Consider the following 72,089-nt stretch of genomic DNA (forward strand, 5'->3'; position numbering starts at 1 on the left):
GCCACCTGGACTACAGCTTGTCAGGATTTCTCTAGGCTGGCATCTTGGTGGTTGAATATCATCCCAGCATGGCATTAGAGATGGCATTAGGGAGACAGAGCCAAGAACCAACAGAAAACTCCCAACAGGATGACTGGAGCAGTCTCTCAGAGTCTCTATGCCCTTTTCCTGCCTAAGATCACCCCCTAGCCCCGCAACACCGCCTAGTGGCATGTCTAGGAGAAGCTGTTCATTTCCTAAAGCAAGCCATGAGGAGACCCTACTAACACCAGTGGATCACAAGCTATACCTCCACCCCTGTACTAATGCCAGCATTATGGAGGCTCACACTCACACATTTATCCTGGTGGTCCTCCTGGACCCTCCTCAGTACCCTCATCATTTCCACACACATACACACTCGAGCACATGGGCACGCATGCGCACACGTGCACACACATACACACACACCCCCCCACACACAGCCAGACATATTATTAAAATATCTCTCCATGTTCTGGAACCAGAAGAGTGCCTAGGCAGGATCCGAGAGAGTTCTGAACCAACCTAAGGCTAGAGGTAGGGGCAGCAGAGGGAAGTGGCAGCACCCGCTGTTCACTTCCTGACTGTACTTTGGCCTCTGTCCTCAGAGTCCATGGGGCTCAGCGTGTGGTAGGTAGATATTTTAACTGTGTGGAATGTCCTCTGGCTGAGATCTGGGAGCAGGTGAGTGGACCCTAGAGCAACCCTTGGAAGATAGAAAGCATGGGGCCTCCTTTCCTTCCTGGAAAAGCCTGAGGTTCAGGCTCCAGGGCATATGCTGGCCTGCACTGTGGAAAGTGATACTGCCAGTAAGACCTCTCCCTCCCCTGCCCCAATCCTCAGCTAAACCTTTATATTTCCATTCCCTGGGGTTCTACTCCACTCCCCTCATATCCCTTGTGTGTCAGCAGATCTTCAGGTCTCAGCTCATGAAAACCAGCAAGAACCAAGTATTTATCGAGAGTGTTGTCTGTGCCAGTGGCTTTAAAAACAGTTTTGTTAATCCTAAAAATATCTGGATAAATTGTGTGATATGGACACCAATATCCTGGCCTTTCCTTATTTTTGGTTTTTGAGGAGAAAATCTGTGGTGTGTGTGTGTGTGTGTGTGTGTGTGTGTGTGTGCACGTGCACGCGTGTGTGTGCACATACGTTGCTGGTTGGGGTCTGAACTCAATGACTACTCCCTATCCCTTCACTTTTTACTCAAAGCTAACACTACCGCTTGAACCACAACCTCAGTTTCCAGCTTTGGGGTGGTTAATTGAAAACAGTCTCATGGCCTTTTCTTTCTTTTCTTTTCTTTTCTTTCTTTGTTTGTTTCTTTCTTCTTTCTTTTCGTTTTTCTCAGCCCCACTTCCCATTTTCTAGAGGTTATTTGGAGATAAGAGTCTCATGTTCTTTAGTGCCTAGGCTGGCTTTGAACAGCAATCTTCAGATCTCAGCCTTCTGAGTAGCTAGGATTAGAGGCATAAGTTACCAGGCCCAGCTCTCATGGCCTTTTTGGCCAGATTTGCTTCAAACCATGATCCTTAGCTCTCAGCCTCCTGAGTAGCTGGTATTATAGGTGTGAGCCACTAGCACCCACCTCCAATGAGGAAATTGAGCTCAGCAGGGATTTACATCTTCGAGATCATACAAGTTTCAGCATTTGAACTCAAATCCCTCTCACTCCTGGGACTCAGTCTCCTGCTAAGGCAGTGCTCACTCAGCTTCAAAGCATGCATTAGAGGGCTCAGTGTGGGGGATACCACCCTGTCTCTGTGTCCTGGCATTGTGGGCTCCTGCTTTGTGAATTGGCTGTGTGTGGACTGAAGACTTCCAGCATTCACACCTACTGTTAGCCTGTTAGCATCTTCAGGGCACAAGGCTGTGTCTGCCCCAGCTTATGTGTTCATTTCCTGGCATCTAAGAGGCATTGCTGTGTAGTTGTGGACCAAGAAGCACTGAAGGAAGAAGACCTTAGCTCCTGAAGGTGATCACCCACCCTGACCCTGAGGCATTGTGCCCCTTGACTCCTATCTGTGCCTGAGTTTAGTGTTCAGCCAGGGACTTCAGAAAGATGTCATTTTCCATGGACTTTCTATATACAAGCTTCATGGTTCAGACAAATGCCACAGAGATGCTACAAAAAAGAGTTGTCTGTACTTCTAGCTATAGCCCTTGTCTACTACCCAACGTGAAAGGAAATAAGGAAGCAGTCATCAGCATAGCTATGGAAGCCTCTCCTGGACTTAGCTTCATGAGTCCTGACATGGTGATCACAATGAAATGTTAACCCTCTAGACTTATTGTTGCAGCTTTGGCTGCTGGTTGGTCTTTGAAGGGCTTCAAACATTGTTTTGGGACAGGCCATTCTGTTTTGAGCATTTCCTTATTCTCTAGCACTTCAAGATGCTCCAGGAACTTTTTATTGTACTTTTCCCCTTCCTAACCTTCTTCATGGGCTCTTAGTTCTTTTTATTGAAGAGCAGTATTTAGAAATCAACAGTCAGGCATCAAGGTGTTCTCATCAGTCCTAGGCTCTTTAATCAGACTAATGGATGTATATATGTTTTATATACATGTTATATATGTTATGTATACATGTTATATATTTGTTCATCATTTGTACATTTTTATTTTGAAAACATATGAGTTTGTATTGATACTTGAAAATCAAACAGCAGAGGGCTCATCCCAGCCTTTCTCCTTTACTAAATTATAACCCTTTAAAAAATAAGATGGGCCAAGAGTTTGGCCTAGTGGTTGAGTGCTTGCCTACCATGCACAAAGACCCTGGTTCGATTCCTCGGTACCACATATACATAGAAAAAAGCCAGAAATGGTGCTGTGGCTCAAGTGGTAGAGCTCTAGCCTTTAGAAAGCCCAAGGACAGTGCTCAGGCTGAGTTCAAGCCCCAGGGCCGTCAAAAAATAAATAATAAATGAAAAATATGGCAACTAGCCTGGCAATCACGGCTCACTCCTCTAATCCAACCAATTAGGAGCCTGAGATTCAAGGATCAAAGTTCAAAGCCTACAAGTCAGAATAGTCCATGAGACTCCTATCTTCAATTTCAGTAAAAAGCAAAAATGAAGCTTTGGCTCAAGTGATACAGCGCTAGCCCTGGCCCAGAGTTCAAACCCCACTACTGGCACACACATAAAAAATATTATAACTGATCTGTTCTATCTTTTCTATACAGCAGTGTCGCATTGTGTAATATTGGTTATCTACACACTCCATTGTTTCCCTGTAATCACCAAATTTCCTTCCTTCTTCCCTTCCTTCCAGTATTATGCAGAATCCAAGTTTATTAGGAATAGATGAGGCTGGGTAAGGAATTCATATATTGAGTATCAGAGTGGATTTCTTCCAACTTCTTGGATAGATATTTGACTGTGAATCACATTTTATAACACAAAGATAATAAGAATGAGAAAAATAGCTTAATATGACTTATTGATTGACTCCTCTGTCATGAAAGGGATAGCTGAAGAAATCATCTAAAATGCAAGCACAGCTGTGATAGAGATGTGAAACAGAAAAATGTAGACAGATCACATGGAGGCTAAGTGTCTATAGGAAATCCAGAAAGCCAAACAGAAATCAATAGGAGCAGCAACTGTAAAATGGTAAGATAGGCATCAGGTGAGATTCCAGTAGTGAAGACTCTTTATATCCAAAAGCTGTCAAATCCCAATGAGGGGGAAACTAACAAAGAAGATAATACAGATAAACATATAGAAAACTAAAAAAAAAAAAAAAACAACAAAAAACCAACCTTTAAATTAGTGAGGAAAACTTACTGAAGAAAATGATGACAGTTTGATCATTAGCAATGATATATGCCAAAACAGAATTATATCTTTTATTTTTTGTTTTTAAGTGTTTTATTGTCTGAGTAATGTATAGAGGGGTTACAGTTACACTCGCCAGGTAGTAGGTGCATTACTTCTCATACACTGAATATTCTTCTCATGTTTTTGTCCCCATTTCTCTCCTCCCATGAGAGAAAATAATTTAAAACATAAATCACTACCACTCACTGGTAAACGGTATCATTCAAGAAAGTGAGGGAAATAATTCATCATTGTCAGATGATTAAAATCTAGGACATCTGGCTATTGATCTCTTGCTCAAATGACTATTAAGGATGTACTTTATCCAGAAGAGGAATGAATCTGCACATGATGTGCTGGTAAGTTTACCTAAATATTGGTTCTTTTTCTCTCTGTGTGTGTGTGTGTGTGTGTGTGTGTGTGTGTGTGTGTGTGTGTGTGTGTGTGTGTTGGTACTGAAGCTTAAACTGAGGGCTCTGTGCTGTCCCTCAGCTTTTTTACTCAAGGCTGACAGTCTATCACTTGAGCCACAGCTCTACTTCCTTCTTTTTGGTGGTTAATTGTTGATAAAACATAAACTTTTCTGCCAAGGCTGGCTTTGAACAGCAATCTGCAGGTCTCGGGCTTTTGAGGAGCTACAGGCATGAGCCATCAGTGACTGGCATAAAATTGATTTTTTTTTTTAAAAAAAGTAAAGTAATTCTGGAAAAAAAAGAGTATAAACATAGTTAAGTTTCACTTCCAAATGATAGTAACACAGAAACTGGAAGAGGAGTTAGATGTCTTTGACTTTTTGCAGATAGGTTTTGCTTTATTTTATTATTTACCAATGATATATAATAAAATATGTTAATAACAAAGAGATAAAAATAATAAAAGGAACTTGACTCAATCAACGTCAAGAAAGAAAAACAAAAAAGCAAAAGCTATCATAAATACAAAATGTGAAGGAATATGGTAAAAATGAAACTAAATACACTAGTAATATGATAATTGCAAATGAATGAAACTTAATTATTTCAAAACTAGGAACTTTCAAATTGGATTTGAAAACCTACAGCTGGTCATTAATATTTTTTAGAAATACAATTAAATCTTAGTAACCATAAAGGACAACTGTTAATGGAAAGAAATATGACATACAAAATAAATAGGGAAGAAAGCAACATAAAAAGAGCATGAATAAGACATTAATAAATGATCAAAGAAATACTCAAACAAGAAGTTATAGGACTGGTAAATCTGTATATCTTATATCAAGCAAAAGGACACAGAATTGCAAGGAAGACTTCAAGGCCTATGGTAGCAGCTGGAAGATTTAAGGAGCATGTCAGACATATTTAACCTGGCTAACAGAGCACCTCCTGAGCAGGTAGGGAGTGAATTGTTCTAGGAAGACCTTGTTGTGGCATTCAGAATTTCTAGATTTCTCAAGATTTTTAAAAAGTTTATGAGTGTCAAGAATTTCCCAATTTATAAGTATTCCCTGATTCATAAGTATTCTATTGATCATTTTTATTCCTCCTAATGTGAACGAACAAGCAGAGAAAAAGCACTGCTCAGAGGCCTTTTTCATGGGAAAGCCTGGAAATACAGATTGGCATTGTTCGAGGCAGCTTAGGAGAGAAGATGGGGCTAATTCCTATGGCACTGAGAGGGCAGTTGATTTAGCAGAAGCCATAGTTCACAACAGTAACCAATTACTGAGCCAAATGAATTTCTCCCAATATCTCCCAACTCCACCCATTTCCTCTACTCTTGGGTCCCCATCAGTCTATCCACTGCACATTCCAATTTAAGTGTAATAATACACTGTGGGTGTTTAGAAGTGTTTTCCATCAAGACTATTACATTTCTTAGAAATAAAGTCATGCAAGGCCTCTTCTTGAAGCTTTCTTTGGGCCTCGTTGCCTAATTTTAAATTTATCAGGTCTATTTGTGAAAAAGAGGACAGTTTCCTTGCCCTTTATTTTTGTGGTCTTCTTAGTTTTATTCCTTATACTGTATTTGTGCTTGACGGAAACTTACCTCTGAGCTGTTGCTGTGGAAACTGGAGAACTGTTTTAGAACAAATCAGAGCCCTGCAAATAAATAAAGGAGGTTAAATGTGAGGCATAACACCTATAACCATATTTACTTTATCTCTTATCAACAATGTGTCATATCAAAAGCCATTCTGGTTTTCTATAGATTCTTGGCAGATTTAGTCACATGGAGCCTCCATTTACACAGAGAACACTTTAAAATCAAGTGTTGTGGCTATATAAACATATCTACTTTTGGTTTGTCTTGTGTTAGCATTCAAGGCAGCCAAGTTCCACAATATTCACACCCATGTGCACTCCCTGACCCATTTTCTAGGAGTTGGTCTGCTACTATCTAGGGGTCTTGAGTTCTTTCTTTCCACCAGATAAAGAAAAAATTATAAGCTAGGGAAAGAGAGAACAAAGTTTATTTGAAAGTAAGCATAAGGTACCAGGGGACAACTGAGGAAATGTATCTTGGGTCTTTGTGTGTGGGTATAAGCCCCCAGCCTGGACTCTCACTCAACCAGTTGCCATATGGGTTCTTATCCACATGCTGGTGGGGGGGGTGGGGAGGGGAGGGCAGGGGATGAGGAAGAAGAGGAGGAAGAAGAGACTTCTCTGTGTAAGAGAAACATTAATAGCCCAGTATCTGATACTCCTTTGGTTCCCTTTATAGTCCTTTCATTGAGTCTCAGCTGCTCTGGTATCCACTTGGATCACTGAACCCTAACCTGAAGGGGAGAGGCACCTGCCCTTGAATGGATCTGCTCCAGGGTCGTAAGAGGCTTTGCTTTTGTCATTGCCATTATTTTGGCTTTCTGGAGTCTTTAGAAGGAGGAAGGACCATTACCTCCACTGGGCCTCCTCTGCTTCCAGTTTCCCAGGGTCCCCAGAAAAGGAAAGAGGTGTCAGCTCCACTAGGTTGCTTCCTCTGCTCATCTACCTAATCTTTCCCCTTTTGCTTTCACATTTTGCTAAAACAACATGAACCTGATCATCTCCTCACCACAGAGCTGCCTAAAGCTGTGCGGCTATGAAAACCATTGGGCATGTAGACTGTCCCATCCAGTCACAGCCAGGTCACTTTTCCTATGGTTTTATTACCTGTTTGTAAATGTTATAAGCCTGAGGATTTTTTCTCCCAATCTCCCCACACAGAGATGCACTTGTTCTGTGAGACAGCTGTTTCCTTCCCTCGAAACCACTGAGGGCTATCCTGGGCTTCAAACTACACACTCTGGCATTTCGTAAAGCTTTTGTTTGGTGCAAACAATTCCAGATATGAGAATTCCAGATAAGGAGAATATCTGTCTAAAACCTCTTTTGACCAATAAGGAGGGAAAAGTGATAAAGTACTACTGAATGATGAGCAGAGCATCTTGTCACATGCTGTGTGATATCCAAGGGACTCAGAGGTCATAGAGGAGGTAGGTACAGCAGGGGGTTTTGGTCTTACCTAATGGCATAAGTTCTTTGAAGGTATGACATTTCAAGAGAAAACTCCATTGCTTTGCAAATTACATATAGTAAGATATGTGGGAAACAGAGGGATCTTTCTCATCCAAACAGATCATCCTGATGAGAAAAAGGAAGAAAATACTGAAGGGATTTTGAAAACCAAGATTACAGATCACAATCATGAATACCAATTAAATAGAATATGGGATACTGGATTGGATCTGGGAATAGAAAAAAGACATTAGTATGAAAATGAAATCAAATAAAAATCTGTGATTTCTTTAGTAGTAATGTGCCAGTCTTAGTGTCTTAGTTTTAGTGTGTAATAGTTATACACGGTGCTTGCATTAGGAAGTGCTCACAAAGAGTGAATGGAAACTATCGTTTCAGTTTCTTACAATGCTTGCATTAGGAAGTGCTCACAAAGAGTGAATGGAAACTATCGTTTCAGTTTCTTTGTAAATCTAAAATGGTTCTGTAATATAAAGGTATTTTTTCATACATTTTTATTGTAATTAATAAAGGGGTTACAATTATATTCACCAGACAGAAGGAGCATTACTTCACACACTTTGATACCCCTTCTCATGTTTTTGTCCCCATTTCCTTCCCCTCACCCCCTCCCCTCATCTTGTTCCCCCCTTCCCTTTCCTTTTTCAAATATACAAATCAATGTAAATACAATATACCAGATTACAAGGTAAGATACTGTAACAATATGAGAATAACCAAGGGACAACAAAAGAGATGAGAAATAACATAGTACATTAAGAACAACAATCACACATTATATAGCTCTTGTTTCCATATCCTGGAGGTCCTTTCATTTAGCCTCATCCTATATGGCCTTAAGCATCTAGGGTTTGAGTTATTGTAATCCCTGCTAGAAGAGTCCAAGGTTTGTATTATTATATTAATTATTATAAATGAGGGAAAGCATTGAACCTATGTTCCTTTGTGTCTGGCTTACTTCACTTAATATGACTTTTTCCAAGTCTTTCCATTTCCTTACAAATGGGGCGATGTCATTTTTTTCTGATGGCAGCATAGAATTCCATTGTGTATAAATACCGCATCTTGTTGATCCAATCATCTACTGAGGAGCATCTGGGTTGGTTCTTAAAAAGCAAGCTATGGTCAGTGCCAGTGACTCATGCCTAGCTATTCAGGAGGTTGAAATATGAGGACTAAGGTTGGAAGCTAGCCTAGGAAGAAAAATCCATGGAACTCAAGCTGGGAGTGGAACTATGGCTCAAGTGGTAGAGAATCAACCTGGAGAAAAAAATCCCAACAATTGTGCAAAACCCTGAGTATAAGCACTAGTACTAGTACAAAAAATTAAAATAGGAAGGGAAAAACAAGATGATAGGGAGGTGTGGGAGGAGGGAATGTGGGAGAAAAGCATGAGAAGGAGTATCAGTGTTCAAGAAATAATGTATGCACTACCTGATGAATGTAACTGTAACCCCTCTAAACATCACCCCAACAATAAAATACAATAAAAATTGAAATAAAAAAATAACTAGAAAACACAGGAACTGAATTGTCCAAGGAGGAACAAGAGCATTCCAATAACTTATAATGATGGCCCAGGAGGCACCTTCATTCTACTTAAAACAAACACAGAATTAAGAAAGTAGGTAGTGTTATGTCAGTAAACTACCTAGAAGGAAACATCTACTGCTCCACTTCTGGTGGTGATGGAGGTGTCAAAATAGGTTTGTTTGAGGGGATGCAAAGCAAGATAAACAAGAGTGACTGCATGCTCTCTGCATGATTGACAGCTTTCTAGACAGAATGAACTTCCATTCAATGAGATGATCTTCAATAAATAGTGAAAAATAGGATAGGAACCAGAAGCCTAGTGATTAGCAGAGGCGGTGCCTCATAGATGCTATCTATGATTTTGTATTCTAGGAAACACTGACACAACAGATGACTTGTCTATGACCTCATAGAGGGAGAAGAAATTCCCAAAGTCAACTTGGGTCCATCCAAGAGCAAGGTCTTTTACTACAGATCTTCTTTAGATAATATCCCCTCCTTTCCTCTCTCTCTCTCCCATCTTCTCCCCTCCTCTCTCCTCCTCTTCCCTCCCCTCCCCTGTGCTCCTCTCCCCCTCTCCTCCCCTCCCATTCTCTCCCTCATCCTGTACCTTTCTTTCTCCTCTTTTCACATTCAACAAGAAGACCAAAGAAAGACCATTTCAAGACCCACCCAAGACCAGCTCATTTAGGCTAAGGGTCCCAAGATCTTTCCATCTGTCTTCAGTGATGTCTTACATATACAGTTTTATTTTCACTGTTGCTTCCTAGCTGCTTCACCTTTGGCCACTGGTCCAGATTTCAGGCAGGGATCAGCCTAAGTAAATGACAGGGAATGGGAAGAATTCATAGCAGCAAAGCAAGAATGGCTTGAAAATTCCCAGGATTCCAGTTGAGCAGAATTTGGAATCTTTACAGGAAGCAAGGCTTAAAAAATTATTTATTTACAATGGGAGTATAGCCTAGTGGTAAAGTGCTTGCCTAACATGCCTGAAACCTTGGGTTTGATTCCTCAATACAACATATACAGAAAATATCAGAAGTGGCGCTGTGGCTCAACTGGTAGAATGCTAGCCTTGAGAAAGCCCAAGGACAGTACCCAAGCTCTGAGTTCAAGCTTTAAGACTGTCAAAAACAAGCAAACAAACAAAAAACCCACAAAACAACAACAAATAATAATTTATCTTCTTGTTTTATGTGTCTATTTGTGTGGACTATTTTGTTGTTTTGCTTGTGGTTTTGGTTTTGGTTTGTTGGCTGGGCATATAATCACACTAATAAAAATCAGGATCTGTTGGAAAGCAAAGAGAAAGTATGTAGCTGGTAAGTGATTATCAGAATTTGCCCAAACTGCCCTCATTGCCCCTATTAAGTGCAATTTTTGGATTGTGGACTTTCTTCAAGTTCTAAGCTTGCTCCATTCAGACACCTTGTCTCTGGGATGGATATGCTCTCCTTCCAGTCTCTCAGGTTGAAATCTTGCTGTTAAATTGGCTGCAAATATTCCACTACTTGGCATTTACCCATTCGTCCAGAAACAAGGACATACTAAAGCCACTAGCACAACGATGTTCATTGCAGCACTATTTACCATAGCAAATATATAGAACCAACCCAGATGCCTCTCAGTTGATGAGTGGATCAATAAGATATGGTATTTATACACAGTGGAATTCTATGCTGCTGTCAGAAAGAATGACATTACCCCATTTGTAAGGAAATGGAAAGACAAAAAATCCTATTAAGTGAGTAGGCTCAATGTTTCCCTCATTTGTCATAATCAGTAGAAACCTTGGGCTCTCCTAGCAGAGATTTACAATAGAACAAAACCTAGATACACAAGGCCATATAGTATGACACTAAATAAAAGGACCTCCAGGATATAGAAACAAAAATGATTGTTGTCCTTAATGTACTATGTTATCTCTCATCTCTTTTGCTGTCCCTTGGTTATCTCATATTGTTACAGTATTTTACCTGGTTATCTGATATATTGTATATATATATATGCGTATTTGGTTATTTGAAATCAGATAGGGAAGGGAGGAAAACAAGATGAAGGATGGGGGTGGGGGAGGGAAATGGGGACCAAGACATGAGAAAGGGTATCAATGTATGAGAAGTAATGCACCTTCTATCTGGTGAATATAATGTAACCCTTCTATTAATTATAATAAAAATATATGAAAATGGCTGCAAATCTATTTTTCTCACTCCTCATATCTACTCCCCAACATCTCATGTCAATTATAACCAGAATCTGACCATTTTTTTACCATGCTGCTTTACACCACTGTCATTTCTTAATAGTGAAAGACTGGAAGTTATCCCCTAAGATCAAGAATGTTGTCTTTTACCACTGCTCTTTAGCACTAGAAATACATCCTAGTGTTAAATAATAGCTATACTATTTAAAAAATAATAGCTATTTTCCTTTTTAAACAATTGATTTTTATTTATTGACCCAACAACTCAGTAAATTATTTTCTTCTTAATTCATCTAATCAATTTCTTTGTATTTTCCAAATGCAACTATATCATCTAAGAACAACAGTTTGGTTTCTTCCTTTCTAATTCTTGTCTCTTTTTAAAATTAATGAATTTGTACACAACTTTATGTAATGCACAGTACTTGGCTTTGAGTCAAATAAGCTCAAGACAGCACCCTGGCTCTGGTCTCAGGTTCCAGGACTGGCACACACACACACACACACACACACACACACACACACACACACACACAATAATGAAAGCAAAAAAAGGACTGGAATGTAGCTCACATTGTAGTCTAGTAAGCACAAGGCCCTGAGTTCCAATTATTTCTACTATTACTAATAGTAATAATTATAAAGTTACCATTTTCACGATATACTTGTTTGCACACATTCTTCAGCTTCTAGGAGGAAAAATATGAACTTTGCTATGATCCCAGATACTGAATTCAACATCTCAGAAGCTCTTATCTTGATGGAAGAAATTTAAGGATGATTTACTTAGCTAGGAAGAGAAATGTACATTCTGAGATATTCAATCTGAAGGCTCACAGGACAACATCAGTACACTGAACAACTTATAGCCTATTAAACTAGTGGAGGACAGAGCCTCTCAACTGGAAAATCTTCTTTAAAAGAAAGTTTGTATTGTCAATGTAAAAATGATTATAGAGAGGTTACTTTACATAATCAAGTAATGGCTACATTCCTTTTTGGACAACATCACCTCTTCCTTGCTCTCTCACAGTTCTCACCCCATTTTTATGTTGGTACTTGGGTTTCATTCTCTTACTTCACGTTTTCACTCAGGGCTGGTGCTATACCACTTGAGCTAAGGTCTATTTTTGGTATTTTGCTGGTTAACTGGATATAAGAATCTCTTGGGTTTGTCTATGTGAGTTAGATTGAAAACAAGATCCTCAGATCTCAAACTACTGAGTAGCTAGATTATAGGTACTAAGTTACAAGTACATTTGGGATTTTTCTATATAGATAATCATGGTATCAGAAAGTAAAGAAAAATATTCCTTTAATCCTTAGATGTCATTTATATTTCTTGCATTGGGTATAATAGGAGTAGGTAAGAGTAGACATTCTTGCCTTATTCTTGGTGGGGGAAATAGTTGATCATTAAGTATGATTAGAAAATGATTTGTGTGTGGACATGCATGTATACAGGTGTGCTAATACTAGGGATGGGACTCTGTGACAGGGCACTGTCCCTTAACTTTTCTCCAAGGCTGGAACTCTATCATTTGAGCCATATTTTCACTTCTGGCTTTTTGGTAGTGAGTTGGACTTAAGAAACTCATGGATTCTTTTGCCCTGACACGCTTTGAACCAAGATCCTCAAATTTCAGCCCCCTTGACTAACTAGGTTTATAGACATGAGCTACCAATGCCTAACTGGAAATTATTTTTAATTTAGTGTACTGAGAGATTTGATCATGAACGGTGGCTGGATTGACCAGATACTTCTCTGTCTATTGAGAGAATCACATCTGAAGCCAATGAGTGAAAGCTACTTATATCCAAAAGATTGGTTTTGATTTTAAGAGCATTTTAGGGAGACACAGTACATGTAAAGCAAACAGCACAGCCTCTGACACCAAATATAAGTTGAGAGAACAATATTCAACTACCAGTTCTTGCAAATATCTCTATCTCGCACCTCCTCTCCAGGGCTGTGATATGCACACAACACAGGACACATAGAACACATTTACAGCTTTGTTGGCTCCCAAGATTTCTCCATAGCCCGGATTTCCTGACTGAGGCCTATCTGGCACCCAGGACTTTCCTCCATCTCCCCTGAGCTGGCCCCATCTGAGCACGATGATTTGGGGGGGACTGGCTGCCCTCTCAACCTACCTCTGAATCTAGACTGTTTATCTCATCACGTGGCTCTTATTGTCCCTTCCAACACCATGTGTCAATCAGGATGCCTTCAACTGCAAACAATAGAAAAGCCAAGCCATGCCAAATTCCCAGTTCACATAAACAGGAAACAGAGCAGAGCAGGCTTCTTTGTCAATGCCAGTGATATCACCAAGAACTCTGTACTTCCACATGTCTCTTCTACAGTTTTTGGTGTCAATCCTATGCTGACCACTAAGCAAGAGCCTCCCTAGAACTCATGCCATATTCCCTAATACATATTACAATGGGAAAGCCAGTTAGGAACTGGCTCACAAGCCTGCATGTGTGCGTGTATGGGGAGGGGGTACTGGGGCTTGGATTTAGGGCCTCGCACTGTCCACTGTCCCTTAACTGTTTTACTCAAGGCTGGTGCTCTGCCACTTGAGTCACAGCTCCATTTTTATGGCTTTTTTGTGGCTAATTGGAGATAGTCACAGATTTTACTTCCTTATATGGTTTTGAAATGTGATTATCAGATCTCTTTGATTAGCTAAGATTATAGGTGTGAACCATATGTTCATACCTGCATTTCAGGCTAAGATTCATACATATATATATCTATATATAATGTATATGTAATATATGTGACATATATTTTATATATTATACATTATAAAATCTTAAGTTGTGCAAAGGAGTTATTATTCAACAAAACAGTTTAAAATCTTTAAGTAGGTGTACAAAGGAGTTATTATTCAACAAAACAGTTTATGATATAATGTATCTTGATCAATGTCAACCCTTTCTGCATTTTTACCCCATCCCTCCTAACCCATCCTTCCTTCATGTTTTGTTTTTTTTTTTCTTGTCCTGGGCACAGAACTCAGGGCTTGAGCACTGTCCTTGGGCTTTCTCAAGGTTCTCAAGGCTAGTGCTTTACCACCATTTCCGGCTTTTCTGTGTATGTGGTAGCGAGGAATCGAACCCAGGTCTACTTGCATGCTAGGCAAGTGCTCTACCACTAGGCCAAACTCCGGCCTGCTCCTTCACTTCTTAATTTTGTAGGCTATGTGCTGCTTTTTGACTGGGTCTACCCCTTGACCCCACCCCTCTCGAGTAATTCTTAAAGTCAAAACTGGAAAGAGAGAAGAGCTAATGGTGATTCTCTTTTTGATTCAGCATTCCAGTCTTTGGAGCTAGAGTCACTTCCTCAAATTGCTGCCCACAGGGGACAAAGAAGAAAGGGTGTAAGGATGAGTCACGAAACCCGCTCCCTCATAGGAAGGCCTTGCCACTCCGTATTCTGAGTTCTGGATCAGTTCTCCTAGAATTCAAAGGACAATTGCCATTTGTAGATTTAACTGAAAAATTCTCTTGGTGGAAGATTTGTAGCACCCACAGAAGGGTTCTATGCTTCCCAATCAGCTCAACTCTTTTGTACACCTTCCAAAGAAGAGTCTTTTTTTTATTATTATTATTATTTTGCCAGTCCTGGGCTTGAGCTCAGGGCCTGAGCACTGTCCTTGGACTTTCTCAAAGCTAGAGCTCTACCACTTGAGCTTCAGCACCACTTCCGGCTTTTTTCTATGTATATGGTACCGAGGAATCAAACCTGGGTCTTCGTGCATGCTAAGCAAGCACTCTACCACTAGGCCAAACTCCTGGCCCAAAGAAGAGTCTTTTGCTCATTGCTTCTCCTTCCTGCACTCACTTTAAGTGGCGTGGTTTCTAAAACATGGCTAGAATACAATGTGACCCGCTGAAAAGGATCTTTGAGAGGTTTCCAGTACAGTCTCAGTAACTCATTCCAACACTCTGATTTCCTCCCCTGGTCTAGTGATTCTCCACGTTGGCTTCCTCTTAGTCTTGACTGGACAGCAAGTTTTTGAAGTCCAGAGACTCATGTCATGCTCAGAAAAATAATTCTTTTTTCAATATTTCCTGCTGAAACATAGAAGTATAACAGGTAGTTGTCTATTAACGTACACATAATTAGGACATTTAAAAATTATCTAAAATATAATAGCTTTGTTTCTTTTCTTGCATGACTTTGTCTTCTCTTATGGCATTGCTAAGATCCCCGATACAATACTGAATTTTAAGAGGAGTAAACACTCAGCTTCATGTTGAACTTAGGGAGGAGATGTTCAATATTTCACCACTAAGTATGAGGTTTTCAAAGATAACTTGTATTAAACTGAGGAATACTCCTCTATTCCTTCCTGGCTAAGTGTTGTTTGTTTTGTGTATCATAATGTATATTAAAATTCATCACATGTTGAAGTGATTTTTTTCCCCTCACATATCTTTTTTAAAGTGGCCAATTACATGGATTGGTGTTTAAATGTTGCAACATTTTAGTTCCGGATAAATCTCACTTAGTCATGGTGCATTATCTTTTCTTATACACTGCAGAAGTAAATATATGCTAATATTTTCCTATAGATGTTTGTATCTACTTCCATGAGTATGATGAGTATGCAATTATCTCTTTTTGTAATGTCTTTGGTGACAGAATTCTCATTTTATTGAGTCATAAAAGGCAGTAACACACATGGCTTTGCTCTCAGTTTTCTAAAAGAGGTTGTATCTATGGTTATTACTTCTTCCTTAAGATTTTATGCAATTTACCAGTGAGATCATCTAGACTTTCAAGGAATTTTCTTTGAAATAAGGTTCTAGATTACAAGTTATCATGGATACATAAAGACTATTCATTTAGGTGATTTCTTGAGAGAACTCTGTCAGTTACTTTTTCAGAGATGTTCCTCATATTTTACCTAGGATATGCATGCGGCTGTTCAGCAGTCCATGCCAGCCGCCATCTGCATGTCAGCAGATGAACAATGCTGTTCATTCTCTCATTTCTGCTATCAGTCATTTATGTTTGCTCCACAGTTGGTATTTCTAGGGCCTTATCAATTTGTTAATGCCTTTCAAGAGCCACTTCGGGCTTTACTAAATTTCTTTCCTACTTGTTTGCTCTTTCATTGATTTCTGTTTTCCTCAAATTTAAAAAAAAAAGATGTCTTTCTTGTTTGTAGACATTTGAGTAAATGCCTAGAAGTGAGATTGCTGGGTCAAAGGGGAGCTATATGTTTAGTGTTTTGATGAATCGCCATACTGCTTTCCAGACTGGCTGAACAAGTTGACACTCCCACCAACAGTGTAGTAGTGATCCCTCCTGGCCACATCCCTGCCAGCACCTGTTATTGTTAGATTTCTTGATTATGGCCATTCTAACTGGGGTGAGGTGGAATCTCAAAGTTGGTTTGATTTGCATTTCTTTTATGGCCAGAGATGTTGAACATTTCTTCATGTCTATTAGCCACCTTTATTTCCTCTTCAGAGAAGTCTCTCTATAATTCTTTACCCCAGTTGTTTCTGGGGTGGTTGTTTCTTTGAGGATTTGTTTTGGGGGGATTTAACTTGTTGAGTTCTAATTTTTGAATTCTATATTTTATATATGAGGCCCTTGTCTGTCATATGGCTAGAGAAGCCCAATCTTTGGGCTTTCTGTTTCTCTTGCTGGCTCTGTCCTTTGCCATGCAGAAGAAAGCTACCAGCACAATTGTGTTCATTGCAGCACTATTTACCTTAACTAAGATATGGAACCAACCCAGATGCCCCTCAGTAGATGAATGGATCAAGAAAATGTGGTATATATATACACAATAGAATCCTATGCGGTCATCAGAAAGAATGGCATCACCACATTTGTAAAAAATGGAAAGATTTGACAAAAAATCATATTAAGTGAAGTAAGCCAGACCCAAAGAAACATAGACTCCATTGTTTCCCTCATTTGTAATAATTAGTATATGTCTAGGATTTTCCTAGCAGAGGACCAGAATTGCCCAATAGCTATGGACGAAAGACCGTATAAGATGATGCTAAGTGAAATGAACTCTGGGATATGGAAACAAGAGGTTTTTCTCTGTGGTTGTTGTTTTTAATGTACTATGTGAAGTTCTATTTTTCCTTTGTTTTTCCTCCCTATAGTTTATTCCCTGTTGTCACTGTATCTGATTTTGGTACCTGGTGTATTGCATATACATTTATTTGAATTAGGGAAGAGAAGGGAACAACAAAATGGTGAGACAAATGACAAGGTTAAGTGAAAGGAATTACATTGAAAATACTCCATGTTGGCTGGACTCAGAGATGGGGAGGATTTAGGTTTGAGACTATCCTGGCAAAAAGTTAATCAATAAGCTGAGTATGTTGTCAAGTATCTGTGATCCCAACTACATGTGAAGCATATGTAAGATGCCTGAGGCTGGCCCTGGGCAAAAATGCAATACATTATTTGAAAAACAATCAAAGCAAAAAAATGAGCTGAAAGCATGGCTCAGATGGTACAAGCTTGAAATGCTGAGATCAAACCCTAGTAATATGAAAAAGAAAAAGAACAATAAAGGAGAAGTAATCTGTCTTCACTGATTCAAAGACATGGCTTTTTACATTTGCATTAAGCAAAGAGCCCCCTCTTTCTTTCTGCTTCAGTGGGAAGGAGCCAGGTCTGAACTGCCAAATAATACATGGATCTCACAGGGTGACTGGAAACCAAGAAGCTGAAACTCCTCATTAGCTCTTCCAGCCAAAGCTGCTCTATGCTGACTTCTCTACATACTGTGTGGACATGAGAAGCTGTCTCTTAATAACTTGCCAAAACCCCACAAAGGTTTCAGAATTTCATAATCATTATCTGGCTTAATGTGTGTAGTCATCTTCTGTCATGAGGCAGGATAAGGAAAAATTGCATTCATTAAATTTCTCCCTTAGGAAGAGAATTGGATTTAGAGCTTTAACGGTGCTTGCGTTAGAAGATAGAGCCCCGAACTCCCCAGGAATGAGAGAATGAGAGGGGAGATGAGCAAAGCTTCTGCGTGAAAAATGAGGAGAGAGAGAGAGAGAGAGAGAGAGAGACAGAGAGAGAGAGAGAGAGAGAGAGAGAGAGAGAGAGAGAGAGAGAGAGAGAGAGAGACAGAGACAGAGACAGAGAGAGACAGAGAGAGGGAGGGAGGGAGGGAGGGAGAGAGAGAGACAGAGAGAGAGAGAGAGAGAGAGAGAGAGAGAGAGAGAGAGAGAGAGAGAGAGAGAGAGAGAGAAACATATACACAGCGATAGAGAAAGACAGAAATAGAGAGACAGCATAAGAACATAGAAGTTTCTTCCCTATCATCACCAACCATCAGAAGATTCTACATAAATTCTGAAACAGTTATTCTGTTTGGTGTTAAACTCAAGGACTGGATTCTTTTGTTTAATTATTATTATTATTATTTTGGTCATGGGACTTGAACTCTGGGCCTGGGCACTGTTCCTGAGCTCTTCAGCTCAAGGTTACTGCCCTACCCCTTGAGCCACAGCACCACTCCCAGTTTTCTGTTGGTTAATTGGAGATAAGAGTCTCACCACTTTAGTGTGCAGGCTGGCTTTGAACCCTGATCCTCAGCTCTCAGCCTCCTGAGTAGCTAGGATTACAGGTGTGAACCACCACACCAAGCTAATGGCTAGATTCTATCATCAGTCTTGTGAGGGAAAAAATGAAAACCAACGACACAGCAGCAGGGCACCAGTGCCTCATCCCTGTGATCCTAGCTACTCAGGAGGCTGACATCTGAAGAGGATAGTTCAAAGTCATCCTGGGCAGAAAAATCCATGACTCTTATTGCCAGTCAGCCACCAAAAAGCCATAAATGGAGTTGTGGTTAAAGTGATAGACTTCTAGCCTTGAGCAAAAAGAAGCTCACACAGAGAGCCCAGGCCCTGAATTCAAGCCTCAGGACCAGCGCATAACACAAAACACACACACACACACACACACACACACGCGCACGCACGCACCCACGCACGCACGCACAAAGGCAAGAAATTTGAGGATGTTGGAATATGACAACGAGGAACTCAGGAGGTAAGAGATTGAGCTTTGCAGAAAGAATAGGAAAGCTTTCACACAATTGAGAAGATGTGCCTGGTCAGGTTTACCCTGCTCTCTAAATGGGACGGAGCCTTGGAAACACTGTTCACCTACAGCTCTGCACATCCTCCTTTGGCTTGAGTGTCCCAGAGAAAGCATAGCTCACTTTCCTGCCCTTCCTTCTCCACCTCAAGCCTCCCATGTGTCTAGGATCTGGCTCAGTGGCTCTGAAACTCCGTTGTGAGACCTTTTTCTTAAGTGTCCATGATGTGGAGAACAAAGCATGAGCTCAACCAGTCTGGAAGGGAGTGCTTCTTCTTTCCCAGCTCCTGTACTGAGCTTCCATCCAACTGCCCTTGGTGCCACAGGCACCAGATGTCTGTGCCCAGACTGGTCTGATCTGACTGGAGACAGACAGTGTTGAGCTGCAAATGAGACATTTTCCTTAAGGGTCTTGCTGCAGGAAACCAGCCTGAATCAAGCAGGACCACGAGGTTGCCTTGGCTGAACTCTCCCCTTCCCTTCTTTCATCCCTAATACCCACCCTCCCCTTCATCCCATCCCCCTTTCCATACTCTCCACCCTTCCTTCCTGCACCCCATGCCTCAAGGGGGAAATAGTGTCCAAGATGGGATCATTTGCCGAATTCCATCAGTTTTATTTCCTTGCTTCCAAGAGCCATGTTGCAATCACAGGCACTCTGGTCTGCAAGACAAGAAATTCACCAGCAAAAGATACCCTTTTTGTGACCTTCTAACTGCTATGTGATCCAAACACCCACCAGCACTGTTCAGTCCCAATTCGAAGTTGGTTCCATGATCTGAACCAAGGAATGAGGGGATCTGGGTAGATCTGACTGGAAGATGCTACCCTTTGGGGTTGTTGCAGGCATTGTTTTGTTTTGATTGGTTGCTTGCTTTCTGTTTTTGTTTATTTGTTGTTGTTTACTTTGAATATGGAGAATTCTCTATGAAAATTGGCTTATAGCATTTCTGGTGAGGGCTAAAAGTAGCCAAATGTCAGTTATGATCCCAGTTAAAGGAGGTAAATTATACTTGAAGTAGGCTGGGACTATATGTTCCTTGTTCCTGGTACAATGTGCTTTTTGGGGACTCAAGGACTGTAGAGAGTCAGAACAAAGATTGTGTCTTGCATTCTAAATGATTCTATGCTAAAGTCTGATATATTTTAGGTATGAGATACTGAAACTGGGTTTTTAAACAACCTATGCCCAAAGTCCAGGAGTCTCACTTCCCAGAACTAGCTGTTTGTCCCTGTATACCAAATGAAAAGGCATAATGAAGAGCAGAGCAAGGAGATTTATTACAGGGCACCATAGAAAGACAGCCCTTTAGTACATCTTCAGCTGTACAAGGTTTTCAGGGGGTACAGACATTGGCCTCAAGTTAAATAGGGGGCAGAGAATGAGAAAGGTAAACATAGGTAAGACATTCCCAAGTCCCAGGTATGGTCATGTCTCTGGAGGCCTGGTGGATGGTCTGTAGGTTTTCTCTGTTCACTTCAAAATGGTGAGAAGAAGCCATTGCCTGTCTGAAGGGAGGTTTGTCTTTCACCATCAGATGCTCATCAGTGAATCCTGTGTTTCTAGAGCTCCAGGTGACTATAAAATGACCACAGCAGGGAAGGTTACAGATCCAGGAACACATACACACTTCAGGGGCCAAATGTCCAACATTTAGTTAATTCATAGACCAGCATAAAGGAGATTTTTAATTGTCTCTTATGCTCCGAGGTAGAATATCTAACTTTATTTTTTAAGGTGATTTTATTTCCACTGAGTTAAACTGCTAGTTTTTTGTGTGGTACGGGAGTTTCAACTGAGGGCCTCAGAGTTGCTAAGCAAAGAGTAAAGTCTGGAGCTTTAAGCATCTCATTGATTCCTTGGGTAACGCTAGATGAATCCTGCTCTTAGGGTGGAATCCAAGTGGACATGCAGAAAAGGAATACAAGAACTCTTAGTTCTCCTTGCTTGACAATGCCTGTACCCCACTTGCAGGGAGTTCTCCCTTATAGAGTCAGCTGACTGTTTTCACGTGAACATGGAAGTTGTCCATTCCCACCTGGACTGCTCCTATTCTGTGGAATCTTTGGATTCTTTTTCACTTTTTAAAGGGCAGCTTCATGGAGTTCTTGAAGCTCAAACATTCACAATTTCATGAGATCACAGAGGTAAATGAAATGACTTTCCATTTTCTAGAACATATTTATATTTCTACAACTAATCTTGTAAGGATTGCTACCTTCTTGACACATTTCTCTTTTCCTTCCTTCCTTCCTTCCTTCCTTCCTTCCTTCCTTCCTTCCTTCCTTCCCTCTCTTTCTTCTTTCCTCCCTTCCTTTCTCTCTCTCTCTCTTTCTTTCTTTCTTTCTTTCTTTCTTTCTTTCTTTCTTTCTTTCTTTCTTTCTTTTTTGCTTTTCTCTTTTGGTACTTGGGATCAAAACCAGAACCACTTGCTTACTAGGCAAGCACTTTTCCACTGAACTACATTTCAGCCCACTTTGTCTGTTTTTATATTATTTGCCTAAAAATAGACACAAAGCCTCTTACCAATTCATCTTCAACAGAGTTCAGGATGTGCCACTTACAAAGGGTCAGAATTGTGTATGTGTGTGTGTGTGTGTGTGTGTGTGTGTGTGTGTGTTGATTTGGGGGGACTCAAACTCAGGGTCTGGGCACTGTCCCTGGACTTTTGTACTCCAGTTTAGTGCTCTACCACTTGAGTCACAGCTTCACTTACGGCTTTTTTTTCCATTTCCTTTTTTTATTAAAGAATTTATTAACATTGACATTAACACTGACATCGCAAATGTCATGTTTAACAAATAAGTATTCAAGAAGGGAATCTATATACAATCACTGGCACTTAGGTTTTAAAACATAATTGAAATTAAGCTGTGGGTTTGTATGTCATAGATACAAAGATATTAATCTATGTAATAAAACATTATGTCTATAGAGTATATAGCCCATTATAGATTTTTATGTCTATGTAGTTTTAGCATGACTTTCCTGCCCAGGCTAGCTTTGAACTGTAATAAAGGACCACAATTTATTTATTTTCTGCATGACTGTCTTAGAACTTGATAGATTGGCTAATAGTTTTACTGTTAAGTTTTTTTACATCCTTTTTATATTAATCAAGGAAACCAAATTATTTCTCAGATGCAAAGAGTATAGACTGGTTTCAGTTTGCTACTATGGTCTAGTAAGCAGAGCTGTGTTTACCACAATACAGTATGGGCTGGACAGTGTAAAGTCTTCAGACCCCAGGAAGTCATGAAAACATAATCCATCTTGACCTGTTTGTGAAAGAAGAATAAACATAATAACTGGGTCTGACTTTGGCTTTTCCGTTCTCAAGATTCTTTATGATTTAAAGTTCTGATTTGACCTATGCATTGCTTTAAATGTTTTTGTTTCTGCAAAACTCAGATAAAAATTTAATCTCTCAGATCTCAGGATTGGGAAGGGGCTTTGGGGAGGTTTTGTGTTTCTATGAGTAGATTAGTAATACTGTTACACAAAGGCAGAGTTAGTAGTTATTTTTCTGCTACCAGGCGACGGCACAGTGTTCATCCCAGTTAATCTTCTGCCTTCCACCATGTGAGGACACTGAAAGGTTCTTTGGCATTGGACTTTCTGGTATCTAGAAGCTGGACACTGGTGGTTCCTACCTGGAATCCTAGCTACTTAAGAGGTTGAGATCCGAGGATGGAAGTTCAAAGACGACCTGGGTAGTGAGATTCTTATATATAACCTCCAAAAGGCTGAAAGTGGAAGTGTTGCTAAAATGGCAGAGCTCCAGACAAATGAGAACACAAGGCCTTGAGTTCAAACCCAGTGACAGAACAAAAGCAAGCAAGCAAGCAAGCAAGCAAGCAAGAAAGAAAGAAAGAAAGAAAGACAGAAAGAAAGAAAGAAGAAAAGAAGAGGAAATCAGTTTAAAAATATATTACTTAGTCTCACGTCTTAGTTTTTGTTATAGAAGAACAAATGGAGTAGAACAGTATACCCAAATCTATCAGAATCTGTCCTCGTACACTCTATCTTCTCAGCCACCCCATGTCCCAGGTGCTTGTGGCTTAGGCCCTGCCTTGCTTTTCATGTTTTTCATTTTGAGACCTTGTCCCATGGCCTGGAATGACCTTCTTTTTTATCCATGGTGAATCCGAGTCATCCTTCAAGGTCAGTGCAATCTTGTCTCCTCTCTCAAGTCTTCCTTGACCTTTCCTGGGCCTAGTTGTTCCCTGCCCAGTGACAGAGTGCTCTGGCAAGACTGCCTCCTTCCAGGTATGAGCCTTAGCATGGTACTAGAGACAGTAGAGGATGTACTTGAGACAATAGACTTAGCCAACCTTTGTTAATGTAGCAACACATAGACATAGTAGCACATAGCACATAGTAGCTGGCATAGACATGAAGATATTAAGTTAAAATTGTATCAGTACTGCCAATTGTCTTTCCTAATGTCATTGAATAAGTTCCAAATTGTATTGTTTTATTCTAATTACTTTTAAAAAGCAATAATGAGCACATTATTATTTTTGTGTGTATATATGCTACCTTGGGGCTTTACCTCAGGGCCTGGGTAACTGACTGTCTCTGAGCTATTATTGCTCAGAACTAGCACTCTACCACTTGAGCCACAGCTCCATTTGCAGATTTTTTTTGGTAGTTAATTGCAGATAAAAGTCTCTTGGACTTCCCTGCTCAGGCTGGCTTCAAACCACGATCCTCAGATCTCAGCCTCCTGAGTAGCTAGGATCACAGGCATGAGGCCCCGATGTCCAACTTATTACTTGTTGTTGTTGATGTTTTTTTTAAGGGTGAGGGTAAGTAAATAATGGAGCATTCTAAAAGGTTGGTGTAGTCCCCAGAACTAAGCAAGTTTGCTTATCTTAGTCTTCCACAGAGAGGCTGTGGCAGACAGTAGAAATGAAGCATATTCACACATACACATACAGGCACACAAGCTGAATACTAGATCTATAAAAATGTTGCTATGTTTAGGAAAACATCTTGAGAAAGCAACTAAGGAAAACACTATAGTTGGCTCCAAACAGCTATGCCTCCTCCAGTTGCTAATAAAATTCCATTGTTCGGGAGAGGGCCTGGCAATGTACCAGGTCATCCATCTTAATTTATCTAAGTCAATTATGGCATTCTGTGTGCCAGCATTATCTCTGGAAATGTGAGTCAGTTTGACCAATAAAATACAAGTGACGAATGCTGATGGGAAGAGACATTGGGAAACAATTTTTCCCTAGATGACAAGAAAGGAGTGTGCTCAGACTTAGAGTACTGTGGTATAAAGGATTCTTGCTTAGATTTTCAATGGGGTTGTATGATAGGATGTGGGAGTAGCTCTAATACTTGGGCTTGGTAAGCTGGAAAGATAGGTCCAATTCTTCAACATAGTGAAAGAAGTAGGTAAGCCTAGGGAGAGTTATTCTGAGACTTCCAGCTGACATACACTAAGACCAGACGCTTAGAAATAAGTTTTCTGTTGCTTGAAACCAAATATTTCCTAGTTGATTAACTAAGATCCTGTGAGAACCAGGTGTAGGTGGAAGTTTCTCTAGAAAAACAACAACAACAGCAATTTAAAACATGAGAATCCCTAGCCCGATTTGGTGGCTCATGCCTGTAATCTTAGCTACTCAGGAGGCTGAGATCTGAGGATCAAGGTTCAAAACCAGCACTAAAGTCCATGAGACTCTTATCTCCAATTAACCATCAGAAAACTGGAAGTGAGCTGAAAAGCTAAGGACAGCACCCAGGCCCAGAGTTCAAGTCCCATAACTGACAAAAAAAATGGTAATCTCAGATTGATATTAATGGACTGAATCCAGAAAAAAAGGGACTCTGCCTATGGATTCTCAGGAGTAACCATTTGTGAAAGGACTCCAAGCCATAAGTAGGAAATGTGGCCCCTTAAAAACTGGGGATATGAAGACCCATATGACTCAGCAGAAAGACCCATATGACTGTCATCAAAAAGTGGAAAGGGCACACGGTAAGAGAGATCATTTATAGCTTCCAATGATTTCACATACAAAATCCCTAAATCAGGCCTGGAATGCTTACAAGATGTATGTGGCTGAAAAGAGCAATGCCCTTGCAGGGAAATGGCAGGGAAGAGAAGGGGGAATGTCACTGGATCTGTGCAATCTTTGCCAGAGGAAGCAGATAATGAAGTGAAGTCACAGTGTAATATATTAATGTAATTATCTCAAGTTGGCAGTAAACTATCAATGCACAGTCTCCAGGAGGAGGATAAGGGATGATGTATGTGAATTTGCATCTTATGTATGCTTTGCATGTGTGTAAATGGTGTAAATGGGAACTTGGAATTCCAGCTCAACAGTATCATTGTTATTTGAATGGGAGATTGCTGTTGTTGTTGTTGTTTTGCCAGTCCTAGGCTTGAGCCCAGGGCCTGAGCACTGTCCTTGGGCTTTCTCAAGGCTAGAGCTCTACCACTTGAGACTCAGCACCATTTCTGGCTTTTTTCTATGTATGTGGTACCAAGGAATCGAACCTGGGCCTTCATGCATGCTAGGCAAGCACTCTACCACTAGGCCAAACTCCTGGCCCCATAGATTGCTGTTGTTTTGAATGTATTTGTTTATTGAGTGCTGAATTTGGACTCTGGAAGTGGAGCTGGAGGTGATAGCCCAGTATATAATGCTTGAGCAGTTAATAAGCTTCACATTCCCGTTCCATCTTGCCCATACCAGCTTCAGAAGCCCATCTCTTTTTCTCTTTTTTGTATGTTGTCTGTGTAACACCGTCAGCCTATCTTTGAAAACTTAAAGTGGCATTTAATAAATTGGTAGCCTATCTTTGAAAACTTAGAAGTGGCAGTTAATAAATGGTAACTGAGTGGACGAAAGTCATGGTACTTTTAACACTATTGCAAGAATAGACAGAAACAGAAAAGTTGCCTTTTAGAATACTTAAGGCATTGGTTCTTTGGTCAGAGGGTAACCTGAGGGTGTCTCATGTATTGCCATTCGGTCACTGGGTTGTGGTCTTGATGAAGACTTAGGCTGCCTCTCTTGGGAAAGGTACTGTCTCAATCTTGGCTGTCCAAAGTCAGGACGATCCTGAGTTGTGTAGTTTGAACCTCACATCAGCTAATGGTTAATATTAAAGTAAGGCAAAACAAAACAAGATCTTATCTATCTGATGTGACCTTGCCTTTTTTTTAATAGACCTCTGTACGAAAATACAGACACTATTGGAAATTTTGCACATAATTTCAAGTCTCTGATGACGGAAAAAGAACTTTCTTGATACCCTTTCCCACCTTAATGCAATCTAGACAAATGTCTGTGTTATATAGACAGGTGGCATTCATTTGGGGAGACAGAGAGATGCTTGGGGAAGATGGATATGGTTTCCAGGATACCCTATTTTTTTTCTTTTTCTAAAGCAAAGACCTTCAACTTCTTCCCAAAGGGAATGTCAGCTAACAACACTCTCAGGCTTGTGTGCTGCTGGAGGAAATAAAAAGACTCGAACTGAAGGGCTCACTTTCTGGATCTCATCAAAGATTAGGTTTCTCCAACAAGCATTGAATTGATTTTTTTCTACCAAGAGATAAGATAAAAATGCCTCATGTTTTGCAACAACGCCTTGGCAAGACTTACGGGATCAACCACAGATGACATATGCTAATAGAGGAAGAAACCTGAAGACACAACGCTGGGTAGCATCATATCCCAAGGCTCAGGCCAGATGCAGTCACATGAAGGTGCCTGGTGGCCCATCGACCATCTGCCCTGTGTGATCTTACACACCAGCTGGTGTGTAAGAAGATGCAAATACACACACTTCAATGTATTTGTAACCTTGAACTAAACAAAAATGTCACTTTTCTTTTTACCCTTTCCAGACTTTGATCTGTCACGAATGCAGTGTGATACAGAGGTAAGATGGTCACAAAAACTGGTGATGGATAGGGAAAGCTACTGAGTGTCTATTAGCCAGACTAGTTATACAAAGTAGTATGAAGTCCCACTGGCTACTGAGCCAGGGTCTATGACCATAACCTCTGATTAGAGGCCATAACTGCATCTCCTACAATTCTGTGTACCTGTTGCCACACCCAGACTTACCTAGAGTTGAAGCTCAACAATTATTTTGTTGAGAAAACTGGGGTTAAAAAAATCCAACTCAAGGGCCGGGAGTTTGGCCTAGTGGTAGAGTGCTTGCCTAGTATGCATGAAGAACTGTTCTATTCCTTGGTACCACATACATAGGAAAAAAAAAGTCCATCTTTGGCTGGGAGTTTGGCCTAGTGGTAGAGTGCTTGCCTAGCATGCACAATGACCCAGGTTCAATTCTTCGGTACCACATACATAGGAAAAGTCAGAAGTGGTTCTGTGGCTTAAGTGGTAGAGCTCTATCCTTGAGAATGTCCAAGGACAGTGCTCAGGCCCTGAGCTCAAGCTCCAGGATTAGCAAATAAATATCCAATTCACAGGATTTTTCAGTGCCATGCAGATAACTGTTAAATCCGTGAAAAATTTCTCTCTGATAGATTTGGGCTCATAGTAAGGAAGCCTATCTCCTTTCAGAAAATAAAGGAAACAAGAGGGAGATGGGCAGGGAGAAAGGAAGGAAAAGAGGAGAAAATAAGATGTATTGCTAAGGATGTGAAGAAATTGGGACTCTTTAGCATGACTGACAGAAAATGGGCTGACTACTCGTGTGAAAATTCAGCAGTTTCTTAAAATTCTGAGAAGGATTATCATATGACCCAGGAATTTCACTTTGAATTTAAGTCCAAAAAAATTAAAAGCAGGGGCTATAACACTCTGTATACCCCTTTCCACAGTAGTATCGTTTGTAAGAACTAGTGCCTGGCTGCTTATCTTTTTATATATGTTTTTAAAACCTTATTTTCTGATACCACAAGAAAACTGCACAAAATTGCCCATTGCACCCTGCCTGGAAGACTGGACTTGATCTATCCAAAGCTATCCCAGGCCTCAGGAAACAGAGTAAACGGAGGTTGTGGTTTTTCTGCAGAACTAGTGACATCTAAGTGTGCCATACTTCAAAGGAAGGAACCAAAACAGTGTAAATCAATAGACAAATTAGTGAAAACAAATATAAAATTCACTAAGTTTTTTAATTTAATAGAGCATTTGTAATATTTTGAGAATAGTTTATAGAAAAAACAGTGCAAGTAAAAAAACAGTTGATGACAATTCCTGTTGTATGAGAAAGGAGAGAGAGAGAGAGAGAGAGAGAGAGAGAGAGAGAGAGAGAGCCTTAAAAGAACACTTGCTTCCCTAGTAGACTTTGTGAGTAAAACATCATGAACAAGGATGGTTGAGTATTCTAGAAAGTGTTTGTTCGTTTGTTCCTCCTTCCTATCTCATCCTTGTAAAAGCAGAATAAGCAGTACTCAGAATCTAAATTAGTATTTCTTACACCCATGAATAGGACTCTCAGTTACACTCAGAATGGGATATAAGAACATTAAGATCCTTTCACCCTTTCCAGGTGAAATTTGGGTGGCCCTCTCTCCTCTTCTGCATAGAAACTGACGAGTTCACATGCAACTTCACATGGAGAGCGTAGAACAAAACCCAACACAGGTTAATACTCACCCCAGACACTGGATAATTATGGTCTATTGTTGTTGGGCCGACTTTTGATTCCCCAGTATGATACTGCAAGTTCATGTCTGCCACTACTCTTTTGCTTTATTGTCAAACTTGAAATAATTTTTCTTAACACATTGACAAATGGACTTCTTCCTCACCCCAGACCATTTTGTGGGACAATTCCTGGTCTTCATAATCCTAATTCATCCTCATTGAATGAACTGGTTATGTCAGGGCGCAAACAGAAGTCAATTTCATCTTTGTCCCCACTCTCCATTAAATTTCCTCTGTCAAATAGTTTCCCCTTACCCTTGGTTGAAAGGCAAGATCCTACAAATTTTCTAGGAATACTTATGGATAACAAAAGATCAATGCCTTTGAGTATCAAAATTCTACACTCTTCGGCCGGGAGTTTGGCCTAGTGGTAGAGTGCTTGCCTAGCATGCCCGGGTTCAATTCCTCAGCACCACATACATAGAAAAAAAAAAAGCCGAAAGTGGTGCTGAGGCTCAAGTGGTAGAGCTCTAGCCTTGAGAAAGTCCAAGGACAGTGCTCAGGCCCTGAGCTCAAGCCCAGGACTGGCAAAAAAAATTCTACACTCTTGTCTAATTTTAAATCATTTCTCCCAGTTGGTTTCTGCTTCAGGTTTGAAATTCTGAAGTGGGAGCACAGAGGTTTCTTTTTATTTATCATTTCACCTCTCCTCATACCAATTAGGATCTACTTTGGACCCTTTTGAGGACAGGCACAGAAGACCATAGGAACAGTGCCAAGTACTTGTGGCTCACACCTGTAATCCTAGCTACTCAGGAAGCTGAAATCTGAAGATTGTGGTTAGAAGGCAGCCTGAGCAGGAAAGCTTGTAAAAGGTTCTATGCCCAATTAACTACCAAAAAAGATCCTCTGAGCAATTAACTACCAAAAAGCAAGAAGCTAAGCTGTGGCTCAAGTTGTAGAGTGCTATCTTCAGAAGAAGAAAAAAAAAGCCCAGCAAACAGACCTACAATCTTATTTCCAATTAGACTATAGCTTATTTAGTAGAGAACCCTCCTTGAGAGAAAAAAAAGCCAACTCTGAGTTCAAGCCCCAGTACCTGCACAAAAAAGAAAAAGATATTTCCCTAGAAATATTATAACTAAAACCTTACAGTACAAAGAAAAAATAGAAAGGTAAAGTATGCTATCAGATTCAGTCTATGAAACTAGTTATTAGCTTGATAACAAAACCAGAGAGAGAGACATAACAAACAAGAAAATTATAGACACATTTCCATAATTAAAAACAGATGTAAAATTTCTCAATGATATAGACTGGCTCCACCTATAATCCTAGCTACTGCAGAGGGCTGAGATCTGAGAATTGTGTTTTGAAGCCAGCCTTAGCAGGAAAGTCCATGAAACTTTTTTTTTTGCCAGTTCTAGGGCTTGAACTCAGGGCCTAAGAACTGCCCTTGGGCTTTCTCAAAGCTAGTGCTCTATCACTTGAGCCACTTCCAACTTCTTGGTTTCATCCCAAAGATGCCAGGATGGTTTAACATATCAAATCAATGATTATAATTCAGCACATGTACAAGTAGAAGACCGAAACTAGATCCTTGTTCTCACTCTGGATAAAATCAATTCCAAATGGATCAAAAATCTTGAAGATATGAAATTAAAACTCTGATAGGAAAGTCAGGGAAACATTTGAAGATATAAGCATGATTCCAGTTGCCTAGAAAATAAGAGTATGATTTGACAAGCAGGATAGTATCAAACTGAAAAGCTTTTTTACATCAAAGAAAATAATTACCAAAATCAAAAGACAGCCCATGGAATGAGAAAAGCTATTCAATGGATAAATGATTTATGTAAAGGAGCTCAAAAACTTAAAGAGCAAAAAGGATAAATAGTCCAATTAATAAAAGGGCAAATGAACATATAATTCTCAGAAGTAACCATGGCTAACAGAAACCTAAAGAAATGCTTAACATTTCTTTATACAAAAGAACTGTAAATCAAACTACATTAAACCAAGACATGTGAAAGGGTATCAATGTATGTGAATTAATGCACCTTCAAATATCATGTAACCCTTCTATTAATTACAATAAAAATATATGAAAAAAACTACATTGAAGGGGCCGAAAGTGTAGCCTAGTTGGCAGAGTGCTCGCCTAGCATTCATGAAGTCCTGGGTTCGAGTCCCCAGAACCACATATACAGAAAAAGCTGCAAGTGGAGCTGTGGCTCAAGTGGCAGAGCACTAGCCTTGAGAAAAAATGTCCAAGGACAGTGCCCAGGCCCTGAGTTCAAGCCTTAGCACTGGAAAAAAAAAAGAAAAGAAAAACTACACTAAAACTGGGTTCTGGTAGCTCACCCCTGTAATCCTGGCTACTGAGGATAGTAATTTGAAGTCAATCCAGGAAGAAAAATAAGTGGAACTGGCTCAAGTGGTAGAGCACTAGCCTTGAGCACAGAAGCTCATGGGCAAAGCCTAGGCCCTGAGTTCAAGCCCCAGGACTGGCACAGAAAAGCAAAAAAGACCAACCCCCCCCCAAAAAAAAACACCCTATACTGAAACTTCACCCCAGTCAGAATTGCAACCACCTAGAAAACAAACTACAAAGTGATGAACTCTCCTACACTGTTGGGAATATAAATTAACCCAACTGCTGTGGAAATTAGTATAGGGATTTCTCAAAGCACTAAAAACAGACCTCCTATATGACCTTATCTTTCTGCTCTTGGACATATATCTAAAGGAGTGTAAATAAACATACAAGAGAAGTACCTATACATCCATGTTTATTGCAATGATCTCCACACTTATCAAGCTGTGGAAACAGCTCAGATAAAGAAAATGTAGCCAAATACATAGCACAGAGCACAATTCAGTCATAAAGAATAAGACTTGTTTGCTTAAAAACAGCCATCATAAAAGAAACACCCGAATGGAAAAGCCTGTAGTATCTGCACTCCAACTCTACTGTGCCTGTATTTTCTGAGTCTTCACATATGGGGGCAGGGTGGGGTCACAACAACCAGCAGATAGACAGTGTTTAGATGTGCAGGGACTTTAATTTCTTCAGCTCATTTTCTTTCTTCACAGCACATGTTAGATTCAGACCAAGTACTTTCCATTTTAAACACCTGTGTATCTCCCCGATACCCTCAGAGGCTGTGCATCTAATCTCAGAAGCTGCAGGTCCGTCTAGCACCTCAATCATGGCAACAATTAGCTACCTGCCTGTTCCCTCATCTGAGTGGAAGGGAAAGCTATTTGGAAAGGAAAAGAAATTAATTTAAAACATCCAAAGGCTTCCCTTGGCTTCCATTAGCTTTGAACGTTCTAACAGCACTAATTAAACAACTGTTTTGTCTGCTAGGTTTGGATAGAAGAGCATTGCAGAAAAGAATGGAAACTCACATTCTTCATAAACAGATGCTTATTTTAGTTTGGATCTGAAATATCCTGCAAAGGACTATGTGTTAAAAACTTGGGCCTAACCTACAGTGCTACTCTGAGGCGCTGGAACCTTTAGGAAGGAGGTGGGGCCTAGTGGTAGGAAGTTAGGTCTTTGCGGGGAAGGGGACAGGATCATCCGTCAAAGGCCGTACTGAGCTCCTGCCATTTCTCTTTCTGCTTTCCAGCCACCATGCAGTCAAGCCACTTTACTCTACCCATATTCTTTCCATATGTCTCTCCACAGCCCAAGAACAGCAAACAGACCATGGGTTGAACAAAACTTTTCTCCTTTTAGTTCATTTTTTTGTCATAGAAATGGAGAGCTGACTAGCATCAAAACACATTGAAAAAAAACCTCAAAAAATAAAAGTCAGAATTCTGCTCTTAGTAACGCAGATTTCAGGAGCACAGCCAAAGGGCTCTGACAAAAACCGAAGAGAACAACTGCACCATGTTTAACATTGACTTCTATCAGTTATAAAAGGGGGAGGTGGAGGAACTTCATTGTTTTATCTTCATACATGTTAGTGTGCACTCTGTCTTTTTTTTGAGAGGTGAATAGCTTCAGTTACATTAATTCTGTTACCACTGGGGTAAAGGTTCAAGCCATTCACTACAGAAGCACATGAACGGTGTTTTACTTACTATGAGGAGGGCCTGGGAACCAAGATTGAATGAAAATATCCACTCTCTTACCAGTAGAACAAAAGCTTTCTTCCTGCAAAAAGCATGCCCAATACCAGTAGGTGAAAGTAATATCATTAAAGAGATGACCTTTGAAACTGCACTAATTTATGTCTTTTAAAGTAATGTTTTGGATAACAATGATGTTCATTTCAAATTACTACTAACAGACTATTCCAAACCAAGTGAACTTAGGCCCACCTTGGGAGAGAACATGAAGGCTTGGGATTCTCTAACACAAGAAGAGAATTTTCTTGTAGCATAGAGGAAAAATGCCCAGAGTACAAGCAACCAATTCTTCTAAAATCTTACTTCCAATTAGTAATACACATTTAAGTAAAAGCTTTGGAAATCGTTCATTCCCAAGCAAAATCCTAAAATCCCAAATGCTCTCACCATCCAAAACTTTTAGTAGTCAGTTCACCCTGAACTATATCAGGTAAGTTCTAAACATATGAAAAGATTGAAAAGTGGCATCTTTCTACTCATGTGAATTCAAGAATGTTCTACCATTTTGCCATTTTCCTTCATCTTGCTTGAAAATTTTTAGTTGAGACATCAATCTCGCAGACTTTTTCTTTGTATATGAGGTACCCCCCCACATCTCTTCCACGAATTGAGATCATCAAGACTACTGGGGTTTTATGTTTTGTAAATATGGTAAAATATACGTAAGATTTACCATCATAAATTTTTTGTCTGCGTGCCACTACTGGGGCTTGATCTCAGTGACCACATCATTCCTCACAGCTATCAAGTACAGGGTGTTGGCTCACTTTCTCCCTGTCCTGGTCAATACTTATTATTCCCTTTTTGTCTTGGTAGTGGCCATCCTGAAGGGTTTGGAGTAGTATCTCATGTTTTCCTTGGTCTATTCTGAGCATCATTCCATGTGCTTGTTGGTCATTTGTCAATGCATCTTTTGCTTATTTTGAAATTATCTTTATTTTTAATATAAATTTTATTTTGTTTTTTTCTAGTGTGAATAACGCTGCAGAGAAAAATGTGAGTGCAAATACCTCTTTGACATAATATTTTCATTACCTTTAGATATATACCTAGAAGTGGAATTGCTGGATCATACAGTGGCTCAGCTTTTAATTTTGAGAAAGCTCCATCTTATATCTGTAATGATTGCTGGTTTCTATTCTCCCCACAGTTTGCAAGCACTTTCTTTTCTCCACATTGTCACCAGTACCTATCTGGGTGATGAGTGAGGTAGAAGCTCATAGTGGGTTTAATTTACAGTCTCCTGGTGACTACAGCTGCTAAGAATTTTTCACACTTTCACTGACCTTTGGTGTCTTCTTTGGGGGAAAAATGTTGGGCTCTTGGTCGCCTTTTGCTTGTTTTCTTGCTCTTAGGATGACTAAATTCTTCAAAAGTTTTAGATCTTAACCCTTTGGCCAATGTATTGTTTGTAAATACTTTCTCCCATTCTGTTGGTTGTTTCTTCCCTGTGCTATAGTTTTCTTTGCTGTCCAGAATTTTTTAGTTTAATGCAATTCCTCTTCCTCCTCCACCTCCCCCTCCTCACCCTTCTCCTCCTCCTCTTCCTTCTCCCCCTCCTCCTCCTTCTATCTTTTTCTGTCAATCATGGGGCTTGAATTCAGGGCCTGAGCACTGTCCCTGAGCTCTTTTGCTCAAGGCTAGCACTCTGCCACTCTGATCCACAGCACCACTTTCCAGTCTTCTGGTGGCTCACTGTAGATAAGAGTCTCCCAAACATTCCTGCCCAGGCTAGCTTGAACTGCGATCCTCAGGCTTCAGCCTCCGGAGTAGCTCGACACCAGTGCCCGGCTCCCCTTTTGTTTCCTTGCCTCTGAGAGCTTCTGGAATTCAGTCTAAACAAACTCATTGCCCAGACCAACATCATTTTCTTTTCACCCATGTTTTTGTCTAGTAGTTTAGTCTCAGACATTGTAGCTAGCCATTTAATCCATTCTGAGTTAATTTTTGAATATGAAGTGTATGAGGTGAGATAAAGGTCCAATTTCTTTTTTCTGTATATAGATATCCACTCCTTCCACTGTCATTTTACAAGACCATCCCTTCCCCAGGGTGTGGCCTTGAGACCTGTCAAAGATCAGATGAGTGTAGATGTATGGACTTATTTCTGGGATTTCCATTCTATGCCATCTATATATCAGATTTTTTATCCACTGTCCTATTGTTTGGATTATGATAGCTTTGTTCTTTATCCATTTTAATCAGGCTATTTGTTGTAGTTACTTTTTGTGTTGTTAGAAATCTTTACAGATTCGGGGTATTTATTCCCTTACCAGACATAGGACATGGAGATGCTTTACCTGTTCTATATTTCACCTTTCCTCTCAGTGATCATGAGCTCAAATACACAAGGGTTATAAATTTCAGTACCGTCTAACAAATATTTTTAGTTTTGCTGCTTACATTTTTTATCATTTCTAAGAAATATGTGAAGGAAATCTCACCGTCACTAATCACCAGGAAACAAAATCAAAACCACAATTAGATTATCACCTTACCTCTGTTAGGATGATTCTCATCAAAAAAAAAAAATAAGAGATAACAAGTGCTTGCAAAAGAGTGAAGAGTCTCGTGTGTGTATTTCAGCAGCCATTTGCTCACTTACACATTAGCTATTTTTATTAAAATATAATATGGACACAGAAATGGTAAGCATGCAGCTCCATGAATTTTCATGAAGTGAGAACAGCGATGCGCTCCCATGGGGATGAGGAAGGGAGCGGAACCCACACCACATAGTCTTCTCTTATCTCTCCCACTCTCTTGCCCCCAAAGAGATAACTAGGACTCTGACTTGGCTCCTTGCAGTGTTTATCTTATTCTGGATTTCATATAGCAGAACCATATTCATCTTTCCATTTTTTATGCTTGTAAAAGTCCATTTATTTTATCTCTACCGAGTATTCCATTCTAGGTCTCTAATAACAGAGGATTCTACATTCCATTCTTGATTGGAGTGCAGACTTCGGTGCATGAGCAGAATCACTCTGTACAGATCAGCTGCTGCACGCATGCCAACACAGCACGGTTGTTGAATAAACACTTCGAACACTCAGCTTTCAAGTTGCCTATGCTTTCTAAAGAGTTGAACAGACTGCATTCCCAGAAACTGAATAGTCAGCTGATGAAACAGAACAGTGTTTATAAAGTTTTTAAAACTTTTTTTATAAACTTCTTAAACAACTTTTGTTATTATTGTTTTAACCATTATAGCATTTCTTTTAGCTTTTAATTTACATCTTTACCTTTTTATGTAGTTATTGATGATTTGGTTTTTTTTCCATTAAGTCTCTATTTGAAATTCTTACACATTTAAAAAAAATCACTTTTTAAAAACCAATGTGTAAGTCCTTTACAAAAATTCTATTCTGGTTACACATCATTTACTGTTTCTGGATTCTAGTCTCTTCTCTTGTATTCATCCAGTGTGTCATGCTACCCTAACTTTATTACTGTAGCTTGAAAACCATCTTGAGATCTGGTGCTTAAAGTCTCCCAGTGTCATCCTATGTCACCCCTGCCCTAGTGCAATGACACTCCCTTTGGCCTTGGTCTTTGTGTTCTGACTGCATTGATTTCTCTTTAGAAGCTTTCAAATACATTTTACACCAAAAATCATGTCTAGTCTTATTTGAGCTGCTCAGTAATAGATGGAAGGGGAAATTCAGTCATGTATGTATATATATGTATCATTATTTTGTAGAGAGAGGGACTTGAACTCAGGATCTGAGCATAGATCCTGAGCACTTTTGCTCAAGGCTCTACCACTTTGTGCAACTACACCACTTCTAGTTTTCTTATAATTGGAGATAAGAGTCTCATGGTCTGTCCTGCCTGGGCTAGCTTTGAACTGCAACCCCAGATCTCAATTTCCTGTAGTTAGGATTGTAGGCTTGAGCCACAGGCATGAACCATGGACCAATCCGTTTTTGGGTTTTTTTTTGCCAGTCCTGGGCTTGAGCTCAGGGCCTGAGCACTGTCCTTGGACTTTCTCAAAGCTAGAGCTCTACCACTTGAGCCTCAGCACCACTTCTGGCTTTTTTCTATGTATGTGGTACCGAGGAATTGAACCTGGGTCTTCGTGCATGCTAGGCAAGCACTCTACCACTAGGCCAAACTCCCGGCCCATCAATCAGTTTTTAATGATAATTTTTATTGTAGTTTTAATGATCTCATAAACACAAAGTTTACCATTTTAGCTATCATTATCATTATTTTGGTCTCATGCTCACTCAACTTTCTTGCCGGTGCTTTACTCCTTGAGCCACACCTCCAGCCTGTCCTTTTTCTGGTTAATGAGAGATGAAGTTTTGGTCTAGGTTGATTTAAAACCCTTAATCTTTATAGCTCAGCCTTCTGGGTAGCTAGGATTACAAGTGTAAGACAAGTGCCTGCCTCATTTTAGCCGTTTGAAAATGTTTGCTTTGGGACTGGGAGTTTAGCCTTGTGGTAGAGTGCTTGCCTAGCATGCACAAAGACCCAGGTTCAATTCCTCGGTATCACATACATAGAAAAGCCGGCAAGTGGTGCTGTGGCTCAAGTGGTAGAGCTCGAGCCTTGAGGAAAGCCCAAGGACAGTGCTCAGGCCCTGAGTTTAAGACCCAGGACTGGCAAAAAAAAAAAAAAAGAAGAAAGAAAAGCTGAAAAATAAAAGAAAATGTTTGCTTTGTCTCACCACTTTGTTATTCTCCTTCCATACCCCAAGTCAGATAAATGTTTATAAAAGACACAAGGTACCAAAATCAAAAACAATGGGATCAACAGAAGGGAAAAAACAAAACTGAAGAAAAAAGAAATAACTTTATAGAGTATATTAAAAAAACAAAAGCGCCCCTATTAACAACAACAAAAACCTCTTGTTTCCATCAATGCAATAGTGACTCACAAAATAATATATTGGAAACTCAGGGGTAGGAGTCAGGGTTGGGGGTAGGGAAAGTCAGAGAAAATCAATGGAGGGGCTAAAATATTCCACAAAAATTCTACTCATTACCTTCCTTTTGTACCTGTCACCCCTCTGTATGTCACATCTACAATTAAATTAATTTAAAAAATTCAGACAGCCTTCAGGTCCTTCTGGCCTTGTTGAAGCCCCTGATTTCTCAATTTTTGCTAATAGGGATTAACCATTTACAATGAACCTTTACATTAGAGTTGGTAAGAGGTAAAAATGACTCTCACTCTTCTACACTTACATGGCAGTAAGTACATTCATGCGGTGCATCCACCACATAAGTAGATTAAGAATGTTTTCATCACCTCAACTGGAAACGCCCATAATTCATTAAGCCATCACTTTCTACTGCCTCCTCACCAGCCCGCCATTTACTCTTGCTCTTAATTACCAACATTATTCAAGTTCTTTAAGCTTCTAAAGTGTTTTATGGATACATCATGCAGTGAATATGGGGTGTTTGATTGTTATGGTATATAGGAAACATACATGAAGTTCCTGTTTAGCCTGGAATCCCATCCCCAAGTATCTCATTATATAAATGCAAATATTCCAAACTCTGAAAAGATTCTAATATTACTATCTCAAGCATTTCAGAGAAGAAATACATGCTTGAATCTACAAATAACAGTAATAACAACAATAATAATAAATCCACAGTTACAGCCAGTGTCTCCTTTTTTCTTTTCTTTTCTCTCTCTTTTTTCTTATGAGACTCAAATTCTCTGATATTTAATTGGCAGGCACCCTACTACCTGAGCCATGCCTCCAACTCTAAGCAGTTGGTTTCTTTTTCAGTGTCTCCTTTGATCTCCTCTCCTATCCTGTAAGGTAGGTAGGTGTCACTCCAAATTTACCAGTGGAAAAATCGTAAGTTGGAAATGGACCTGATTCCCAGACTAGGTTGGCTTAGACTGAGCCCAGGGCTTCTCAGAGTCCTGCTGTAGTGTTTTGATCCTCTCCAACCTCCCCTCAGTGTTATCTTATTCCTTCCTTCCTCCTTCCTTCCTTCCTTCCTTCCCTCCTCCTTCCCTCCCTGCCTCCCACCCTCATATTTCCTGTCTTTGCTAAGATACTAACCAATAATTCATACATTACACAAAACCACCCTTGGAAACTGGAAAATTCCATACACTGAAAAAGAGCCACTGTATCACCTTTCTCCCCAGGGAAAGTGAATAATTGAATACCTGGCCTGCCTCTTTGAAACCCTTGTACTACATCATGGAACATACAGCTACCATCTTAGATATCGTATGTCCTTAATACAGTGGAAAAGAATATTCTGTATCTGGAAGCCTCTCCAGGCCTCAAACCCCACCTCACTGTGTTGGAGAGAGTGAGTACCCCAGGGACCCTAGTACTGTGACCCTTCCCACGGCCCTGGGTGCCATTGTCATAGCAGGTGAGGATTACTTCCTGATAACTAGTCTCAGCATTGTCTGTGTGAGAGCCCAAAAGAGATGGACCAAAGCAACATCATGTCCCGGAAGCTGAAATGGGCACTAGAAACTAAAGAGCACTGAGAGTCACAAAGCCCAGCCAGGAGAAGACAGCAAGCCATTAACTAGCAGCAGAGCTCAGGAGAAGGTACCAAAGGCCACTTAAGCACCAAGATGGGGAGCTACGTGGGCAAAGAGCTGCCAAGATAGCTGGAACCCAAGTCATCCCCACTGTCTCCCCAGTGTCCCTGGGAGTTTTTCCAGGGAAATCCAAGTATACCCACCTTGCAGGAAGCTCTCAGTAACCATGTGCAGCCGACACAGGTAACGTACAGGTAACTTTTGCCAGTGGTTGCTCTTCACTCTGCATCTCCTTCCCAACTGGCCACGCTTTAAGAACTCCCTGCTCAAGCCAGGCGCCAGTGGCTCACACCTGTAACCCTCGCTGCACAAGAGAGTGAGATCTGAGGATTGTGATCCAAAGTCAGCCAGCACACGGAAGTTGGTGAGACTTTTATCTTCACTTAACTAGTAAAAGGCTGTAAGTGGAGCTGAGACTTAGGTGGGGGGACCAGCCTTGAATAAAAACCAATATGGAACAGAGCCTAGGCACCAGTACTGGTGCACACACACACGTGTACACACACTTCCATGCACACACACACATACATAAATAAATTATAAAGAATGCCATCACATAGTCTTTAACAGGGAGGGGAGCACCAGCCTGGCGCTGTGAGCAGGAGCCTGTGGCTCCTGCTGTGTTAGGTTCTCCTTGATTGCTCTGCAGTCTGAGCCAGGGGCCCCAAAGCCCACATGGATTGCCGCCAAGAGAGTGTATACCCAGTCTCTGGAGTGCAGGGGGTTCTGCCAGGGTAGATGCTGGCCAAGAATGTCAGCGTTGCTCATAGCTGGATCTCTGCCAAGGAATGCAAGATTAACAGATCCCAGAAATCACACCAAAATCACAGCTACTATGATATGCTAGCCACTGGACCACCTCGTTTACAGCAAAAGTCTACATAGGACTATCCTTGTCCTTCTTAGATGAGAGGAATGAGGCTGCACATGTTACATTATTCACAAATGGAAGTCAAACTCTGATCTGATGTGGCTTCTCAGTTACCATAGACTTTCTTCCTTGTTACTATAGACAAATCCACTCTGCCTTTCCCATAGATACGTAGCACCTTTTATGATTATACCATTCATATTTTAACCACAATCACTGCTTTAAGGGATAGTGTGTATGTGTGTATGTGTGTATCTTTCATTTTTTTGTTGAAGTATTCTTCAAATACTTAAAGTGATCTGTTAGTTGTTTAATAATTGAAATCCACATAGTATAAAATTAGACATATATATTACCAAATATGTGTGTGTGTGTGTGTGTGTGTGTGTGTGTGTGTGTGTGTGTGTTACCAAGTACTGAACTCAGGACCTCACACTTTCTAGAGAGGCACTATATCACTTGCGCAAGCCCTATTGCCCTTGGTTATTTTCAAGTTAGGGCTTGTTTCTGCCTAAACTAACTGGGCCTGTGATTCTTCTACTTGTTCCTCCACTGTGTTAAGCATGCCACTGTACATGGTGTGCTTTATTATCACAGCTGTGGCCAACTGACCAGGAACTAAAACCTCTGAAACTGTGAGTTAGAAGGAACATTTCTGCTTTTGAAGTAGGTTATCTCAGGTATTGGGTTGCAGTAACAGAAAGGTATCTAAATACAATTTTACTGTAAGTATCCATGGGTTAATAATAAGCTTTCTGTGGTTTACAGAACAATCCTCTCAACAAAGAATTTCCATCTCCAAATGCAAACAGTGTCCTATTGAAAAATACAGGAAGGCAATCACCCAGGAATTAGCCAGTCTCAAAGTTATGAATAGAGTTCCCATAAGTAATGTAACATGTGTTCCCTCATTCCTCTCATCTAGGGGGGACAATGATAGTACTATAGAGTTTTGCTGTAAATGAAGTGATCCAGTGCTAGCACATCACACTGGCTGTGATTTTGCTGGTATTTCTGAGCTTGCCCTCCTTTAAGATAACAGCAGCAAGTCTTGGAGGCTCCATGCTTTCCCAGTTCTCCATTGCTCAGCCTCCCTTGCAGACAGAGATGATTATAGAATGCATTTCCTACCAGTGAGTGAGCCCTCACTGGGGTTCACCTGGTTTGATGCTGGGATAGAATATATATATACATATATTGTATATGTATATATATATGTATATACATATATATATGTAATCCCCTGCTCCTCATCAAGATAAAGTCAAGGAAAACTGCTCTTTACCTTAAGCTTAATTTTAACCAAATAACACATCCACAGATCCAACCACATGTGGATTGAAAGGATTGAAAGTTTTAAGGAGACTGCATCTCTTCGGAATATGTACAGAATTTTTTTTCTTATCAGTTTTCTCTGAAAAATGCAGTATGACAACTGTTCATCTTGTATCAGGTAGTGTAAGTAACCTAAAGTGACTGATATGAGAGGATGTGTTTCTTATATGTGAGCCCTGTGGTATTTACATAAGGGACCAGAGCATTTTATATGCCATTGCTCGGGGGTTATCTCTGAGTTTTTGCACTCAAGGCTGGTAGTTAATTGGAGAAAAGCTTCTCATGGACTTTCTTGCCCCCATTGGCTTTGAACAGTAATCCTCAGATCTCAGGCATGAGCCATGGACAGCTGGCTGCATCTGTAATTTAGATATCCAAGATGGGTCCTGAATCCCATCCTTTTGGAGACTGATGACTATATGTAGAGCTGTGTTACATTGCTAATGCCTATCACGAAGTTGCAGACCTATAGACAGTTTTGCCTTTGTGTTGTTTCTTTAAATGCTCAACCAATGTGGCAGGGGCCTCTCACATGGTCTGTTCAGATATTTTGCTCTGTGAATCCAGAAACCCAAACCCCTTCAAGCCATTGTTAGTTAGGCACACTTTACTTTAGAATGGCTCAGAGTCATTCTGCTATAGAATCTCCTGTCTTCTATTTGGTTTGTATGTTTCTTCCTGAGAATAATATATTGATACCTTAGCCTGTCTTTAGACCTGTCACTTCTTTCTTCCCATTGTTCTGTTTTAAAAAAATCTTTGCATATTCCCTTTGTTTGCAATTATACAATCATTTTTTTTTCTTTAGTATATGTCTTTCAACTTTCTTTGTAGTGAATTTTTTCCACTTTTTTCATCTTTGTGGTTTTGTGCTATGTATGATCCTTAGATCTGTTTTAGACATTTCAAAGATTTGCAAATATTGCTGGGAACCATCATGCCTGTAATCCTAGCTATTCAGAAGGCTGAGATCCGGATAATCGCAGTTCAAAGCCAGCCCGAGCGGAAAAGTCCATAACACTCCATTTCCAAAATAGCCAGTAGAGAACCAGGCTGGAGGCATGACTCAAGTGGCATGAATACATACATGAGGCCTCCTAGTGCCAGCATTTAAAAAAAATGTATGTGAGGCTGGGAGTTTGGTTTAGTGGTAGAGCGCTCGTGTAGCATGCACAAAGACCCAGGTTCGATTTTTCGGTACCACATACATAGAAAAAGCCAGAAGTGGTACTGTAGCTCAAGTGGCAGAGCTCTAGCCTTGAGCAAAAAGTGTCTGAGGACAGTGCCCAGGCCCTGAGTTCAAGCCCCAGGACTGGCAAAAAAATGTATGTGAATATTAAGCTGCAAGGCTTTACAGATGATTTTATGCTATTTATTCATTTTGTTATTAGCTTGTTCTATTTTTGTTGTATTTAAACTTTGCTACATTTAGATTTGCTTTGCCATTATAAGAAATTACATTTAGTTGTATTAAAATTGTGGAACATAAATTACCATTTGTTTCATTAAAATTATATTGTATTAAAACTATTATATTAAAAAGCTAGAAATAATAACATTGAACACACATCAAGTTTTATCTCCTTTAATCTCAAATCCCTAAAGTCAAACAATCCTCCTAATTTAGGCTCTTGAGTAGCTGAGACTACAGGGATATGCAACTACACCTAGATAGAAATTTTAGACTAAAGAACTAAGGAGTTTAAATATTTTACCTAAGCCATGTGCTAACTAAGGAAATAACCAAGATGTAAGCCTGACAATCTGAGGGCAGAATTTCTACTCCCCACTGTGGACTAATAGAATCAAAACAGCTCATATTCCAATGCTTTAATGAAACAGAAGAAGCAATCCAAAAATTCATATGGAATAACAGAAGACCCTGAGTAGTAGAAACAATCCTTAGCAGAAAGAACAGCACTGAAAGAATATCAATACCAAACTTCAAACTCTTCTACAAAGCTATAGTAATAAAAACAGCTTGGTACTGGCACAACAATAGTCCTGAGAACCAATGGAATAGAACTGAAGACCCAGATATTAACCCACAGACCTATGACCACCTAATCTTTTATAAAGGAGCCAAGAATACTAGCTGGAAGGAAGACAACCAGCCTCTTCAAAAATGGTGCTGGCAGAACTGGCTAAACACATGTAGAAAGTGAAAGTTGGATCCTTATCTATCTCCCTGTACCAGACTCAACTCCAAATAGATCAAAGACCTTAAGGTAAAAGCAGATGCCCTGAAAAATTTACAGGAAGAAATAGGAAACACATTTGGGCTCCTTAGAACAGGTCAAAACTTTCTTACCAGGCCCAGAAACACAAAAAAAATCAAAGAAAGTTTGGACAAATGGGACTGCATTAAACTGCATGGCTTCTGTATAGCAAAGGACGTAGCCAGCAAGATAAATAGGAAGCCCACAGAGTGGGAAAAAATCTTCACTTGCTGTGGGGGGGAGGGAAATGGGTACCAAGACATGTGAAAGGGTATCAATGTATGTGAATTAATGCACCTTCTATCTGGCAAATATCATGTAACCCTTTTACTAATTACAATAAAAAAATTAAAAGAAAAAAAAATCTTCACTTGCCATACAACAGACAAGGGTCTTATATCTAAAATATATCCTCAGCTCAAACAATTAAATCTTCCAAAAGCAAACCCTCAAAAAAAACAACCATCCCATTAAAACTTGCGCTATAGTCCTAAAGAGAGACTTCTCTGAAGAGGAAATAAGAATGGCCTATAGACACATAAAGAAATGCTTGACATCTCAGGCCTTAAAAGAAATGCAAATTAAAACAACTTTGAGATTTTGCCCCACTCCAGTTAGAATGACCATTATCAAAAAAAAAATCTAATAACAGATGCTGGTGGGGATGTGGCCAGGAGGAATCACTACTACACTGTTGGTGGGAGTGTAAACTGGTCCATCCACTCTGAAAAGTGGTGTCTCAAAAGACTAAACATAGAGCTCACCTATGACCCAGCAATCACACTTCTGGGCATCTACCCAAATATCCAGAAACAATGCCATACTAAATCTACAGCACAACTATGTTCATGGCAGCATTATTCACCATAGCTAAGATATGGAACCAAACCCAGATGCCCTTCAGTAGATGAATGGATCATGAAGATGTGGTGCTTATACACAATGAATTCTATGCTCCCATGAGAAAGAATGACATCGCCCCATTTGTAAGGAAATGGAAAGACTTAGGAAAAATCACATTAAGTGAAGTAAGCCAGACTCAAAGGAACATAAGTTCCATGGTTTTCCTCATTTGTAACAATTAGTATACATTTGGGGTTCTCCTCCAGAGGATTATAATAGCTCAAAAGCTATGTACATATGTCCAGATAGGATATGGAAACAAGAGGTTTATCTTTGTGATTGTTGTACTTAGTGTACTATGTGAAGCGGTTTCTTTTTTCTTCTTTTCCTCTTAAGGTTTATATCATGTTGTTACTGTATCTGACTTTGGTACTTGGTATATTATATATACATTTGCTTGTGTATTTGAAAATGGGAAGATAGGGGAAAAACAAATTGAGTGGTGGCTGAAGGCAAAATGGGAGAAAAACATGGGAAGGAGTAACAATGTTCAAGAAGTAATGTACCCACTACCTAATGAATGTAACTACAAACATTACACAATGTACATTAAACAATAAAATTAAATTTAAAAAAATCAGAACAACCTCCACTAGTTTTCAGTCCTATGTCAATCGTTTAATCCTCAGTAGTGCTTCTGGCTTCAGAAAACTGCCCAGGAAAGATTCTGGTCCCACCATTCTGATTCCTACTTAGACTTTAGGACTTGAGACCCAGCCATGCTACTCCTCCAGCTACTTCAGGTTTGGGCTATTTTTGTAACTGATGTGCTTTAAGGGAGGCTGGGGTTCTTTTTAATCAGGTACCTGAGGAGTCAGATATGGAAATGCTGTCAGACAGGAAAAGGTTTGTTCTGCTCCGCTCTCTGGTCAGAGTATGCACAGGATGCCAAGCAGGGCCATGAGAAGAAGCCCTGATCTTCTACAGGCAGAGAGAGTGAGGGAACTTCAGGCTGAAGCCTTTACTGTGGCTTCTGAAGGAAGTGCAGGGGAGGAGGCAGGCAGCTGAGGATGGGCCCTGGTGAGTCACATCAGCAGGCTCTGGGGGATGCGGCTGTCTCTGGCTGGAATCTGGCTCTGGGGTAAATGGTGAAGAGGATCTGATGTCCTGAGGAGAGACTGAAAAGCAGGTGTGGGGTGGGCTCTGCATGATTGGTTGGTTGGTATAGGAATTAGCTAGCTCGAGGAGAGGCTTTGCCTCCAGAGTCAGCAGGTCTCCAAGATGCCAGTCATCAAAAGTATAGAATAAGGCTGAACAAGATAAGGCACACCTATAATCCCAGCTATTCAAGAGGCAGATGATAAGGGAGCAGTTTAAAGCCAAAAAAAAAATAGGTAGACTCTCTCAGCATGTCTCATGCGGCAGTGTGTTTCCCTAGTCTCAGCTTCCTGGGAGCCGTAGGAAGATGGAGGACTGAGGCCAGTTTCAGGCAAAAACATGAGGTCCTACTTGACATATAACTAAAGCAAAAAGGGTGGTGCTGGATCAAGTGTCCAACAAGTGGAGGGCCTTGAGTTCAAATCCCTCTTACAATAATAACAACAACAAAAGGAAAACAAAAAGTCATGATTTATGCTATCATTGCTCTGTTGTACTTGGGTTCTGAGTTGTGCTTTTTGTTACAGTGGGGTTTGTAGAAATTTTCTTGTACAATTCTATTATTAGCCAGTCATGGGGCTTGAACTCAGGACTTTGGCACTCTCCTTGAGCTAGCACTCTACCACTTGAGCCACAGAACCATTTCCAAAGAATTGAACCCAGGGCCTTGTGCATACTAAGCAAGCACTCTACCACTAGGCTACACTCCCGACCCCAATTTTCTCTTATTTTACTGATAAGCTGAGTGGGGATATCATAATCCCCAGCAGCCAAAGTCAGTTTCTAGAGTTACCGTGTGGCAAAGCAGAAAGGAGCTATGCCATTTGAATCCTGAAGCTTACATTGCCTCTTCCTTGATAGCAAGAAACATCAGTTTGCTTTTGTCTAAATTAGTATGGAGTATCTTTGGGATTTTTTTTCTTATTATTTTGACATGTAGCCCTCAAAGCCAATCTTCTTCTGCATCCCAGAGCTGGAATTAGTGGCATGCACCACTACATTGGCAGAGAGAAAACATATGTGAGCTTTCATTTATTCTTAGAAAGTTCCATGCTGCCTCTCCCCAGGATGCTTAAACACCTCTTCAGTGCAAGGTGGTGTTTTATTTAATGCTTTCCAAACTCAAACGCATAGGTGAAAATTAGGAGTGGAATTTTTTTAAATATTATTATTAGCGAAGGGAAGGATTCCTTTGGGTTTGATCCACACTCATTTTCAGCTGCCTGTGAGTTTACAGTGGGGTGGAGGACCAGAGCTTCTGGAGCCTGTAGTGGGCTGAGGTCCCAAGAAGTCAAAGCAGGCTTGAAGTGACAGTGAAAGTAATGAGGCGAATCATTGTTCGGGAAATGGCATCCCCTACCTCCCCAATCTCTTTCTTTGGTGGAGAGATAGGGCCCTGCTGTCCGCCAGTCGTGCCTGGAAGCGAGGGACATGCGGGAACTGAAAGTGGAATGCCAGGAACGCCAGGGCACTGACTCCTATGAGACAGCCAGTTCCACCACCAGAGACGCCCTCCTGGGAAATGGCCACTTAAGGATTTGCTGTCCTGGCTCTCCAGCGCCGGCGGGCCTGTCCCCGAAGCAGGGCTTTTCACTGGGGCTTGTCACTTGCTTCCGATCTTTTCTCCTCTCTGCTGCAAGTTGACATGTGCAAGCTAACAAGAATAGAGGATGGTAGGATTTCCATGTGCTGCATTCTGTGTATTGGAAGCTCAGAACCCAAGAATTCGTGTTGGGAGATGCATGGAAACTTTAAGAGAAGGCATTATGCATTGGGAGGGGGTCCTTGGAAGGCATGAAGAAATTCTCGGGGTACTAGAGTTAGGTCACACAAGAGAGTTGACAGAGGAATAAGTTGCAAGGCATGGAATCCCAGCACTTGAAAGAGTGAGGCAGGAGGATCTCAAGTTTAAGACCAGCCTGAGCTCCATAGCCTGCATAAGTAATTCAAGACCCTCATCCAAACTCTTTCGCTTCCTCCCTTGCCATGTCATCTTTGGCAAGGCCTCCCACCTTGTAATATCCCTCCATGAGGGCTTCGTTACAGCCAAGCTGATGTGGATATACACCCCTGACTCTCCAGAACTATGAGCTAAATAAACCTTTTTATCCATAAAGGGGCTTTCCTATATACTCAGATATTTCATCACAGTAACTGAAAATGGACTCATACAGGGATGTTGTAGACACTTGTGGCCTGTTATACCTCCTGTCACAAAGGAAATCAAATCCCAAATAAAAAGTAGGACACTGCTAAGTTTCCAGCCTTTAGTTCCTTCTAGAAACTGAAGATCTGGAGTGGCTTCAGAGTGCTGTTAAGCTGAGGTCACCACAGGTTGGGTATGGTTGGCCTGGTTATGCCACAGGAAGCACAGCTACCCTCTCCCTTGTGCCTCTTAACATTCTAGTGTGTGGTTCTAATTCTGTATTGGCCTTAAAGTGAATTCTTCTGTAGCTATTTCTCAATTTCAAGCATATTGTGGGTGGAGTCCAGGTAAGTTTTACCCTCCTTCTATCTTTTTTCAATCTCTTCTCTCCTCCTGTGGCCCTTGACCACACCTAATCAGTAGAACACAGGCTTGGCATACCCTAGTCCATAGAACGTAGATAATGCAGCTGTGTCATTGAACCTGGTCTGTGATGAACTACAAGTGTGACCCATTCCTAGTCTACAGAATACCAGTGGGGCAGTCTGAACTCACAGAATACAGGTGTGATGGGGTAGCTGCTCCATAGAAAATGGGCACGGTGGTGTAGCTAGTCCATGAAATACTGGTATGACAGTATACCCAGTCCATGGGATACATGTGTTATAGCATCCTTACTCATGAACTGCAGGTGTGACTTTTAGCTTCTCCATGGAATAGAAATGTGATTGAATTTCAGATGTGCTGATGTCCCTACTCCATTGAATAGAAGAAGCGTGACAATGTACCTAGTTCCTGATATACAGGTATAATAATGTACCTACTCCATAGGATACAGATGTGGTAGTATACCTAGTCTTTAGAATACAAGCGTGACAGTGTACCTGGTCCACTAGTTTGCTGGTGTACCGACTTATGCAAACTGAGTCTGGTTATGATGGTGTGCCCACTAACCCATGGAATACAAGTGTGCTGTTGGTCCTATTCTTTTCTTCCTGCACTGTGGAACTCTGCAGGCCTTGGCAAAGTAGGCCGGGATTGAGAAACATCTAGATAATGACCAAGTGAATGAGAGGCTCTCCTTTACCATGCTTGTCCTACTTTTGAAACCTTTACATGCAACAGCAGTATTCTTTTCTTTATTAATAATTCATTCAGCTTTTCAGCTAATTGTTCAACAAACATTTGTTAAGTACCAATTATGTATGGATACGGCATTGTCCTTGCCCTCTTGTAGCTGTGTTGGAGTCCTCCTAAAACTCTTGTTATGTCGATGGTCAGTGAGTCAATTGCTAGGCTGAGGTGGGCCACCTGCTGCTTATTTGAGATCACTGAGGATGCCCTCCTTTAGAAGAGCAAGCCCCTGGGATCACTGCTTCAGTGAGTGGGACCAAGCTGCCACCTGACAGCCCACTGGCTCTTCTCATAATCAGCCTTGTCTCCATTCTCTCCAGAAGAAATGAGACTAGTGGGCCATAAGTCACAGGAGTACCATTTCAGCATGGGGATTAGAACCCAGGCCATCTATTAACTCAGGGTGGTGTCCCAACCTTCTCATAAAATCAAGAACAACAAAGCCTCTTAGGCTTTCTCAATAGTAACATCACCCTCTCCTCCACTTTTTGTTTTTTCCCATGGGGCTTGAACTCTGGGTCTGGGCACTGTCCCTGACAGTGTCTCTTCAGCTCAAGGCTACCACCCTACCCCTTGAGCCACAACACCACTTCCCTTTTTCTAGTGATTCATTGGAGATGAGTCTCACGTTCTTTAGTGCCTGGGCTGGCTTTGAACCTTGATCCTCAGTTCTCAGCTCCCTGAGTTGCTAGGATTACAGGCATGAGCCAGTGTGTCTGGTGATTCCTCCACTTTCTTTATGCCCCCTCCTTCACTCAGTCCTGAAAGGTTGGCCAGTATGTTTCAGCAACTTCACATTGCCCTTGTCTGTGACATGTTCTTCTAAGATGAGTGAATGTAAAATAAACATCTAAGAGGGACTAGAAAATGCTCCAGAAAGATGTACTATAATAGTACAATAGGCCCTCCCTTCTTTCTTTCCTTCCTTCCTTCCTTCCTCCCTTCTTTCCTTCCTTCCTTCATCCCCTCCTTCCTTTCTCCTTCCCTCCCTCCCTCCTTCCCTCTTTTCCTCCCCCCCTTCCTCCATAAGAAGCAAGAGTATCTTAAGAAGGACACTGGAGGCAATGATTGCTCTGGGAAGAGTGTTGACAAAGAAAATATTTACCTTCAGAATGGATGACTCTCTTGAAGGGAACATCTAACAGAATCTATGCTTTGAAGGGCTGTAACATTAACCTAAAGTTAATGATCATATTAACTTGGAAATTTCTGGGCCCATGGATAAGACAGTGTGACAGCAAGAATGAGAGAATATTCCAGGTGTCAGGTCAATAAGGGAACACTCATCCTAAGGCAAACCAAACCCTAGGACCCACCTTGGCTACCAAAATCCATGGATGTTCCAGTCCCATCTACAAATGGTGTAGTTTGCACAGAAATCTACCTTCTCCTAACACACACACACACACACACACACACACACACACACACACACACACACACACAAATGGATAAGGCGGCAAGTTTCTGTTGTGTATTTACAATTAAAAAAAAAGAATAGCAAAATGAGTACTCCTGTTCAACTCCAGGTCTCTCATATCTTTCTGGTAGCTAAAGAGCCTTCATCTTTCAGAATCAGAAAATTTGGAGAATTCATTTTCTACTCGAAATCTCCCTGTGACATGGTAATGGGAAAGGGAGGCATGGGACTTGGGTTTGAGGGTGGAGAGGGGTTGGGTTCATCTTACAAGTGGGTCACCATCTATAACAGATAGAACACTGTACAGTCATTCATCAGTGTCTGCCGAAATTGGTTCCAAAACCCCTGTGGACCCCAAACATTATGATGCTCAAGTCATTTAGGGAAATGGCATGCAAATACTTGCATATAACCCACATATGTCTTGTGTACCCCATATCATTTCTAGATAATTTATGATGCCTGCTTCAATTTAAATACTTTATAAATAGCTATTATACTATTTAGAGAATAATGACAAGAAAGAAAAGTTTATACATATTTGGCATAGATACAATTTAACTCCTCCTCAGCCTACCTTGGTTTGGTAAATCTAAGAATGTGGAACCTGTGAATACAAATGGCTTACTGTACACTTTCCAGTATTTTAAACTCACACACAGTTGCTTGACGTTGAAGATCAAGCCCAGAAACTTGTTGAGGGCACAGGTGTTTCACATCTGTAATCCTAGCTACTCAGGTAGATGAGATCCGAGGATCTGAGAAACTTGTGTGAAGCCAGCCTGCATAGAACAGTCTGTGAGACTGTCATTTCCAATTAATCAGCTAAAAGCCAGAAGTTGACATGTGGCTCAAGTAGTAGAAACTTGTCTTTAGCAGAAAAGGCTAAGCAACATGCTCAGGCCCTGAGTTCTAGCCCCATTACCACTACATGTGCACATGTATACACACACACACACACACACACACACACACACACAGGTCAGCCAGACATTTATGAAATCCTTCAGGGGCAAGAATTCATCAGTGTAAATATGAAGGAAATTCTCCAAGTTATGGAATTTAAAATCAAAGATGCCTTCACAATTCAATGTACTTCTTTTCTCTTCTTTCTTTCTCTTCTTTTTCCTTTCTCTCTTTCATTTCTTTCTTTCTTTCTAAATCTGAGTCATAAGAAAGAGAACTGGAAGCTAAACACAACCTCTCCTCACCCCAACTTCAACACTGCCAATCACCAACACCCAGCTCCTCTTCAAACAGTGAATATGTATTTGCCTTGTCAGATACATTTGTATTCTGATACTTGTTCTGCTAGGAAAACAATTTTATTCTTCACTGTATTTTTCTTGGAGATTGACTGGCAATAAATAGCTACCTGCCCATGAAAACCTGAGTTAAAGAGTTGGAAATAAGACTTTTGACAGGCTTTCTGGGAGGAAGATGACAAATCTACACTTAAAAAAATGATCCCAGATGCATGTGAAGTAGAAGAACTTCTATACAAACAAGCACATTTAATTTTGATCTTGTGAGAAGAATCCTAACCAACACCTGGTGTTATGGGATCACACATTCCACACTCCATCGATCCCAAACACAACTCTAAGGTGTGTCCAAGAGGCAGCGCTGCCTTCCTTTCTCAGCTGAAGGAACTGTGGGAGAGAATTAAGTTAAGCCTGAAAGCATTTAGCAATTTTAGGCTTTGAAGCTAGAGGCTTTTGTTCCCTCTTCAAAATCCCATGAGCCTTCATTCATCTAGAAATTTAACTCCAGCTGGTTTGGGTATCCAGATTCCTGCATGAAAAGAAATGCAAGAGAAGGAAGATCCTCATAAGGTATAAACATTGCATATTGGGTGAGTCTAGCTTAAAATAAAGACAATTACAGTAGTGGATGGGTTCCATTTGAGTAAACCAATCATGATAGTGGAGGCTGGGGCAGGAATAGAATAAGCCAATCATGATAGTAGTAGTGTGTCTTAAATAAGCCAATCATAGTCATGGAGGGAGGCTGGTTCCTGTTAGAATCAGGCTACTTGTGGTAGGGAACTTGGTCCTATTCAAATAAATCCATCATTACTAGTGGGTGGATAGGAATTAGGAATTCCTAGTTGGAAGAACCAACCCTTCTGGAAGGTTCTCTTTGGGGGCATTGGCCACATTCTAGATGAGAGTATAGAAGGGATTGCTGGATGGCTTTGATAAGATTTTACTCAGACCTTTAAAGGAAGATGAGTAACAAACAGGTTATGGACCACTGAGGGGCATTTGTAGGGAAAATTTACAACTAGATGAAAGGAGGGAAAAAATCAGAAGACCTGGAGAAGCCCGTCTGCAGATTCAGGAGAGATCCCTCAGGAAGAGCCAACCCTGTCAACATTTGACATCAGACTTCTGGACTTGAGAACCGTGAGGTGATTAGATATCTTGTTTAGGCTGCCCACTTTGAGGTTGCCTATCCTTACCAGACTCATACTCTGCCTTGTACAGCTATAATAAGAATTTGATAAAATAATGTCTGGGTGAGCCCAGCACGAATGACTCACAAATTGATTCCCTTTGCTCCTTTTTTATGACCCTACTATGTTTTCACCTGGCCCCCTTCTGTCAGTATGTGTTTGGCTGTGAGATTCTACGTGAGAAGTCTGGAATCCCAGCAGCCTCCTCCATGACAACTAGACTAATCAGCTTTCTGCACCTGTAATGAATGCCTAGAACACTCAACTTGAAAAAAAGGAAGGCTTAGCTGGGTGCAGTGGCTCACGCCTGTAATAATAGCTACTCAGGAGGCTGAGATCTGAGGATCAAGGTTCAAAGCCAACCCAGACACAAAAGGACCTGAGACTCTTATTTCTAATTAACATCTAGAAAATGGAAAAGTGGGGCTTGACTCAAGGGAAGGGTGGTAGCCTTGAGCTGAAGAGCTCAGTGACAGCGCCCAGGCAGAGATCAAGCCCCGTGACCCCCCCCCCACCAAAAAAAAGAAAGGAAGGCTTGTTTCAGCTCACAGTTTTGGAAGTTTTAATATTTAATACATGATAAGTTGGCCTCAGTACACTGCAGCAGCACATCATGGCCCAAGAAACGCAGCAGCAGAATATAGCAAAGCATAGCTGCTCCCTTCATAGCCAACAAACTCAAAGAAAAAGGAAGGAAAGAAATCTTATAATTCTCATTATGGACATCCTGTCCCAGGACCTAAGCCCTCCCACTAGGCTTCATCCCTTAAAGGGATCACTACCTCTAGACAGTACCACTCTTGAGATCCAGCTTTAATGGATGGGACTTTGGGAGCTACAGAAATCCAAACCATAGGAGCAAGTCACACAGACTCAACTACTCTCCTGCCTCTACCTGCTCCCTTGACATTCTAGGTGGTGCAGTAGCAAAATCATTTTCCACTTCCTTCCAATATTCATTAGGTTTGAGCTAGCTGGCAGGAATTTTAAAATAATAATAAAAGAGCTCGACTTCATGCTGGAGCTAACAGCTGAAGTAAAAATGTCACCACTCTCACTGCCTCCACTCACAGCAGACATCACTAATCAATCATAGCTGCCTCTTTGCTATTGGGATCAGGTACTTGAGTTTTAACTCTTCTCAGTACAACCCAGAGGAAGTCACAACAGTCCCTTGTGTCCCTCCTAGAAGAGAACTCTGCAGGATGGCAGTATGGTGGCCACCACAGTAGAGGGGTGACCTTCAGGCATAAAAGTTGGGCCCATTCAGTTATTCATCCACTTCACTGCTCTGGCAGGGATCGAGTCTGTGTTGTTGAGGCCAGCTTCAGTGTTCTCACAACACAGCAGAGTGGTCTTTTCCTCCCTTCATTCAGACTAACCAGTTGGATGTGTACAATAGAGAAAGCCAGGACAAAGTGGGTGGGGTCTTGACATTCTCCACTTGTTTGCTGGTGACCTACTTGTTACCTTGGAGTCTCAGACTTATCCTAGACCCCAATATAGATGCTACACAGCAGAAAGTCTACCTGAAGCTCAGATCTTTTACAGGCAGGTAAGCATGGTGCGTGGACATGCCAGATGTGTGGGGAGGCCTACTGCCAGATCCAGGGCCTACACAGCACACATCAATTTGTCTGTCTCCGGAGTCAGTAGATTCTACCTGTGCCGTTTCTCTGCTCTGGATTCCCCTGGGGCTGCAAGGTGGAGTTGTCCCACATTTGCAAAGTCTTTTTTTGGAGCTGGGGCTTCTGCCTTTCTCCTCTCCCACTTTAGCCCACACAGCACACATAGGAAATAAATGTCATTTCTGAAGGGTTGCAGAGACTTAATAACCTTCCCTCCCTTCCCCCAAATGAAAAAGCTATCTCCATTCCTGTCCCAGGACAGGACCAAGACACCTGGCACTTTGAGTCTTTTATAAGCTAATAGTCATCAAACAACAACCCAATATTTACTTAAAAACCAAATATCACTTTTTAAAAAAAATTATGTCCAAAAGCATGGATTCAGAGCATACATTTGCAGGGTGTCATGTTCCAAATCACACCATTTATTGGTAGCCATAACAAATTCAATTGCTTAAAATGTGGATAATGAAATAAATCACTCGGTTGCAATGAATAGCATTTTGCATTTTGCCTAGCCTTCCTTGTTCACAAATATTTAGCTGAGTCTGACTGATGCAGAGCCTGCAGCTGCTCAGCTGCCTATTCTCAGGGCTGGGGGCTGGGCAGGCAGCTCATCTCTCTCACTCAGCCCTGGCAAAGGCTAAGCAGTTGACAATGAGTGGCCTGCACATACCCACCTGCCAGTCAAGTGCACAGGCATGCAGCACAGCCTGGGATTCAAGAATGGGGAGGGTGCAGGTAAGAGACTCTCCCCCACAAAAATAACTCAGGGCTTTGCCAAGGCAGTTGCTCTATCACTTGATCCACATCAGTAGTCCTTCTTTATTTTTTTGCTTTAGTTGTTTTATAGCTATGTCCAATTCACTATTTTGTGCCAGTTCTGGGACATGAACTCAGGACCTGGCACTGTCCATGAGCTTTCTCTTTTCTTTCTTTCTTCCTTTCTTCCTTTCTTTCTTTCTTTCTTTCTTTCTTTCTTTCTTTCTTTCTTTCTTTCTTTCTTTCTTTCTTTCTGTTTTGTTCATTTTGGGACATGAACTCTAGGCCTGGGTGCTGTCCCTGAGTTCTTCAGCTCAAGGCTACTGCCCTACCCCTAAGAGTCTCAGGGACATTTTAGTGCCTGGGCTGACTTTGGACTATGGTCCTCAGATCTCAGCCTCCTGAGCAGCTAGGATTGCAGGTGTGGGACATCATACCTAGCTTTATCTATGAGCTTTCTAAAGGCTAGGACTCTACCACTTGTGCTGCATTACCACTTCTGGTCTTTTCTATGTATGTGGTACCAAGGAATCTAACCCAGGCTTTCCTGTATGTTAGGCAAGCACTCTACCACTACTAGACCATACTCCCAGCCCCTAATTCACTTTTTAACAGGACCACTTGGGATTACAGTCCTCCTACTCTGCCTTCCCCATACCTGGGATAGCCGACACACACTACCATATGAAGCATTTTTGTTGAGACAGGGTCTTTGGGTCTTTGGCCAGATTTTATGGCCCAGACTGGCCTGGAACTGCAGTCTTCCTCTATCTCCTCAGTAGCTGAGAATACAGCTACACTCAGCAAAAGAGAGCTCCTTGACTGAACAGTTAGATTCTTTCCAGCTCCAGGAGAACCAAGAGCAAATGGGTCTTCATGGAAGTCAATAGCCTGGGGAAACATGGGCTCTTACTCTGTCTTGACAAAGGCCTCCATATCCTTTGCTGGTTGTTTCCAGGCTGATTTATCTCCATCAAGAACACTATCTTTCTGGCAGGTATAGACCCAATATACTCATTTTGGGTTGTGGACAGAGAGAATCAAGGTAGAAAGCAGGGTTGCCTGGAACCAGAATTCCAGTTCCTTCCAAGAGGTCTCAAATTTGCTTATGGAGTGCTGCTTGTTCTTCTGGTCTTTGAACCAATTGCAGAGAAAGGATCTGGGACCATCTCCAAAGCAGTCACTAGAAAGTGTTCCCCTAAATCTCTTCCTGCATTAGCCTTTGTTAGCCTTCCGGTGTTAGCCTATAGACCTAGAACATTCTCAAAGGCCATATGTTAAAGGCTTGCTTCCCAGCCTACTGTATTATGGAGAATAGTGTAGGAGATGTGGCCTAGTGTGAATAACTGAGGTCACTGGGGGTGTGTCTTTCAAGGGGATATGGGGACCCAGATGTCTTATCTTTCTTTCATGTGCCCTGATCGCCATCAAGGAAACGCACCTTCTCTGTCATACACTTACCATATGTACTATACTGTTACAGGTTCAGTAAGGGAGACATGTAAGCTAAAATAGGAGCTAAACAAGCCTTTTATTTATCTGTTATTTTGTCACAGCAAAGGGAAGCTGACTGATACAGCCTTGTTGTTCCTTACTCTTTTAGAATGTGGTAGGAAGAATTCCTCAGAAAACACTCAAGCAGGCTCCTCCTTCATTTATTGAGAGCTTCAAAACTGCAGCACAAAGTTGAGACACAGCCTGCAAGTTTATAAGAAGCTTGCCTGCCTGAGAGTTTTGATGGATTTGGTTAGAGACTCTCTTGGTGCATAGTAATAAGCAAGCTGTCAGGCTAAATGCCATTCTGACATTTGAAGGAAGAGGCTGGTATAATTTTTGATGGTTTAAGGGCAAGAAGCCTAGAACTCTGTCTTCTTGTTAAAATGACAAGGAGTCATATGGAACTTTCTTTTTGCTTTTCTCCCCGCTTCATAAGTAGCAACTAACAAGGAACTTGCAATTGTAATGAAGTTACCAGAGAGGTAACCGTGGATGTGGGAGAGAAACACTACAATAGATACATTGTCATCATCATATATTTAATATGCAAGTGCACAACCCAGCATAGCTCTGGCTAGTGAATTCATTGCCATGGGTCTGAAAATCCCAATAACACAATACTAAGAGGCCCAGCAAACCTTTAGATGTGTAATATATATATATATATATATATATATATATATGTGTGTGTGTGTGTGTGTGTGTATTCTCACCCACACTATGCTGGTGACATGTGCTAACATCATTCATTCCTAACAGTCTTCCCTTCTGGGAATCTCTGACCTGTCATCATTTGGCTCTGGATGTACAAAAGCAAGACAAAGTCTCAGTTTTCACTGGACAAAGCCTTTGTTCAGGAAATAGCCCCTGTACTGCACGATGAGTAGTTTGAATTTGTTCAGAAGAGGATGGAAAATGTGCAGTAGAGAGGTTGACATAATCAGAGCTGCCTTTCTGGATGGTATCCAAGGACTGCCATGGACAAGGGACCCAGATACCATACAGAAAGGGAGGGACCTGAGGGTCCAGAAGGATAGCCAAGTTTCAGTTTTGGCAAAAGGTGCTATTTGCCAAGAAGGGAAACCCAAAGAAAGGGACTGGGGCATACGTGAGTGTGCGTGTGTGTGTGTGTGTGTGTGTGTGTGTGTGTGTGTGTGTGTGTGTGTGTGTATTATTACTGGAGTCTGAACCCAGGGACTGGGTTTTGTCCTTAGCAATTTTGCTAAGGCTGATATTCTACCACCTGAGGCACAGCTTCACTTCTGGCTCGGTGTGTGTGTGTGTGTGTGTGTGTGTGTGTGTGATGATCCTTGGGCTTAAACTCAGGGCCTAGATACTGTCCTTGAGCCTTGTTGCTCAAGGCTAGTACTCTATAACTTGAGCCACAGCTCTACGTTCAGCTATTTTGCTGCTTACTTGGCGATAAGAACCTTAGGGGGGCCGGGAGTTTGGCCTAGTGGTAGAGTGCCTGCCTAGCATGCAAGTAGACCTGGGTTGGATTCTTCGGTACCACATACATAGAAAAAGCCAGAAGTAGTGTGGTGGTTCAGGGTAAAATACTAGCTTTGAGGAAAGCCCAAGGATAGTGCTCAGGACCTGAGCTCAAACCCAGGACTGGCAAAAAAAAAAAAAAATCTTAGGGACTTTCTTGCCCAGTTTGGCTTTGAACCACCGACCTCAGATCTCAGCTTTGTGAGTAGGTGGGATTACAGGTATGAGTCAATCACTGTTATCTGTATGACAGTAACCTTTATCAGGATTTCTGGGGGAGGAGCCAGGTACAAAGGTCTAATCTCCATCTTTAAGAAGTCTCTGCATGAAAACATGATTAAAATTAAAGAAGCTCTTGAAAATCATCTGATGAAAGGTACCATGGAAGCAAAAAAAAAAAAAAGATCGTTAAGGGTGTTTTTCAGACTTTCTTGGTCTCGTTAGGCAGTCTTTATAATGAGAACACGTGTTTTTCCTCTTGATTTTAGCTGCCTCCAACGCCCCTGTGTTAGCGCATTCCAGAAATGGGCAGAGATGCAAATATAGGATGCTGGCTGAGCTCATAGGAGGAGGATCCTGAAGTCCTGACACAGGCAACTGGAAATCAGAGGCACACAAGCCTCTGTCCTCAAGCCTGGGAGTTAGAGACTCAACTCCTCTCCTTGCTCCCTCAGTTAATCCATTAATTGGTTAAATGTCCTTTAAAATAATCATTTACGCAGAATCAGAATATTTTTCCAACATTGCCAGTTTCTTCTGTCTGGACTGTCTATGGCATGTTGCGTGTGTGTGTGTGTAAAATGTGTATCCTGGTAGTAGGACAAGTCAGGGTTGGGTACTGTCCCTGAGTTTTTTGCTCAAAATTGACACTCTATCACTTGAACCACAGCTCCACTTCTAGCCGTTTGCTGTTCAATTGGCAATAAGAATCTGGCAGACTTGCCTGGGTTGGCTTTGAACTATGATCCTCAGAGCTCAGCCCCCTGAGTAGCTAGGATTAGAGGTCTGAACCTCCAGTGTATGGCCAGAAGAATTTTGATCAAGAGAAGGGGTCAGAGTAGAATCCCACAGCTTCCAGGAAAGGTACTTCAAGGGAACAGAAAGACACTCTCTTTAAGACAGCATTGGGAAAGCCAGTTTCTCACACTGTTAGAGGCTGACGCAGGAGGAGGCAGTGCAGTTCTGTTAGGCTGCTGTGTCTATAAATCACAGTGTAAGCCTGCATTGGAATCCTGGCTTGAAAACCACCTTCAGCATCTCCACCTTCCCCGGTGAAGTCATTGCTCCATGCAGCGTCATGACCTGGTTATTTATGACTTGCCTCTGCAGCCTGAAGGCACAGATTAGGCATGAAGTGGGAGCGTGTTCCAGTCAAGGGAAGAATGAAATGCTGTCAGCCCTGTACTTGCTGTCCAAGTGCAGCCCTACACTTGTTCTCCCAGCATGCACTGGTTACCATGTGGGACAGGTCATATCTGGGGACAACTCAGTCTTCATTCATCTGTGCTTTGCACGTTAGAAGCAGGAAGCAGCTGTTCCTGAGCATCCTGTCCAGACCAATGTTGTCTTTTTCCCTCCAAATTCTCATACATCCCTGCTTCCTCCCTCTCCTCAGTCTTCATTAGCAATTATCTGCTGTCTCAAACTGCATTCTGGGTAGAGAGATAAACATCCAAGACTTCCCTCCATGGGCCCGCACTATGTATAAGAAGCTGTCCACCTGTCAATTGGCTCAGAAGATCTTGATGTGGCTCAAGTTTCTCTCCTAGCCCCATGGACTCAGGAGACCCTCCTTTCCTTTTGATGGGCTTAGAGGTGTTACAGGGCAAGGAGGTGGTCTATGAGTGACTGATCAGCAGTGACCCAGCAGTGTTTCCAGGCATACATGGTAATGGACTCTATTGTTCAGTAGTTGGAAAATGAGTGGGGTGCTGGTAATGAACTCTCTTTCTCCCCCCACCCCCACACCCCTTCCATTCCCAGACAAAAGTGCTGCCCAACTCGGTGCCTTTCTCTGTCCCATGTCTCTGTTCTTTCCTGTCCCCTGTAACAAGGGATCTTGACACGGAGCATGAAGGACAATGTGGCCCGCTTTCCTATCCTCGGGGAGGACTCAAAATGAGCATCAAGAAGCCCTTAAGATCACAGAACTTCCAAAGTTTGGTGGTGTGGGATATAACAGACTTACAGAAATGGAGAAGAGCTGGGGGGAAGGGGTGGTGGCAAAAGAAAAAGTGATGGCATTGGGGCAATGAATGGGCTGAGATTTTAGCTACAAGAATACCAGGGTTCTACTTCCCTCAAGGTTGCCTGATTGGACATGCACTTGGGCAGAGGTTACTGAAGCAGCTCCCCGGTGGACTTGATTGCGATGTATGAGACACCTCCCCATGCCTGACCCCTCCTTTCTCCCACAGCCATGGCTTCTGCAGCTTTGCTGTGGCTGTGAACACTGCTCCGTGAGCCTGGGTTCTAATGCTCAGATCTTTGGGGCCCTGTAGTGCCCTATCTAACTCCAAGGCATCCACACCTGAATCATGGCTAGAAAACCAGGCATTGCTCAAGCGCTGCCTCCCATGCCCACAAGCATATGTACATGTCTCCATCTCTCACATGCAAACTCTTCTGTTCCATCAGATTTCATTTACAAAACACAAGCACACAAATAAAGATACTAAGTCAGAGGAGTCTAGAATCTTTCCAGAGGAGACTACACAGGTGATACACACACATGAGATTGACCCTGGGCAGACAGAGCCTGCTGAATGGGAGAGAAAGGACAGGAGAGTGGAGAGAAGTCCTATCAAAACTCTGCTCTATGAAGGCTGGGGCCAGGGGCAAGATGAAGGGGGAATGCAAAGATCATACAATGAGAGTGACCTAGTGACCCAAAGGGCAACAAGGAAAATTCCCCACATCACTCACGCCTGGAGGATGAGCAGAACATGTAGGAGAACCTAGATTTCTCAGCTACCAAGTCCTTTCTTGAAACCTTTTGGGAGTCGTGGTAAACTAAATATAGCTAAAGATTCAGTAAAGTCCACATTCAGCCCAACTACAATTTAGACTGACTTAGCATTCCATACCACAATCTGATTGGAGTAAACACAATTGCTTCCAGAAAATCACCACTGGAAAGACAAGGCTGGTAGGCCATCCCTACCCAGAGCTCGTCCCTAAAAGCTTTTTCTGATGCTTCCTCCATTTCTGGTTTCTGGGGGTCAGGACAATTTCTTTTGGAAAAGAGATGATTATCAGAGACCATTGCTGTATGAGGCAAGCCATTTGAGAAAAAGCAGATTTCTCAGGTGCTCAGACTCTCAGCTTTAACATGCAGGTGGAGCTGCTCATGTCAGATGATCTCTCTCTCTCTCTCTCTCTCTCTCTCTCTCTCTCTCTCTCTCTCTCTCTCTCTCTCTTTCACTCACCTGGCTCCCAGAAGGCAAGTAAAATATGAGAAAACACAGCTCAACTCTGCTATTAAACACCTTGCTATTCCAAAGGTTTGATTCTGATGTGTAATTGCATAAATCACTCTCTAAGACTCATAAATTCTGCATTACAGGTGCTGCTCTGCACCGCTGCCTTCAGGATGCTCCTCAGCCCCAAAGCCATCTGTCCCCAACAAATACAAGCTATAGGATGCTGGGGTATTGTCGCAAAGGAGAGATTCTCTCACTAGGACTTGCCATCCAAACACCACAAAGAAAAGATGTGAGACCAGGAAATCTGTTGCTGCTAAAAGAAGATGTCTTCTTCCTCCTCCTTGCTTCTCAGTTATGTGTAGCCACCCTGCCTACACATAGCAAAGCTGACTCAGTGCACTTACTCAGCTTTCTAGTGGCTGTGTATACCTACTGACACTGAACTCAGTTAAAAGTGATAGAAGGTGATGCCTTTGCACAACAAGAGGCTTTCAGATTTGCCTCCACTGACAAACATGCATGTGAGAATCATTTGGTAATAAATCAAATTGTACTAATAGTAAACAGCTTTATTTGGAAGAGAGACAGATATAAGATACTAACAGAAAACCCACAAAAGCTAAAAATAAATGCACAGAAATGTGATATGCTGAGCAGCTGGATTAAAGCAGAAACAAGATATATCAACCTGACAATTAAAAGAAATGAGGGCTAGGAATGTGGTTTAGTAGTAGAATGTGTGCCTAGCATTCATGAAGCCCCAGGTTCTATTCCTCAGTACCACTTAAACAAGAAAAGTGGGAAGTGGCCTGTGGCTCAAGTGGTAGAGTGCGATCCTTGAGCAAAAGAAGCTCAGGGACAGTGCCCAGGCCCCGAGTTCAAGCCCCAGGACTGGCAAAAAATATGAACATGACTCACCTTAAAAAATAACTCAAGAAAAAATGGATTGAAAGTCTGTTGCAAATGGTAGAGTATCTGCCTAGTAAGAAAACAGAGATAGACAATGTTATTAAGTAGGAGGTACACCCACTGTTTGTCAGCACCTGCTACAGTGTTCAAGGTAGAATGCCAAGATGCCTGAAATGTGAAGATAAATAGATCAGTAAAAACAACAGAATTCCATTTTGTACAAAGCCTGGGGAAATGTCATAAAACATTAAAAGAATAGCAGCATTCATTGCATACCCTTTCTAGTTTTCTTTAGATTTAAATTTTTCTCAAAATAAAAATGAAAACAACAGAGTTAAATCTATCCTGGTCTACTCTGCCTTTAAAACCCAGAATATACATCTGTTGAAGTTCAGTGAGGAATTAGATGTGTTCACTAGAAGAAAGACTTTTCATGGGCTACTGAAATGATCTGATACCAAAATATACTGCTCAACCCAAGCAGGTATTCAGAACACACTTAAGGGAGTAAATGAGCAACCTAAGATGTGAAGTAGGAGGTCAGGGCATTTTTTTGGAGAGTTCCATCAGTAAGCAAGGGAGCAGTCTTTAATGTCAGCACAAAGGGCCACATATCAAAACAGTAAGGACAAACCTGATCTTGCACAATGGAGTCTTCAGGAAAGGTCATATGGACAGAGGTGAAAGTCGTCTTGCCTCCTCTGCCGCCCACAACAGAGGTCACCTTCAATGTGTCAGGTATTCTTTCCATCTTTTCCAGATGTTAATTAACATGATCACAGAAGACTGGTGCGTGTGTGTGTGTGTGTGTGTGTATCTTGACCATTCCCAGTTGCAAAATCCAAAATCTGGAGTGTTCCAAATTCTGAAAAGAATATGAGATGTCACTCACGGTGGTCCAGTTGGAAAATTCCACATCTGACTTCATGTAAGAGGTCACAATCACTAAAAATCTTATACAAAATCACCCACAAGCTATGTGCATAAACATGGATGAAATATTAATTTTGCATTGAGTCTGAGGTTTTATCCCCCAAATAACTTTTTTTGTGTGCTGGTAAGCAGGGCTTGAACTCAGGGCCCAGTACTCTCTCTTGACTTCTTCACTCAAGACAGACAGTCTACTACTTGAACCACATTCCTACTTCTGGGTTTTTGCTGGTTTACTGGACATAAGAATCTCTTGGATTTATTCTGTGTGGACTGGTTTCAAACAGATATCCTTAGATATAAGCTTCTTGAATAGCTAGAATTACAAGCGTGAGCCACTAGTGCCTGGGTTCCAAGATATTTTGTTATGAATTATTATACAAATTATCCAAATCTGAAGGTTTCTGAAATCAGAAACTTCTTGTCCCAAGCAGGTATTTTAGTTGTAATTTTAAAAGATTTGCAAAGTTTACAGTGTCTCATACTGTAAGACACATGTTAATAATATTCATGTTTAATAATAAGAGCATCTCTGAGTAATTTGCTGGCTCAAATTGATATCAATTCATCAGACACACCAAATTAGTTGATATTAGTAATTTTCTTTTCACAAATAAATCCCAAACAATTTTATCCAATTAAGGGAATGATTAACTATCTTGACATATGCATTCCTGACTTGAAATTTTCCAACTACTCCTTTGTGAGTTAATTTGCTTTTAAAGAGGGTTATTTCTTTTGCTTGTGATATCAACAAAGTGGACTCAGATTATAGAACAATGAAACCTGTAGTAGAATGTGCAGATTGCTGTAGTATGGCACATTACAAGAGCCATACAGTTTCAGCTTGTGATGGTAGGGATTCATTATAACTCTCCCCTTCCTGTAAGACCTTGTTCTGTCATGGAGCCCTGTGTGATGCTATGGGTTTCAGGTCTAGTCCTGGATCTAACTATTTATAGGATCTGAGAGAATCATCGCCTTTTTCTGAATCTTCACTGACAAAATGAGGGATTTAGACAGGAATCTCGAAGCTCTTCCCATTAGTTGGGAGTCTATGATCTGACTGGCAAAGTTTGTGCTAGTGTTTAGCATCTTTCTTCTGCATATGATAATCTTGACACAGTTCCAGAATGCACAACAAAACTAATGGGAGGAAACTGCAGAATTGTAGATTTCAGTGTTGGGAATTGTAGATCACAGTACTTGGAAAATGAAATGTGCTTAAAAGTAGATCAAGGTAGGAAGATGTCTCCCTGGTAATTCTGAGATGGCTCTGAATCATTGCTGGACCAAGAGAAAACAAGAAAATAAAAATGCTCCAGTTTTCCAAGTCAAAGAACTCATTTCCTCCATTTTTGTCAATCCTGGTTTTTTTCTGTTTATGTGGTACTGAGGAATCAAACCCAGGCCTTCATACATGCTAGGTGAGCACTCTACCACTAAGCCACATTCATAACAAATGAAGTAAGCTAGACCCAAAGAAACATGGGCTCCATAGTTTCCCCCATTTGTAACAATTAGTATATGTCTAGCATAGCCCTAGCAGGCAGTCACAATAGCTCAATAGGTATGTTCATATAACAATATAAAACAAAACTAATCAAAATGAGCTCCAAGATATGGAACAAGAAGTTTGCTTTGCTGTTGATGTTTTTATTGTACCATACATAATTCTTTTTTCCTTTTTCCCTTTGGTTTATTCCCTGTAGTGGTTGAGTCTGGGACCCTGTGTCTAGTATATACATTTACCTGATTTGAGTAAGGGAAGGGGAATGACAAAATGGAGAAACAAAGGACAAAGGGTAAACCAATGCAAGAGTGATACTCAGAAGACACTAGGTTGGAAATTAACTCTACTACTTGGGCAGGGGGAGAGGGGGAGCCAGGGGAAAGGGGAAGTGGTAGAAAAACAAGGGAAAGAGTAACAGTGTACCACAAGGAATGCATTCATTACTTTACCTATGTAACTGTAAGTCCCCTGTACATCACCTCTACAACAAAATAAAAGTAAATAATAAAAAAAAAACAGTTTCGGCTAAGCACCTGCAGAAAACTAAAGTTGGATCCTTCTCTGTCACCCTGCACTAGAATTAACTCCAAATGGATCAAAGACCTTGAGGTAAAAGCCAACACACTGAAAACTTTACAAGAAGGAATAGGAGACACACTAGGCCTCGTTGGCACAGGTCGAAACTTTCTTAATAAGAACCAAGAATCACAACAAATCAGAGAAAGGCTGGATAAGTGGGACTGCATTAAACTGCAGAGCTTCTGTATGGCAAAGGACATAGCAAGTAAATTAAATAGGAAGCCTACAGAATGGGAGAAGATCTTCACTAACCATACAACAGACAAAGGCCTCATATCTAAAATATATCAACAGCTCAAAAAATTGAATCACTCCAAAACTAATCTCCAAAGAAACAACCATCCCATTAAAAGATGGACCAAAGACTTAAAGAGAGTCTTCTCTGAAGAAGAAACAAAAATGGCCTATAGACACATGAAGAAATGCTCAACATCTCTGGTCATAAAAGAAATGCAAATCAAAACAACTCTAAGATTCCACCTCACTCCAGTTAGAATGGCCAGGATCAGGAAAACGAATAATAACAGATGCTAGAGGGGATGTGGCCAGGAGGGATCACTACTACACTGTTGGTGGGAGTGCAAACTCATTCAACCACTATGGAAAGCAGTATGGCAATTCCTCAAAAAACTAAACATAGGGCTCCCCTATGACCCAGCAATTCCACTACTTGGCATTTACCCAACCGTCCAGAAACAAGGGCATACTAAATCCACTAGCACAACAATGTTCATTGCAGCACTATTTACCATAGCAAAAATATGGAACCAACCCAGATGTCCCTCAGTTGCTGAGTGGATCAACAAGATGTGGTATTTATACACAATGGAATTCTATGCTGCTGTCAGAAAGAACGACATCACCCCATTGGTAAGGAAATAGAAAGACTTAGAAAAAATCATATTAAGTGAAGTAAGCCAGACCCAAAGGAACTTAGGCTCGATGGTTTCCCTCATTTGTCATAATCAGTAGAGATCTAGGGTTCTCCTAGCAGAGATTTACAATAGAGCAAAACCTAGATACATAAGGCCATAAGGCCATACAGTGTGACGCTAAATGAAAGGACCTCTAGAATATAAAAACAAAAACCATATAAGGAATGATCATTGTCCTTAATGTACTATGTTATCTCTCTTTTGCTGTCCCTTGGTTATCTCATATTGTTACAGTATTTCACTTTGTTATCTGATATATTGGATAAATGTGTATTTGGTTATTTGAAATTGGATAGGGAAGGGGGGAAAACAAGGTGAGGGGTGGGGGTTGGGGGGAGGGAAATGGGGCCAAGACATGAGAAAGGGTATCAATGTATATGAAGTAATGCACCTTCTATCTGGTGAATATAACGTAACCCTTCTATTAATTACAATAAAGATATATATTAAAAATAACAGTTTCCTGGGCCAGAATTCTGTTCAGAAAAGAAACATGAACCAAGTGCTCCCTTCAGTGCTCCTGACTACAGAGTCAGCCCCACTACAGGGAATGGAAGCATAGCTGACCTTCATGAAGATTCAGCATGATGCTGAAGATACCCAGGCCAAGTCTGTGCTGAGCTGCCTTCACCAAGGTGGGGTTCATCTTGAAGCTTATGCCTTGATGACAATTATCAGCCACAGATTATTCGTTGCTTGAAATTGAGAAGGGGTATATTCATGTGTAGGTTAAGTGTATGAAGATGTACACACTGTTTGATTCTTAACCCCTGGAGCAACCAGGAACAATCATATGTGAACAGGTTCCTCAGAACACAAATATAAGATACATCAAGCCTATGCCTTTTCTGACTGGTTCAGTTACCGTCTCTCCTCTCTCATCTGTAACATCACATGCTGAGAGCTGTGGAAGGAGCTAAGTAAAGCTGTTCAGTCTTCTAAGATGAAAGAACACAGAGAGAGGAAAGAAAAACAGAACAGTCCATTCACCATGCAAGATCAACCTGCAGCTTTGCAGTGAAGTCAGCAACAGAAACTAGTAATATTACTATCAATGAGATAAATGAATTCCAGATGAAAAAAAAAAACCACCCAAACAAAACAAGTTAAACCAGCATGAATGAAAAGAGTGATTTGCTCAGGGTATTTTAGCTCAGCAGTTTTAACACAGCCTAAGTGTACTCTGATGTTTTGCCAGAAGCAATAGACACAGGTCAATGAAATGTCTTCTAATGTGCTGAGAAAAAAATAAGCTGTCATCCTAAAATTATTTTACCCTTCAATACTATCTTTCACAGACAAATAAATATTGAGAGAATGTATTATGCAAGAAGCTTTTTTACTATGAAACTTTTTAAAGTCGAGACATAATCTAATGACCACAAGTTTTTAATCTAAATTTAAATTCTGTGAACAACCCACGCATAGGTGGCTCGCACCTGTAGTACTGGCTACTCAGGAGGCTGAGATCTGAGGATAACAATTTGAAGCCAGCCTTGGCAGGAAAGTATGTGAGATTCTTATTTCCAATTAATTACCAAAAAGAGAAAAATGGATCTGTGGCTGAGGTAGTCGAGTGAGCCTTGAACAAACTGGCTCAGATAAGAGAGTGCTAGCACTGAACCAAAAAACTAAGGGACAATACCTAGTTCATGCCCCAGCGCCAGCATCAAATTACATGACTATTGTTAGCAATTTCTGTTATATTTATATCATCCATTTTTATTATATGAACAATTAGGAGTAATAGTATGATTATTCAAAATGTTGATGAGATTGAGGCTTAACATTTCTGGTAGAAAACTGGTTGTAGGAAGTGGTGCTGTGGTTCAAGGGGTAGGACAGTAGCCTTGAGCTGAAATGCTCAGGAACTGCACTTGGGGCCAGAGTTCAAGCTCCACAATTGACAAAAAAAAAGAAAGAAAGAAAGAATGAAAGAAAACTGGTTGTACTGTATCTCATATTGTATTTTGAGGAGGCTGTTCAGATATGATTGTTATTGTTTGCTCCAGGGATTAAAAATCAAACAGCTATACACCTTCCATACACTTAACATACACATAAATATACACTTTCTCCATTGTAAGCGGCAAGTAATCTGTAGCTGAAATTGTCATCATGTGGCTGTCCAAATTCCAGTTGACATTTTACCCAGTGGTTCATCATTTGTTCATGATGCTTACATGAGCTGAATATTTTATTTGAGATTGCAAAATGGCTGTTTTTCTAATTCTATTGTTTCCATCACAAACATTTTCTCTCATGAGCTAAATTTGGCCTCGCATATAGCTTCTGTTGAAAAAAACAACATAAATATTTAATTCCTTTTAATTTTCACAATAAACTCTGTAAAATTACTACTTTCAATGGTGAAAAATAATGTTGTTTTTCATTACCGTACTGCTATAAGCATGTGGATTTATGTGAATATGAAATATTCTGAACAGGGCCGGAGTTTGGCCTAGTGATAAGAGTGCTTGCCTAGCATGCACAAAGACCTGGGTTCGATTCCTCGGTACCACATACATAGAAAAAGCTGGAAGTGGTTCTGTGGCTCAAATGGCAGAGTGATAGCCTTGAGAAAAGCCAAAGGACAGTGCTCAGGCCCTGAGTTCAAGCCTCACAACTGAAGAAAAAAATATTCTGAACAGTGTTGTGTTTTGTAATTATTATTTCCTTATACTCCTGGGGTCATCACTTTCACCTTGACCTGGCTTCTAAGTTCTACTGATAGAACCATTGTCTTTGGAAACCACAAGAGAGGCTAAAGCCTCATTCCCTGCACCTGCAATTAGTCAGTTCTTCAAGGAATCCTGACTCTTTTTAGTGAGGAATATGATAACTGTTCCTTGTTCTTAAAGTGGATAAAGCTAGAAAAATATTTCCAAAATACATGAAAACACCCCCACACACAAAATATAAAACCTGAAGCTTATTTTGAAAAAACACCAGGCAAGTATAATTCATGGATATTCTGTAAAGCAATGAGTCCTCAATCTTCAAAACTGGAAATGTCATGAATTCAAGAAGACTGAGGAACATTGAAATAGACTAAAGAGAGAAATTTTTCTTTCTGTATTACTTGTAGAAGCCAGTAATTTCAGTTAAAACTCATTGGTTAGGAAGTAGCTCTATGGTAGAGCATATGCTTAGCAGGCACAAGGCCTTGAATTTTATTCTAGTACCACAAAAGTGAAATAAAAATTGATAGTCTTAGACCTGGAGGTAAAAGCTGACACACTGAAAACTTTACAGGAAGGAATAGGAGATACACTAGGCCTCCTTGGCACAGGTAGAAACTTTCTTAATAAGGACCAAGAATCACAACAAATCAGAGAAAGGCTGGATAAGTGGGACTGCATTAAACTGCGGAGCTTTTGTATGGCAAAGGACATAGCTAGTAAATTAATTAGGAAGCCTACAGAGTGGGAGAAGATCTTCACCAACCAAACAACGGACAAAGGCCTCATATCTAAAATATATCAACAACTCAAAAAATTGAATCACTCCAAAACTAATCTCCAAAGTAACAACCATCCCATTAAAAAATGGGCCAAAGACTTAAAGAGAGTCTTCTCTGAAGAAGAAACAAAAATGGCCTATAGACACATGAAGAAATGCTCAACATCTCTGGTTATAAAAGAAATGCAAATCAAAACAACTCTAAGATTCCACCTCTCTCCAGTTAGAATGGCCAGGATCAGGAAAACGAATAATAACAGATGCTGGAGGGGATGTGGCCAGGAGGGATCACTACTACACTGTTGGTGGGAGTGCAAACTCATTCAACCACTATGGAAAGCAGTGTGGCAGTGCCTCAAAAGGCTAAACATAGAACTCCCCTATGACCCAGCAATTCCACTACTTGGCATTTACCCAACCATCCAGAAACAAGGACATACTAAATCCACTAGCACAACAATGTTCATTGCAGCACTATTCACCATAGCAAAGATATGGAACCAACCTAGATGTCCCTCAGTTGATGAGTGGATCAACAAGTTGTGGTATTTGTACACAATGGAATTCTATGCTGCTGTCAGAAAGAATGACATCGCCCCATTTGTTAGGAAATGGAAAGACTTAGAAAAAATCATATTAAGTGAAATAAGCCAGACTCAAAGGAACTTAGGCTCAATGGTTTCCCTCATTCGTCATAATCAGTAGAAACCTTGGGCTCTACTAGCAGAGATCTGCAATAGACCAAAATCTTGATACATAAGGCCATATAGTATGAAGCTAAATGAAAGGACCTCTAGGATATTGAAACAAAAGCCATATAATGAATGATTGTTGTCCTTAATGTACTATGTTGTCTCTCATCTCCTTTGCTGTCCCTTGGTTATCTCATATTGTTATAGTATCTCACTTTGTTATCTGATATATTGAATTTATTTGTATTTGGTTATTTGAAATTTGATAGGGAAGGGGGGAAAACCAAGACGGGTGGGGGGTGTGGGGGGGGAGGGTAATGGGTACCAAGACATGTGAAAGGGTATCAATGTGTGTGAATTAATGCACCTTCTATCTGGCAAATATCATGTAACCCTTTTACTAATTACAATAAAAAAATAAATAAAAAAAAAATTGATAGTCTTAGTTGAAAATCTGGGAGGGGAACAGTAGACGAATATTTTTTTCACTTCCTTGTGGCATTAAAATTGTCAGTCCACTGAAAAATGTACTCAAGGAAGAAAGAAAAATTGAGTAGAGAAAAGCAAATGAATTACATCTAAGACTCCACACTCACAAAGGGGGACAAGAAGCTCAAGTGACAGGATTGAACCCTGCAGATCTGCGTCCCTCTTCTCCAGCCATGTACCTGGTCAGGCAGATATAGTTGGCCCCAGCCAGGTCACAGGAGCCTGCAGGAGCCTTGAGCCCTCACTTTGTTCTCATTGGACAGCTAAAACATGTGACTCTAGCCCCAAACTCTCCATCTGTAAACTGGGGGCGTGAAGCACACCATCTCTAAGATCCCTTGGTGTCTGTGTTCTCTAAGTGAGAATTCCTGGGCTACCAGGCTCATTCTAGGAAAACCAGCATGATGTCAAATTGCTATTCCTTCTTCTCCTCTGTGATACTGTGTCCTCGTGGACCTACACAGAATTTCAACTGGAAAGCCTGGGGAGTCTGCAAAGGGGGGGTGGGGGTACTTCTTCACTGAGAGTCTTGAATATCACCCATTTATTGCCTTGGTTGAATATTCCTTCTCCATACACTGTTCTTCCTGAGTTCTTTCTCATGAACCCATCTGGGCTTGAAGTTCATCCAGCTACAGTGGCCCCTCTGTGGACCCTTCCCACTTCCACAGCCTTGGTTGGCCAGTAACACTTTCTGACACACCTTATATTTCAGGGCCTAC

At 41.0% G+C, this 72,089-nt stretch overlaps 1 long non-coding RNA gene across 1 annotated transcript; it reads right to left on the bottom strand.

The window, feature by feature from the left end:
* Positions 1 to 20,469: 20,469 nt before the first annotated feature.
* LOC150048419 (uncharacterized) lies at positions 20,470 to 40,074 on the bottom strand. Its single transcript, XR_016539253.1, has 3 exons — positions 39,615 to 40,074; positions 22,397 to 22,470; positions 20,470 to 20,770 (listed from the first exon to the last, which is right to left on the bottom strand). It is a non-coding gene; the product is annotated as an uncharacterized LOC150048419 (long non-coding RNA).
* Between the last annotated feature and the right edge of the window lie 32,015 nt (positions 40,075 to 72,089).

This window comes from Megascapheus bottae, chromosome 22 (assembly GCF_031878675.1).
Source record: "Megascapheus bottae isolate mThoBot1 chromosome 22, mThoBot2.hap1, whole genome shotgun sequence".
Taxonomy (NCBI): domain Eukaryota; kingdom Metazoa; phylum Chordata; class Mammalia; order Rodentia; family Geomyidae; genus Megascapheus; species Megascapheus bottae.